Raw genomic sequence first — 68,875 nt, 5'->3', positions numbered from 1 at the left:
GCCATACCATTGCCATCCCAGTGCTCCCAGTGCCATCCCAGTGCCATTCCCAGTGCCATTCCCAGTGCCATCCCAGTGCCATTCCCAGTGCTCCCAGTGCCATTCCCAGTGCCATTCCCAGTGCCATTCCAGTGCCATTCCAGTGCCATTCCCAGTGCCATTCCAGTGCCATTCCCAGTGCCATCCCAGTGGCATTCCCATTGAGGCTCCCAGTGCCATTCCCAGTGCTCCCAGTGCCATCCCAGTGCCATTCCCAGTGCCATTCCCAGTGCCATCCCAGCGCCATTCCCAGTGCCATCCCAGTGCCATTCCCAGTGCTCCCAATGCCATTCCCAGTGCCATTCCAGTGCCATTCCAGTGCCATTCCAGTGCCATTCCCAGTGCCATTCCCAGTATCATTCCCAGTGCCATTCCCAGTGCCATTCCCACTGAGGCTCCCAGTGCCATTCCCAGTGCCATCCCAGCGCCATTCCCAGTGCCATCCCAGTGCCATTCCCAGTGCTCCCAATGCCATTCCCAGTGCCATTCCCAGTGCCATTCCCAGTGCCATTCCCACTGAGGCTCCCAGTGCCAATCCCACCTGGAGAACCCTCCCAGCTCCTCTCCCATCACCGACAGAAGGGCCCAGCCATGGTGACATGTGACAAGTGCCACCCCCGAGCTCTGTCCCTGCCAGCGTTCCCTTTTTTCCCTCCCGGCCCCGGCAGCTGCTCGGGGGTTTGTGCAAGGCAGCAGTGCCATCCAGTGGCCCCACCCCAGCTCGGGGGCAGATCAGCGCTGGTTCCCCCCAGAGCCAAGGCAGGAGTGGGCAAAGGGCTCTCCAGGGTGAGGGGGTGGGCAGCTGGGCACTGGCAGAGCTGTTCTCGTGATAAAATTTTGGGGGTTTAGCACTCGGATGTGATAAAATTATGGGGGTTAACACTCGGATGTGATAAAATTATGGAGGTTAACACTCGGATTGCCCCGGAGCCCCACAACCCACGTCTGGGGGGAGCAGCACCAGGCAGAGGGTCTCAGCCCACCCAGCAGCAGGGCAAGGGCTGATCTGGCCAGTCCAGGTGGGACTGACCCTTGTCCCCCTGTCGCTGTCCCTGTCCCTGTCCCTGTCCCCGGCAGCAGCCTGGGGCCAGCGCAGCCCTTGCAGAGCTCTCCCCACTCTCCCCACTCTCCCCCCCGCCCTGTGCCATGCCAAGCCTCAGCTGCCATTTCTCCACCTGCTGACCCACCTCCGCCTTGGTTTGGATCCAAATTCCCCAATTCCCGAGGCAGGAATTCCCAAGGTTTGCCCTCTGATCCCTCTCAGCCTCAGGAGCTCTGCTGCCAGCGGTGCAAAGCTCCGTGGTGCTGTGGAATTGCACAAATCTCCATTTCTGCAGGATCCAGGGTCTCAGTGCCAACATTCCCCCTCACATCCATCCCCTCTCCCTGTCCCAGCCCCTGTGGCACTGAGCTGGGGTTGTCTGGACCTGCCAAGGCTGCAGAAAATTCACTTTCCTCCCTCAGAGCTGAGGTCCCTCAGCAGATGAGCAGAGAGGAATTTGTTCCTTCCCAAGAGCAGCAGTTACAGCATCTGCAACAGACTGAAATGTCCAGCCTGCCTGAAAAAACAGGGATTTGGGGGAACACACATTTTAGGGAACACTGCACAGTGTGGGGAGGAAAAAAGCAGCTCCAGGACTGCAGCTGATGCAGCTCCTGCCCAAAGAAAGCTCCCACACACGGTGAAATCTGTCCATCCCTCACCAACAGCCAGCAGACAGAAATTTCCAAACCAGAAATCCCCGGGACTTCCTTAAGAACAGTGCTGCTCTCACATTTCCCATGTAAAACATCCATCTCACCTGGGCAGCCTCTTTCATTTCAGGGCATGTTATCCCCCAGGACACTCAAAATTAAAACAATAATTAAATGTCCAAGCCCTGAGGAGCTCGGGGCTGACCCCAGGGAGCAGCAGCAGCCCCAAAACCCCCCAAGGCACACCCAGAGCCTTCATCCCCCTCTGGCGAGTTTTGTTTTCTGTTTGCATCCTCAGCTCCAGCCAGCAATTTCCCCTGCTGCTGCTCAATTCCAACATCAATCAGGCACATTAGGCCAGCAGTCTCAGGAGCTATTAATTCCTGAGAAAAGGATAATGAAGCCAATAAAATCAGAGCTGGCTGTCCCCAGAAGGCCACCAGCAGTCAGCTCTGAGGTGCAGAGTGCCACCAGCTCACCTAATTGCCCCCTGTAGGCCTGGGGCTGCTGGGGAACTCTTTTTTTTTTTTTTTTTTTTTTTATTATTATTATTATTTTTTTCTCAGGGATTATTAGGAGAAAAGATGTGATTTGTTTCTAAAACAACTGCTGTGGAACTGCAACCCGGCAGGATTTTTTTTTTTCTTTTTTTTAAAGGGGAGGCAACCAAAAAGAAATAAGCAGGGTAAGAGTCAAAAATAAGGAAAATAAGAGATGTCTCAGGTCACTTGTCCCCACCCACAGGGGCTGCAAAGGCTGGAAAAACTGAGAAAAGCACCAAAATCTGCAGCTGGCAGAGACAGGAACAATGCCAAGGTGTTTAATTCCTCACACATTCCTGCTTGTTTTGTCCTCAGCTTCGCCATCAAAGCTCCCTTCTGCTCCGAGGAGGGGAAAAAAAAAATATAAATCTATCTGAAAATTTAAATTCAGGAGCGTCTTTTTTAAACATTTCCTGCCCCAAATCCTCCCCAGCTGCTGGATTTCCAGTGGCCCAGACAATGGGGGCTGCTCAGCCTCCCGGCTTATCTGTGACCCCCTGAATGTTTGCTTCAAAGTGAAGATGTTGAAGTGCCCCACTCGTAAAAATCAATTCCGTGGTGTCAGCAGCAGCTCTGCCTCATTTCCCCGGGAAGAGATTCCCTCTTCTGACCCCCTCCAGTCCTTTTTAACCCCAAAGGTCCTTTCCTATTAAGATAAGGGCAGTTTGTTGATGTGGGGGGAGGTTTCTATCAGCTCCTTCCCTTGGAGGGTTGGACAGGAGCGGCCTGGGATGACGGGACACGGGATAAAGCCATTTCTGACTCCACAGAAACAACATCAAAGGACATTTTCCAACCCTTTTCCCCAGAAAATGGCTGGGAACCTGGAGGCTTTCACAGCCCACGCCACGATGCAGAAAAAAAAAGGTTCCATTTTTCAAAAAACTGGGAAATTAAAAATGCAAGCTTTAGTCATAATGGCATTCTTCAAGACTGATATTCTCTGGTGATAATTTTAAGAAGTTATACAGGAAAATAATCCTACCAAAAATTTTAATTTTTATCCAGAAGCCTGTTTTCATCCCCAAACATCCCCAAAATGCCTTTTGCCAGCATCCCCTCCCTGCTTTGGAGCCTCTCTCAGCACCCCCCAGTCCCCTAATGACAGTCCAGAATTTGCCACTTCTTACAGCCTTTGAGTTTCCCAATTAATTTCATTCCCCATAATGAGAGATCTTCCTTCACTGCCTTGGGCTCGTGTTGTGTCTCCCAGTTCTCAGGGAGCAGCTCTGCTGCTCAGAGCCATTTACAACCTGTAGTAGGGTTACTCTTCAGTAACCAGAACCAAACTTTTCCTTGACAAAAGCTGAGATTTGGGGCATTTACTGGCAAATTCAGCTTTGAGCAGGAGGAAGAGCTGTTTTTTGGTTTTTTTTTTTCCTTTCCCTGAGTAATTTTTGTCAGGCTCTCTCCAGCACAAGAGCGAGCATCTTCCCTAACCACGAGCAGAGGATCCAGATGTGCAAACAGCTGGGAGCCTTCCTGGCCAAGCTCCTGGGCTGCCTGGCATCCATCTGGCTGTCACCTCCCTGCCTCTGTGTCCTCCCTGGATCCACAGCCTGGAGCAGGGCAAAAGGAGAGGTTTAACCCACAGCTCAAAGCACCAACTCAGACTGAAATGATTTGCATTGAGTGGGGGTCCCTGGTGGGCCCCAGCCCCTCGTGCCCTGCCCACAGGGGTTCAGCCACAGCCTGAGCAGATGCCAATCCCAAAGCCACAGCTCCTGGAGGACAACCTGATCCTCCACAAGCTCAGCTCCAGCCTGTGGCATGCAGAAAAACATGGAAAACCCAGCAGCGCTGCCTCCTGTGCAGAGCTTTCCTACAGTGTGCAAGGTTAAAAATCCATCGGGAATCAGCCCAAAATGTCCTTTGTGCAGCTCCTCTCCTGGCTCAGGCCTCGGGTCTCCCCTTCACCTGCTCTCCTCCAGGTGCTGAGGGGGAATCACCCTGGAGCCTGCTCAAAACCACCCCAGTGACTGCAGGGGAGAGGAATCGGGGTGGGAAAGGAGCCTTAAAAGGGAATCACTTGGAAGTGCCTCTGCCTGGTGAGGAGAATAAAAGGATTAGATCACTTCAGGAATATTTACAGCTCCGCTGCATCGCTGCAGAAGGAAAAAGCTCGTGCTGCCATGTTCCATTTATTTCAGGCTTGGAGGGATAAATCTCATTAGGAGCCAGGGCTTTCTTCCCACAAGGATTGGGAGCATGTGCTCACACTTAGGGTAAAATTGCAAACAGCCCTGGCTTAAAAAAAAATAAAAAACAAACCAAACCTTCATCAGCACGGGCTGTGAACCCACAAATCCCTGAATCCAGGCCTGGAAGAGGCTCCAGGAACCCTGCAGGAGGGGCCCAAGCTGAGCTTCAGGGGCTGAGGAATCCTCAAAGGGAGGAATTGCTCCCTGTGCACAAAATTCCCCGGAATATTCTCCCCAGTGCCCACCAGAAAACCAATCCCAGTATAACCAGTGCAGCTTCTCATTGCTCCCCTGTTCTACAAGTATTTTCTATATATATATACAGTATATTTATAATAGCTCCTGTTCTACAAACATTTTCCTCCTCTGCACTAAAATACCCCCAGCAATCCATCTCTGACCCAAATTTATCAAGGAAATATTAAGCACAAGGCCACAAACATCCTTAAATCACTGCCAGCTTCAGAGGCAGAGAAAATCACTCGAAGTAAACTCCTGCTGCTATTTTTTTATATTTTTTTTTCTTACTTTCTTCTTTTTTTTTTCCACCTCTGGGTTACAGATTTTACTGTTTGGATGTGTGCAGCCCCAGCCAGGGAGCCAAACCCATTTCATGGTTCTGCTGATGGATTTTATTGCAGAGAAAATCCCCGTCTGCTCGTATCCACATAAAGACCAACGGTGCAAGGCGCAGATGTTGTGTTTGCCAGCAGCACCCAGGGAGCAGAGGAGGGGAAGGGAAGTTTTACACACACACAGAAGATCCCACCTCACCCGAGGAGACCCTGATGTGAGCCGTGGTTTGAAGGGGGGAACACAGAGCGTTCACTGGGGCTCCCAAAACTCCTAAAATTATACAAACTGCTCCTTAATGGAGAGTGTGGGCACGAGGAGAACTGGTTCCTGCAGTAATGGGCTCTCTGCAGCACGGCTCTGGCAGCAGGGAGCTTCATTAGGATGGGAATCTGCTGCGCTTGGAGCAGGAGTGGGAGAAGTTTCCTCGAACTTTGAATGGAAAATGGAGCAGGATGCATCCAGGCACATCTGCCTTGGGCTGGCTCAGCGAAATTAAGAGGTTAGAAATGTTTGGGGTTGGGTTCTGGGCAGGTTTTATTCGGATTTTTTGTGGTTGTCTCAGTCTGAGGGGAGCTGTGGCCACCAAGGTTTGCTGCCTTGGGCAGAGTGTGAGGGAGCAGAGCCTGGAGCAGGGGAGCAGCTCCTGCCCTCGGGGGTCCCAGAGCCTGAAACTGGGGGTTCATATCCCTGAAATTGGGGGGTTCATATCCCTGAATTTGGGGATTCATATCCCTGAAATTGGAGGTTTGTATCCCTGAAATTGGGGGTTTGTATCCCTGAGATTGGGCGGTTTATATCCCTGAAATTTGGGTTCATATCCCTGAAATTTGGGATTCATATCCCTGAGATTGGGCGGTTTATATCCCTGAAATTTGGGTTTCATACCCCTGAATTTGGGTTTCATACCCCTGAATTTGGGGGTTCATGTCCCTGACAGGGACACCAAGGCACAGCCATGGACTGCTCCACACACACGGATTGGGAATGTCAGCTGGGGCAGTAAAAGGCAAGGAAACCTCCCCCCCTGCCCAAACCCCCCTGACACACTGTGACTGCATTCTGCTGGCCAGCTCTGCTTATCCCTGCTTTGATGGGCCTTAAAACCCTCTGTCCCCTCCCAGCTTCAGCATTAAACTTGATTTGGGCTGTGACTCCAGTGGTTATTTAATTGCCTCTGATAAATCAGTGATAGATCAGCCACAGAAATTGCCCGTTTTTATTTTGAGGCCCATCCCAACTCCTTCCAGATGGCTCCAGACTGGTTCTGTCCCTTCACACCATCCCCAGGTGGGAAAAGACCTCTGAGATGATCGAGTCCAGCCCAGCCCTGACACCTCCAGTAAACCCTGGCCCCACATCCAATCCTTTTGTAACACATCCAGGGCTGGTGACTCCCCCACCTCCCCAGGCAGACCATTCCAGTCATTTATTATTCCATCTGTGACATTTTTTAGAATAAATTTCTAAAAATGGTATTATTATATTGATGTTTTATTAATATTTTAATATACCATCATATTTATTGTTTTATTTTTGAAATTTTTATTCTAAAAGTTATTTTTTTTTCCTAAAAAAAAAAACTCCTGGGCACAGCTATTCCCTCATTCCAGAGGCTGTGCTGCTTTGGCAGGGAAAGTTCCCTCCCCAGGGACAGGATTTCAATATAAATGGGGAGCACAAACAATTCCACATCATGGGGAAAAAATAAAAAAAAAACCAACAAACCCACTCGGTGTGCTTGAACAGATGGGTTTTACAGCTCCAATTATTACATCTCATTGTCTTGTGCTGGCAAAATCCAGGCTTCATCAAGCTCCAAAAACAACCAGGGGCTGCTGGTGGGTTGGGATTTGGGGAGAGAAAAGCAAGTGGGTAACCTCAATGTGGGGCAATCCAAGGGGCAGACCCCCAAGGTCACCCCTGAGGCCTAAATCAGACAAAATTTATGTCCTCAAAATTTTATCTCTGGTGTTTATAGCAGGGATACTGCAGTGAGAAATTTCATGTTACTCACAAGGGGGAAAAAAAAAAGTGGGGAAAACCTTCACATTTTTGCTCCTGGTTCATGCCCTGCTCAGGAGAACCAAAGAAGGAATTCCATTTTCATGGAATGGCTGATCTGGAATATGGTCAGGATTCCAAGGAACACGAAGGGGCATTGGGGAAAAGCCCAGACCAAGAGGAAGGACTCCAAGCTCTCACAGCATCCAACAGGCTCGTTTTTATGGCAAAAAGTACCCAGAGATGCCAAAAGTAGAGAATTTCTCGAGGGATATAAAAGCCATTGGCTCCTCACCCTTCAATCCAAGCCTTGAGAGACCCAATTCCTGCCCTTCAGCCCTTCCCACAGCACGGAACACCAAAGCTTTGGCAGCCAGGGAATCCAGAACCTGCAGATTAAAGCCCAGGCAGAACCTCAGGGCGACATCATACATCATGTCTGAGCAGCAACTGAGATTTTCTTGAAATAATTTTCTTTCAAATTTTCTTTCAAATAAATCGTCTGTTTTTTGGGGATTTTTGGAGGGTTTTTTGGGTTTTTTTTTGGTCACTGAGTTTCAAAAGCCATCAGAGGCCCAAGGCTTTTAAAACATGAAATTATTAACATTATTATTTCCCAAACCAAGAAGAAATGAAGTATTGGGAACGGGCAGCTTGTGCATTGAGTGAAGCCTCTTGGAAAAAACTTTTTTTCCCAGTAAAATGAAGTTTAAAAGTCAGTACAGTGCCCTAAAACTTCAAGGCTGAAAGTCTTCTGAACATGGATAATTATTGATAAAATAGGGAGTTTTTAATGGATCTCATCCCAATCCTTGCTCATTCAGAATTTCCAGCCTTCCCTAGAACCCGGCTGAGCTTCTTTCCCAAAAAACAACCTCTCCATGGTGCCGAATATCAGGAAGGGTGGAGCCCATAATTTATCCCTCTCCGACCAGCCTCCAGTCCTTTTCCAAGCGGTTAAAGTGCTTGACATAATTAGCCGCTAATTGTTAGCAGCTGTAGCCATTATCAGTTTAATTTCTAATTAATTGTTACAATTATTGTTGCCTTGCTTACCCCGTCTCAAGAAATGTTTGTTAGAGAGGCGAATGTTACACGTGGTAATTAACTCGCTGCCGAATTTTCAGCGCTTAATTAAATATGCCGAGGCTGTCGCTATCTTCCCCCTAAAACAATTAATGAGTCAGGGGTCAATTAAGTGTGTTTTAACCTGGTCTCCTGGCAGAGGATTTATTGCATCGGGAGGAAATCTCAAAGTTGCTTTTCATCCATGAAAAATTGTAGGAAACCAAAATGCTCCAAGGACACTTTTGAGGAGTTGTTTGGTTGGGTTTGAACATTGGGTTACCTCAATTTTTCTCCTCGTGGTGGAGGTAAAAATCCCTCCGAGCTTTGGTGTGGAAATAAATGTGCCTCTCAGTCGGAATATGCAGAATAGGATGAAGAAGGAGCTTTCCCTGCAGCAGCCAAGATCGTTCCTGGAGAATTCCAAGTTGTCCAAAACAATTCTGGATGAGCACGCACAGAATTTTGGGGACACCTACAACACACAGGGCGCTTCCTCCCCTGGCATTTCCACCCCATGTGGACAATAATTCACCTTCTCTTGCTGCTGTCACCGTCTGTTTGTCCCTGTTCACCACACAGCGACTTTATTGCTCTGAATTTCACTGTTTTAGGTAACCAGGGGTGGGTTCTGTGCTGCCTCACCCTCCTCCCCCAGCCCAGCTCGTTTTCCACAGAGAAACTTCTCCATCTACCAAAAAAACCCAAACCCCACCCCCCCAAAAAAAACAAAAAAAAAGAAAAAAAAAAAAAAAAGAAAACCCTCCCCAAAACTTCATTTATTTGCTGCCACTGCATGGAACAGCTCAATCCCCAGCCCAGGCCTCCAGCCACGTGTGGGATCTGCAGCCAGCTGAAAAAATCTGATTTTTGAGCTTGGTTTAAACTGCACGAAGTCCTTCGGTGTGGCAGCATGTGTGGAACCACCATTTAACCCCCAAATCCACGTTTTCCACGATGTTTCTCACACCAGAGAAATCCTCGTTTTCTCATTCCGCACTCTCAGATGTTCCCTTTCTTTCAGGACTAACAGGATTTCCTCCCTCCCCAAGCCCAGCCCTGCCCCAGGGCTGCTCTTCCCAGCCCTGCCTGAGGAATATTAATGCCTTGAGCATCTCCCTGTGCTCGGGCCCAGCGCCTTGCCCTGCTTTGGCTGGTTGCTAAGGAACTGGGAATGGCAACTCATGGATTTATTCCATCTGCTCCAGGGCCAGCTCGGGCTGCAAAGCAGCAGCCACAGAGCAGGAGCTGCCTGTTAATTATTTAGAGGCTAATAAAAGAAAGGAAAAAAAAGGGAGGAAAATCAGTGGGTTTTGGTCATTTGTGCTCTCTAACAAGGGGAGAATGCTGTTGGAGGGATGGGAAAGGTCTGAAAATCCCAATTTCTGTCATTTTTTGTGGCTTGAACCTTACTGGAGGTGCTTCCCCTGAAGAGGCTGGAGATGAAAGCGGCTCCCAGTTTGGCGTTCAGATTCCCCAGGGAATCCCCAGGGTTCTGTCACAGCCCCTGGAGCAGGGCAGGGACATCAGGGCTGAGCTGCACCTCCCTGAACACCGGAGCAAACAGGAATAGAATTTCCCAGGAATTGTCAGCACAGTATTCCCTCATTTCGCTGCTAATTCGGGATGGGAACAAGGGGGCAGCCGAGCTCAGCCTGTCCCTGGGCAGGGCTGGGACTGTCCCCCTGCTCCTGCTGCCACCAGCCCAGCCCTGCTGCATGCCATGGTCACCTCCCACTGTCCCAGGCTGCTCCAGCCTGCCCTTGGACACTTCCAGGGATCCAGGGGCAGCCACAGCTCCTCTGGGAATTCCATCCCAGCCCCTCCTCACCCTCCCAGGGAAGGATTCTTTCCCAAAATCCCGTCTAAAGCTGTTCCTTGCATCCGTCACGCCGTGACACATGTCAGCATAAACACCTTTTAACGTGTGATAATTGCCGTTACTCATCCCCATCCTGAGCCATTCCCAGAGATATTTATCCACTTGTTCTGCACCCACTTGCTCAGAGTCGGTTTTACAAGGATCCTCCTGCTTTGGCAGCGGGGAGATTGATTATAGTGATTATTTTAATAGTTGGGAAAAAGGAGTTTTAGACACTGCAGGCTGCCTTGCCCTGCTTTCACTCCCAGGCATTTATTGGGGGAATTTAGCTCCCAGAGCTGAGTTAAGGAACTCACTGTTCTCCCTGAAGTGTCAGAATTTACCTGTGGTCTCCACTCACCTGCAGGGGAAAATGAGAACAGGGCAGGGAAAAGATGCAAAAATTGCAGTACATCAATGCAGCAACAAATAACATTGATTTCTCTGTGATTTCGCTTGACTTAAAGTATAAATGAGTAAGGCTGATGTAGTCCAGGCATGATTTTTTTCTGATCTAGTTGGGAATTCTCTAAAATTCCATCAACACAGCCCAGGCCATTTCTCTCGGATCCATTACAAGACACTCAACCAACCCAGGCAAATGAACACAACGCCACGAGGGGAACTGAGCACCTTGAAATTAAATTGTCGTGGAAACCAAATGGCTGCCCCCCAATCCCCAGAACAGGGATGAGGCTGTGTGATAAACAACTTTTAATGGCTCTGCTGGCACCACGGAGCCGGTGAAATGTCACTGCTTCCCTAAATACCTTGGGAGGGGAGCTGCTCTGTCTGTACACTGAATTTCCCCTTTTTATCAGTGCGAAGTTGTCACTGCACAGGGACTGCAGATCTCCTCACGCCCATTCCCCTCTCTGTTCACATCGCCTGGCACTCAGGAGCCAAGGGGAATTTTTTTCCTTGGGGCAGCTCCAAAGCAAAGCACCACATTCCCCCTCTGCAAGGGCAAGGAACATCCTGGAGGGTTCAAGGCACAAAAAAAGACAGAAATCGGGATTTTGTGCCGGAAATAAACAGCAGCAGCACCCTCCTTGCTTGTTGCAGCAGCCCTCTTGTTAAAGTGTAGAAATGAGCCCAGACACAGAATTCTTATTTATCACAGCATGAGAAGGCTCCTGGTTTATTCCTGTTCACAGCTCAGCCATCCTGACTGCCACCATTCCCTGACTCTGCCTGCAGCAGCTCCTGCTGGAGGTTTCCCTTGCAGGTTATTTCCTGACTGTTGGTTATTGCCTGCTAAATGCTGACTGCAGAGATTGGGGTGACACTGTGACTGCAGGGATTGGGGTGACTGTGACTGCAGGGATTGGTGTGACTGTGACTGCAGGGATTGGGGTGACACTGTGACTGCAGGGATTGGTGTGACACTGTGACTGCAGGGATTGGGGTGACACTGTGACTGCAGGCTTTTACCTGGCTAGACTGTGACTGCAGGGATTGGTGTGCACACTGTGACTGCAGGCCTTACCCAGCTAGACTGTGGCTGCAGGTTCCAACAACGGGCTCTGACTGCAGCCCCACGCTGACCTCACAGCACGGATTCTCTTCCCCAGGATCCTCCTCCTTCATGATGTTCTCATTCTCTCTTCCTCAGGGTTCCTCCTCCTTCATTATGTCCCCACAGCAGCAAACCCACTCCCTTTGATCACGCTTGTCTTTATTGGATGTAGTGATTCATTGGGAGCCAGGCTGGATCGGGTAATTAACACAGCTCTAATCAGGGGCTAGCTCCCCTGTATTTCCTTCTCCTACATCCTCTCCCCATCCTTTGCAAGGATGGAATTCCCCATTTCCCGGGGTGAATTCCTCCACCCCGGTGCCGCCGCTCTCCCTTATCAGCAGGTGCCGCAGCCGCAATTCTCTCCCCGTGTTGTCACTTTGCTGCTGCCACTTTACACCGTGTCGCTGTCACAGATAACACCGCCTGCTCCTGCTGCTTTCCCTGCCACCGTCTCCCCCTCTGGCTCCTCTTTTCCCCCGCGGAGTTTCCTTTCTTCTCTCCATTGTGTGCTCACAAAGGCTCCTCTCAGATGACGCCGTCCTGTAATTGCTCCGGTATCTCTGAGGAAGGGGGAAAGTCGCTCTGATTTGATCACCTTGTTTTTCCTCTGCGAGCGCGATAAACGCTGCCATTAATCCGCCTGTTTTCCGTGCTCGATCTGGGCGAGGAGTGAATAGGAGCCCTTACATAACAGCATGTCGAATTACAAATTCCCTGTAACCCATTCTCTCGGCTGCTGTGAACACACCCACTGCCTCCATCCTTAGAGAATTCCTTCCTTTGAGGACTTTTCCAGGGGCAGAAAACCCAGGAGGCCGGGCATTCCCTCTCAGGTGAAATTCCCCCGTTCCAGGAGGGTGTTTTTCCTGATGTTTTTCCAAAAATGTGAGTTCTCAGCACCATTCCTGGGTGCCACAGCATAACCTGGCGGGCATGGGTCACAAAATTAAGCAGCAGCATCACCTCTGCTGCTTCATCCCGATGCTCCACTTTGCAGGGGGTTATCCAGCATTTCCCCAGTCACTTTAAATTCCACAATAAGGATATTTTTTGAGCAGAAATTGTGCTCCAGTTGAATCAGAGCTGCTGTTATTACCCCACCGTCATCACAGCAGCATTAAACTCAGCCTGGCGACAGCTTAGCACAGAGAACCGAGACTAAAACTGCCCTCTGGAGTTTGGGGTTCTTCCTCTCCCAGTTGATTTTCTTTTGTTAATAAAGACAAGGAAACCACTGGTGCTGCTTGGCACCTTTTAGTGGGTATCAAAACCGGAGCCTCATCCAGCTGGGCAGTGAAATGGATGAATGTCAGGGAAAAAAACAGGGAATTTCAGTCCAAACCAACAATCCCTGGAGCTGGGGAGCTGAGAAGGAGCCTCAGATTACAGCAAATCTCACCCAAGGCCCAGCATCTCCTTTATTCCCTGACGATGACTGAAGTTACCTAAAAGAATGTTTAAACTTTGTCATTTCTAACAATTATATCGCTGTGATGGAAAGCTGAAGGAATTTTTAATTAGACCTGGCTGAGTTTTCCTTCTATCAGTGAATCCAAGCTCTCTTTCCACCCAAATTAACAGTTCAAGGATGGTCCAGAAACCAAGGGACAGTTTGGGATGCTGGGAAGAGAGGCTGAAAAATTGTTCCCTCCTGCCTCCCCCAGATCCCAGAGAAAGCTACGAGGCAGCACCACAGATAAAACCCTCCCGAGTTTTACAAGCAGGAAAAAAAAAAAAAAAGTATTTTATTGGCACAGACCCTTTTTTACTAACCTGGCATAAAAGCGATCAAACTATATAAATAAACCCGGGGAATTATCTCCTCCCTCAGCCAGGACCCTCGCTGGGCCCTGAATGGATTCATTTTAAATGGGTTATAAATTTCTGATAAAGGATATTTCAGCTCCAAATTGCAGATTTAACGAGGCTTTTTGCTGCTCTGCTCCTCCACCTCTGCAGGGCAGCCTGGGCTGTCAACGGGGGCTGAACCAGTGGGATTTGGGGCTGGGATGTGCCCTGTCCCCTCCCCACATCCCAGAAAGGTGCTGGGGAGGGCTCAGCACCCTCTGGAGCTGAGGAAACCCACTGGAATATTTTCCACCCTCTGGAGCTGCCCGGATTTGAAGCTCCAGGTGCAGAACTAAGCCAGGGTCACCTCTGGAGGTTTGGTGTGGATGTGTCCGAGCTGCTGGCGCTCAGGGGACAGGGGACAGGGGACAGGGGACAGCCTGGTGCCGGGTGTGGGTTCACTTCCCACTGCGCTTTCCCCACTGAATTTTAACGCAAATTCGGGACTGGGACTGTGGTGGGGAGAAGAGAAGGAGATCCCCAGAGAAGAACAGTCCTTGCTGCTGCCTGCAGCACAGAAATCCAGGGGACCTGGGCCAGGAGAGGGAAGGTAAAATCCCCGAGCAAGGTGGGGATCAGGGATACACTGGAGTGAGGGGTCACTCCTCCCCTCAGCTCCTCATCCATCCCTTTCCCCCTTTTTGCAGCAAAAATGTAAATCTGGAATGATGTCAGAGAATGAACAACCCACACCTGAACTCCCAGGTTTGGGAGATTTGGGGGCAAAAACCTGGGCAGGGCGGGGCCTTTTTCCACCACAGGTGTTTTTGTCACACCACGACTCGGCTTTGTCACCGGGGATGTTTTGCTGAGCTGCGAGTGGCTCCCTTTGATAGAGCCGGTGTTAAATGTGCTCACATTCCCCCCGAGAGCCCTTCCAGAAGAAAGGCAGATGCTAATGAGTGTTGTTGGTTCTGCGGGCTTTCAAATCCCTGCTTTCTCCTTTGGTCAAAAAAAAAAAAAAAAAAAAAAAAGAAATAAAAAAAAAAGAAAAAGAAAAAAAAGTTCTTTTATCCGCAGCGTTTTCAGATGTGCTCTGCTCGTGCTGGAAGACTTAACAAGAGAGGAAATTTTATTAGCAGCTCCTCGCGGTGGGCTGGGACTGACAAATTAAAACCCAATCCACACACTTCAGACAAACCTGCCCGTGATCTGCTCCTTTCCCTCCAGGAGCTGCTCTGCCAGAGCTGCCTCTGCCATACAAAGCACACCGAGAGCTCCCGGATTTCAGCAGCAGGGTGGTGATTTCTCACCATTTTTTTTTTACCTTTATAAAGGCTGGGTCCAAACCACATTGAATTCTAAATCTTGCTGGCCTCGAGGTTGTGCTGCAAAGTTGTTTTTCATGCGGTAACTGGGTTTTTTAGGGTTTTGATCTAGGTAGAAACACCACCAGCGGCTTTTTACTTTGATATTTCCCCATCATCTCCTCAGAGCTCTCCCTGCCCGGCTGCACTGGCACCTTCCAGCTGCTTTCCTGTGGGAATTTTCAGCTGGAAGCAGCTCCTGTGTTTGAAGGAGGCAGGACACTCACAGAGAGGGGGATGACTGACCTCCCCTGCTGCCCTGGGGCTGATTCATGTGGTTTTCCACCAAAGCCCTCCGAAGAAATCCAGTGGAACAGACAGACCTGGGAGCGTCCAGCCCTTATGGGAAGGGTTCTCAAATGTTCCCATTCCAAACCCCAAAACCCCTATGGATCTCCCTGAGCACCCCAAGGAGACTTGGGAGTGTTCATCCCTTATGGGAAGGACTTCAAATGTTCCCATTCCAGACCCCAAACCCCTTCTGGATCTCCCTGACCACCACAGGGAGACTTGGGAGTGTTCATTCCTGAAGGAAAGGACCTCAAATATTCCCATTCCAGACACCAAACCCTCCTGGATCTCCCTGAGTACCACAGACCTCTGAGCATCCATCCTTATGGGAAGGACTTCAAATGCTCCCTTTCCACATCCCAAAACCCTCCTGGATCTTCCTGAGCACCCCAAGGAGACTTGGGAGTGTTCATTCCTCAAGGAAAGGACCTCAAATGTTCCCATTCCAGATCCCTAACACCCCTGGATCTCTCTGAGCACCACAGGGAGACTTGGGAGTGTTCATTCCTCAAGGAAGGGACCTCAAATATTCCCTTTCCAGACCCCAAAACCCCTTTGGATCTCTCTGAGCACCCCAAGGGGACTTGGTAGTGTTCATCCCTTAAGGAAAGGACCTCAAATGTTGCCTTTCCAGACCCCAAAACCCTCCTGGATCTCCCTGAGCACCACAAGGAGCTCTGCCCTGCCTGGGAAATCAAACCCCCAAGAGCTGCACATCTGAGAGAGCCCAAACAGGGGCTGCAGCCAGGAATTCATGTTTTGGAAGACAATTTGATTTGATTGACTTTAAATAGATGTTTTCCTCCCCGTTCATAATGAAATGAAGGAAGCCAGAGGCAGAAATTATAAACCCAGCCTGCCCATTGCTTTGGAAGCAGCTTTAAATATTTCCCTCCCACAGCCAGTGCTGGCTCTGAGTAACAAATGACAGGCAGAAGAGAGCAGATGAGTATCTATTTATGCAGGAAAATGAAGTGTATGAATAGTCATTTTGAGGACAAATGTATTTTGACAGGTATCTAATTTCACTCTGTTGGTAAAATGCACTTTCTTGCTTTATGGAGCTGATGGTTGGATTTTTGTTGTTGTTGTTGTTTATTTTTTTTATTTGCAATCTTTGTCAGTAGGGAAAAAAGAAGGAAAATAAAAAAAAACCCTACCCTGAAAATTATATTTGTCAAACATCAGAAAGCAATTTAATTTATTGTCATCACAAATGTGTTTTAAAAAAAAATAAAATCAAATAGCCAGGCACTATTTATTGAGCAGAAACCTCCAATTAACAGGGAGTTGTGGTGAGGCACAAACACACAGGGGAGGACCCTGGCCACGAAGCAGAGCCCACACATATCTTCCCATCCTGGAATCCCAAACAAAAGAGAGGAGAAAAACAGGTTTAAAGCAGAAATCAGCGCTCAGCTCCCCACTCACACAGAGAACTCCACAGTGTAAATACCATTCTGCTGCTTGTGTGGTGGTTTTGTGACTGGACTTCCTGCTGCTGCTTCCCTTTGGGGAGGTTTTTTGGAGGGTATCACACCCCCAGGAACATAAACTCCCCTCTTTTTGTGGGGTGTGCACCATCCCTCATCCCTAAACCCTTCTGGGGAGCCCCAAAGAGCGGAGCAGGAGGGGCCCAGCTCCTGAAGCCCTTTGCCCAAACCCCACGGGAGGTGGCCAGCCCCATCCCTCTGCTGACAGAACTGATTCTCTGTGACTGAATTCTCGGTGTCTCTGTGCTACGGCTGTTTCCCTGACATTCCGTGGGAATTTCACGGATTTCAGGAGCAGGACAAGGTCTTTACTGCCAGGGAAATACTGGCCTGGGGAAGCTGAATTCAGTGAGAGAAGCTGGAGGGTGCTGAACATGGAATTTTAGAATTTTGAGCACCTCAAAACCAATTTCCCCTCAAAGTCAGAAAAAAAAAATCACAGTTGGAATAAAAGTCAATGACTAAATATCATCTGCCATTAAAAGAAAAAACAATAAAGAAAGGAGCAGCAGCTGTCTGACTGTCAGTCCTCCCACACACCTTCCCAGCTGGCCTGGGCTGCCTCGTGTCCTGAGCTCCCTTCTTGTCCCTCAAACCAGGCTGGATTTCTTACTGGGGCACATCCTTCGCAATTTTGGGACAACGGAGGCAGAGAAAACCAGCCCCAGCCCCTGCAGGACTGAGCCCTCCCTGGTGGGGACGGACGGGTGCCGTGGGAGGCTGAGGCTGCAGGAACTGGGGAGGATTTGGGAGATGCTGTGGGAAGCTGAGGCTGCAGGAATTTTGGAGAGTTTGGGAGATATTGTGGGAAGGTGAGGCTGCAGGAATTTGGGAGGATTTGGGAGAACTTGGGAGGATTTGGGAGATGATGTTGGGAAGGTGAGGCTGCAGGAATTTGGGAGGATTTGGGAGATGCTGTGGGAGGCTGAGGCTGCAGGAATTTGGGAGGATTTGGGAGATGCTGTGGGAGGCTGAGGCTGCAGGAATTTGGGGACACACCCCTGACTTTTGAAGCCAATTCAGGACTGGGACTGCCGTGGGGAGAAGGGTGAAGGGCTGGCTCAGCCACCCACCCACTGCCCCCGCAGCCACCGCTCCCGGGGAGCAGGGACGGGCACATCCCTGGCACAGGCGCCGCTGAGCTGCTGCCGGCTCCAGAGCACCTCGCCCTCACCTCATCCCCATCCCTGAATTCCCTGAATTCCCACTTTTCCTTGCCTTTGGGGCCGTTTCCCCGCACAAAGCCCATGCTGAACGGCTCCGATGTGTTCGGAGCAGGGAATGTTCATTTGTGCCACAGCGGCTTTGACCCTGCAGGAACGGGCTCAGCCAAGGACACGGTTCCCTTCTCTTCACCAGGAAAAAAAATTTAAAAATCAGAACAAATCAGCTTCTTTTGCTTTCAGGACAGCGCAGCTCCGTGTAACCACTGCCTGCTCGGCTCCCCTGCAGTTTTATTGCTCTTCTGGCCAAGGTTTCTTAATCCAAAGGCTGACAATATGGGGGGAAAAAAAACCACTTTTTTTTTTTTTTTTTTTTTTTTTTTTTTAAAGGAATAACTAAAAAAAAGAAAAACACCACCCAAACCGAGTTGTTTTCCAAAGCAAAGCGGACACTGGGGCAGCTCCGGGCTGCTGAGGCAGTGCTCAGGAGCCCTCGGGAGCCCCATTCCCGATTTGTGTCCCAGAAAAGGGCAGCGCTGTCGCCGTGGTTACCGCACGGTGTCGCGTAGCAACGAGCTCAGCAGAGCATCACCGAGGCGCTGCTGCATCTCCAAATTCCTTCGAAATTCCTTCCCCTGGTGGGTTCAGCCCCGTGAGCGGGGTTGGTGTCCGGCCCCGGCACGAACACGCGGGAGCGGCCCCCGAGGGATTTGGGGATGTGACAGAACCGGGAAGGGCGGGGGACGGGAGGGATGGGCTGGGACAGCCGGGATGGGAACTCCCGGGGAATGGGAATTCTGGGGAAATGGGAATTCCGGGGGAATGGGAATTCCCGGGAGAATGGGAATTCTGGGGGAACGGGAATTCCGGGGAAATGGGAATTCCGGGGAAATGGGAATTCTGGGGGGAATGGGAATTCCGGGGGAATGGGAATTCCCGGGAGAATGGGAATTCTGGGGAAATGGGAATTCCCGGGAGAATGGGAATTCTGGGGGAACGGGAATTCCGGGGAAATGGGAATTCCCGGGAGAATGGGAATTCTGGGGGAACGGGAATTCCGGGGGAATGGGAATTCCCGGGGGAGATGGGAATTCCGGGAGAATGGGAATTCCCGGGAGAATGGGAATTCCGGGAAAATGGGAATTCTAGTTAGACGGGGATAGGAATTTCAGGGAAATGGGGATGGGAATTCCAGGAGAATGGGAATTCCAGGGAGATGGGGATGGGAATTCCAAGGAGATGAGGATGGGAATTCCAGGAGAAACGGGAATTCCAGGGAGATGGGGATGGGAATTTCAGGGAGATGGGGATGGGAATTCCCTGGGGGTGGCCACAGGAGTTTTGCTGTGCAAACGCAAGGCCTCCCGGGCTGATCCAAAAGTCAACCTCAGACAGCAGAACGAGCTGTGACCTGCGTGGATCCCACAAGAATCCCCTTTTCCCGGGTGATTTGGGATATCCAGGCTGATTTTCTTTGCACGGGGGTGCAGCAACCTCAGCTCTATCCCTGATTTTATCCTAAACAACTCCCGACACTTCCCCTGCCCGCAGCTGCCGCTCGGCTCCTTCCCCGGCAGAGCCTGGGGCTGGTTTGTCACCACCTGGGAGCTGCAGTGACAGTGGCAGTGGCACCCGGGCCAGCTCCCTGCTGCTCCCCGGGGCGGCAGGAGCCCCAAGGCTGGGCACAGGGGACAGGCTGTGACCCCTCCTGGGTCACCCTGCCCAAAAAAACCCCGTTAGAGCACCTCAGGAGCTGAAATCAAGGTGTGCCTAATTCCCAGAGGGCAGAATTTCCCCAAAAAATCTCTGTTTTGGCATCACTGGTGGTGCAAGGACTGCGCTTCAGGACTCCCCACTGCCGCAAAATAATATTTAAAGCTTTTCCTTGGCAGGTGAGCCTTTGATATCCTAAATTCCTTTTTTATTGAGGGAATTCCGTTGCTTTTGGCAACCCAGAGCAGGTAGAACCACTCCAGATTTCAAGCTGGAACCGAGACAACAATGTTTGCATTGTTTTTCATCTGACAGATCATTTTCCAGATTGAAAAAACCCCAAAACCTAAAAACCACAAATAAAACAACACCACCAACAAGAAAAAAAACAAATTGTTCTAATCCAACCAACAGGTGGCAAGGGAACAGCTTGCCTTAAATTCTTATTTGTAACTAAGGAAATCTCCGGGGATTAGCGCTGCTCTTGCCAATGTGAGAAGTTTTATCTGCGATTTTCCGTCCCCGCGGGTGCTGAGCCGCGTTAAACCCGACCCGCAGCTCCTGTTCATCGCTGTTTCCACATGAAATCACCGCCCGGGGGAGAGATCGCTGCTGCCCATCGCTGCTGATGGCACAGATTAACTGTGAACACTGCAGGAGCTCGGGGTGAGCCCGGATCCAGCGGGGACTCCCGGGCTCCAGGCAGGTTTGGAGCGATTTTTATTTTTATTTTTTAATTTCTATTTTTTATTTTTATTTTTATTTTTATTTTTATTTTTATTTTTATTTTTATTTTTTAATTTCTATTTTTTTATTTTTTATTTTTATTCTTATTTTTATTTTTTATTTTTATTTTTATTATTTTTATTTTTATTTTATTATTTTTGTTTTTATTTTATTTTTTTATTTTTTATTTTTTATTTTTATTTTCATTTTTATTTTTATTTTTATTTTACAGTTATTCTTTCCAATGCACTGGAGCGATGCTGAGCACTCGGATTTTTCAGTGGGGTTTCCTAAGGAAGGGGCTTTGGGACCCTTTCTCCCTTTATTCCCCACCTGCAATGCAGGACAAGGTTCCAGACAATCCCGGGAGCCTCTGGATAAATTGGGATTGGCTTCTTCAAGCTGAAATATTGCTGCGCTGAGAAACTTTCCTATTACCACCTTCAACCTGAGGCGGCGAAATCTAATTCTGGAAGGCCCCTATTTTTTTTTTTTTTTTTTAATTTTTTTTGCCAGACTGGTTTTTCCTGGCTGAAAAACCTCTTCACACTTTATAAAGCACCTTATTTTGGAGCGAATCAGGACGTTTTGAGGGGAGCTGGTGAAGAAAAGCTGCCGTGTGATTCCCCCGGGGTCACAAGCTGTCACCGAGCTCTGCCTCACGCTGCCAAAAAAAAATCTGATTTCTCAGAGCTCCTCTCTTATCACATTATGAGGAGCCCGTGCAGGATCCTGGCGGTTCATTCCCACTGATTAACGGGGAAGAGCAGAGCAATAAAGAACACCCAGAGCCAGCTCCCAGCAGCAGGGAACATCACAGAGCGAGGGAGCTGATGAGTGAGGTGGTGGGGAAGAGGAATTCCTGCTCCATGGCTGCGCTGGACATCGCTGGGCTGAGCCCCTCCTTTGATCCACGGCAGCTCCTCTCCTCTGCAGAGCCTCCAGCCGGGTTCCTCCTCTGGAAACTCTCCTTGAACACTCCGTGTCCTGCCTTCCCAGAGGTTTTTCAGAGGTTTCATCCTCCAGAGGTTTCATCCTCCAGAGGTTTTCCTCGACTCTCCTCGGTGTCTCCAGAGCCCACCAGGTGAAGCTGTGCCAGCCCAGAGCCTGGATTTCTCCTTGCTGGGACCTTTATCAAGGCACTGAGCTGCAGCAAAGACCTGGAGCGTTATTTTATGCAGAACGCAAACTTTATGTTCCGCTTAGGAGCAGCAAGCGGGAATATTCTGTAAAATGTGGATATACGGGGTGCTCCAGCTGCTCAGCAGAGCAGAGCTGATGCTGCTCAGAAAATCCAAAATTGGGCGCTCGGCTCCGCTTTCCTGCGGGTGCCAGGACCTTTGTCACCTTTGATGGGGTGAAAACGAGTTAAAGAAAACACGGCGGCTCTGAGTCACCTCAGGGGTTTGGCAGGTTAAAGCTCCAATTTAACCTCTCTCCCCTGGGATTGTGTAAGAGTTAAATAACAATGCAGGGAGAAGTGAAATAACAATGTATGGGGAAATGAAATAACAAGAGATGGGTGAGAAATAATAAACGTGTAAGTTAAATAACAATACATAGGTAAAAATGAAATTACAACGCATGGGTAAATTAAATAACAAGAGATGGGTAAGAAATAACAATAAATGTGTAAGAGTTAAATAACAATACATGTGTAGGAGTGAAATGTTACATGGGTGAGAGATAAATAACAATGCATGGGTAAGAATGAAACAATAAACGTGTATGAATTAAATAGGAATACACCTGTAAGAGTTCAATAACAAGGCATGGGTAAAAATGAAATAACAAGGCATGGGTAAATTAAATAACAATAGATGGGTGAGAAATAACAATAAATGTGTAAGAGTTAAATGACAATACATGTGTAAAAATTAAATAACAATGCACATGTAGGAGTTAAATAACCATACCTGGGTGAGAGATAAATAACAATACATGGGTAAGAAGGAAACAATAAATGTGTAAGAATTAAATAGGAATACACCTGTAAGAGTTCAATAACAATGCATGGGGAAATTAAATAACAATGCATGGCTAAGAGTTAATTAGTAATACCTCTGTAAGAGTCAAATGACAAAACACGTAAAAAAATTAAATAACAATACATGTGTAAGGGTTAAATAGCAATAACTCTGTTAAATAACCATACCTGGGTGAGAGATAAATAACAATAGATGGGTAAGAATGTAACAGTAAATGTGTAAGATTTAAATAGGAATACACCTGTAGGAGTTCAATAGCAATGCATGGGGAAATTAAATAACAATGTGTAAGAATTAAATAACCACACATGGGTGAGAATTTAAGGATACACGGGTAAAGGTTAGATAGCAATACCTCTGTAAGAGTTAAATAACCATACCTGGGGGAGAGATCAATAACAATACATCTGTAATAATTCAGTAATGCACGTGTAAGAGTTAATGACAGTCCACCAGAGGGTGGGCAGGGGAGAACTCCGGGTTTGTGCCAGTTTTACTGCCCAAGTTTCCCCTCTGTTATCCCTCCACTTCTCCCCTCGGAGGAGGGACAACAACAGCTGGAACTCCATCAGGAAATGCACTTATCTGACACTTGTGCTCCATATTCCCATTATTTCCCCCCAGCAGACCCTCACATTTCAGCCCCAGACCTCAGGAGCTGCCCCCTGGAGGGAGCCCAGAAATCACTGAGTTTCTCTGCTCCAAGCACAAACCCCCACGTGAGACAGGCACAGGATTTCAACATCCCGTGGAAAATCTGATCTAGGGCTCCAAGGATCTCATCTCCTTGCCCTGCTGCAGCTCTTGGCTTCCCTGTGGCTCCCTCAGCCTGGATCCTCCAGCCCCGCCTCAGTTTGGGGTGTTGTGTGACATCAAACAGCAGCTGCTCTGCTGCCAGCCTCAACCTGGGCTAATTTTAGCTTTATTACAGCCAAAGGAAGCTTGAAGGAGGCAAACTGTGTTCATTACAGTCTCAAGAGCAATTCCCAGCCATCAGCCACTGTCTACATCGATTCTTTTATTAATTTGAGTGCAGCACTCGGGCCAGGAACATGTGCCTGAGCTCTCAGCTGCACGCTGGCCCCGGCCTAGAGCCATTTAATTACCTCCATTAATAAGCAATAAGGCTCTTAAGAGCAACAATTTCCTTCTGCTGATCATTTCTGGGGCTCCCAGACTGAAAATGCTCTCTTTTTTGACCGGGCTGGGAGGACGAGAGCTGTGGATGGAGGAGGAAATTTCAGGCGACTTTAATGGGCAGGATGTTTTTAATGCAGATCCTGCTGCACTTGGCGGGTTTAATTGCACAAGAAATGTGCATGGCCAAACTGACGGCCTCTGAGAGTGGAAAAAGCTTAAATTAAGGATGACTGACCTCACCAGAGCATGGGGAAAAAAAAAAAAAAAAAAAAGGACATCTCAAATATTGATGGGGAAAAAGAGGAGTGGAGGTGGAGTTTGGGACAGTGACAGCAAAATGTCCCCAAAGCCCAGCTCAGTCTGGGCATCAGCTCCTTCCTGGCTGGATTTAAGGACAGGTAGCTCTGAAAACTCCATCAAAAATACCTCTGCAGGGCTGCAATAAAGTGCTTTTTATCTCTCAGGTTTGGAGCTTTTCAGCTCTGTAGTTCCATTTTTGTTTTCCTGTTCTTTAGGGGGAATCAGAGTTTGATATCCTGAGTGATGAGTGAAACCTCCCAGGCACACACAGAACTTCCCAAATCCTCCACAGGGATGGTCCAGGCTCTCCCAGATCCCAGACCCACCTTCCCCAGGCAAATCAATCCCCAGGAATAAATTCAGGAGGGAAAGGTTGAGCTGGATGCTGCAGGATTTCACCTCCCAGGGCAGCTTTAGGCACTAATTAAAAAATAAATGGTTTAAAAAAATAAATTTTTTTTGAGGAAATTTTCCCCCAAATCAAAAGGGCCAGGATGTAAAATAGATTGGAAGAGAAATTTGGTGAAGGAAAAATCCCAAATCTTCACAAGCCTTTGGAGGATTCTTGTCAGGAGGGAGTTAAAACCAAGGCTGTGTAAAATGATACAATATCTGCTGGCTTTTCAGCGGTAATAGTCCCAGGAATGGCTAATCTTAAACACTGCCTGCAAAACACTTTTGATGTAACAAGACAAGAAAGGTTTCAAGATGTTACTGCAAAATTCATGAGTGTTTTTGAGGCACAGGCGAAAATAAGAGTCAATTTAAAAATACTCTGGTTTTCTTAGCAAGAAAACAGTTCCTGGAGTGGAGCTGCAGTGAGAACTCTCCCTCCACGAGGGTGAACACAGAAACCCAGAAAAGTCAGAACTCAAAATGCTCATTTGGGATTTCTCTCTGCTCCTGAGCGAAGAAATCACAAAAGATGGGCTCAGTGAGGTTTCTAGGCCACGCTCCCACCCGTACAAAGGCTGCTCAAAACAGGAGTTTGTGCAGCTCCTCTGCAGCAGGGAACCCCCAGCTCCTGCTGAGCACTGCACACACACCTCCAGCCAGAATTCCAGGGAACTGGAGCCACTGAAGCAGCTGAGGGGACTGAATTTCCTGGGCAAATCCCTGAAATCCCAAAGCTGAGCACGTGGGGATGAACTGCCAAAGGCAGGAGGCCCCTCACTGCTCCCTCAAAAAAAAAAAAGATTTTAAGGGATAAAATAATTGCAGGGTTTGGGGTTTTCCTAACTCCTGCCAGAAAGGCCATGGGGCACTGAAGGGAGAGAAAAACTCACGCTGAGCTGCCAGGAGTTCATCAGGAGCAAAAGCTGCTTTTCCCAGCGTCAGAGCCAGTGGGGCATGGAAAACAGCAACAGGGAGAGAAAAGCGGAATGTGTTCCCCAGCAGGGCAGGGATGGGGTGAGGAGGGAGGAGATTGGATCCCTGAGGGCCCTGGGCAGCCTGTGCCCCCTTGTCCCACCCCAAAATTCCATCCCTGATGGCCCTGGGCAGTCTGTGTCCACCATGTCCCACCCCAAAATTCAATCCCTGATGGCCCTGGGCAGCAGGGGACCCCACAAACCTGCCCAGAGCTCTGCAGGAACCCCTCAGCTCATTCCCCTCCTCTCCAGCTCCTCAAACCTTTAGGAACTCAACCTTAGGAACTAAACTTAAACCTCAGTTCTGCCCCATTAATCCTCTTGCCCAGAGAGTGTGAGAAGAGCTAAAAAAACCCCAAAAAACCAAAAACCCCAACCAACAGCGTTTGCTCCTTTCAGATGAATTCCGGGGGCAGCTGGGCTGGGCTCAGAGCAGCAGGATGTGAGCCAGGGGGGGCAGAGAAGGGACCCCCCAGCCCAGGGGACAGTGCCCACCCTGCCAGCCCAAAATCCCACCGCAGCCCCTCCCAGAGCCCCCAGCCTCCTGCAGTCCCCGGGACCCACGGATCCTTGTCCTTGGAGCCGCTGGAGCTGCTCTGGGTGGGCTCCGGGAGCACCGCTGGATGCTCAGGAGCACCGCTGGATGCTCGGAGCCGCACATCTGGAGGGGAGCAGGGCATCCAGCGGTGGCCGGGCAGGGATTGCCATCTGCTGGCACCCGGGGGAAGCCCGCAGCCCTGCCCCAGCCTGGAGCCAGGGGAGCCCATGGAATCATCGGGGGGATTGAGCTGGAAGCGCTCGCCGAGGAGCCCAGAAAATCGTCACAGAAAATCGGATCGTCCCGAAGCTGAGGGAGAAATGATTCCTGTTTGGGGGCTGAGCACTGCCCAGGCTGTCCGGGGTGTCCCCATCCTTGGGGACATTCCAGAGCCAGCTGGACACACCCCTGAGTGACCCTGCTCCGGTGCGGAGGGGGATGAGGTGACCTCCGGGGGTCCCTCCCAGTGCTGGGGGGGCAGAGGGACCTCCAGCCCCTGGACATCCTTCCCGGGATCCACCGAGCGCCTGAGCCCTGGGATGTCACCCGTGCAGGGATGTCACCTGGCAAGGATGTCACCCTGACCACCCTAAGATGTCACCTTGGCATCCCGGGGTGTCACTTGGCAGGGATGTCACTTGCAGCTCTAAGATGTCACCTGGTAGTCCCAGGATGTCACCCGGCAGGGATGTCACCTGGGAGGGATGTCACCTGGCAGCCCCGGGATGTCACCTGGCAGCCCCGGGATGTCACCCTGGCCAGGAGTTGCCATGGAGACACAGGGATACGGAGGGGCAGCGGAAGGGCTGTCACTAATTTAAGGCATAAATGACAATTAGCGCTCATTAACCGGGGTTTTTGCTGAGGTCACAAAGCCAAGGAAGCCCCGTGAAATCACGGGATGTGTTCTTGGTGCTGAGGTTTGGGATAGGGAGTGGTCCTCGGGAAAATAAAAAAATAAATAAAAAAATAAACTGTATTAAGGAGCAGACAGAAGCAGCAAATCTCATTCTGCGGCAGAAGGATTTATCTCCTGCTCATCTGAAATAAAACCCGCGGCCTGTTAATCATTTCACCCCGAGCAGGGGCTCAGGAGGGAGGTGGAGATAAAAGGCTCTGCTTGGTGGCCGTGGGCAGAGGTGGCCGGGGTCAGGATTGATAAAGTGCTCCCCAAGAGCAGGAAATCCATCTGCCCTTTCCCAGCCCTCAGCACCAGCGCCAGGCTCGGGAGGTGCCTCCAGCTCAGGAAGTCTTTAAGACACTGAATTTGAAGGCAGCACTACATAAATTCTGCTTTTGCATCACTAAATATTCATCATTCCGTGCCAAAAGCAGGCTGGAGGATGCAGCAGAGGAATTCCAAACTATCCCCTGCTTTAGGCTGGGTTTAGGAGCAGAATTTCCTTGCAGGAGCCGTGCTGATGGAGTCTGTGCCGTGGTCACTCTTTGGGGGTCACTTCTGGGGCCTTCACAACCCTCACAGGGGACATTTGCCCACCAAAGCAGGAACCCAAGGGCCCAGCCCCACCCTGAGATGCTCTAAACTGGAATTTAATTAGGTCACTCTCCGGATACATTAAGCCCAGATGTCCAGATTCAGGAGATTAGATTTATTGGGCATTGATTAAATGAAAAAAAAAAAAAAATCAAATAAGAGTCCCAGCTGAGTGCTGCAGCCATGTGCCAGCTCTCCCCGAGGGCAGCTGGAGCAGCCTATAATTAATATTACACAGTCCTGACAGGCAAGATAAAAGTTCTGGCCAGGCCAGGGTGTAATTTAGGATCTATTTATTCTCCAGCAGAATTTATTAACTCGAGCAAACCCAGCGCAGGCAGATTTGTGGCTGATTTCCCTGCAAAGGGTGTCAGGAGCACACTGCACGTGCTGCTCTCCTTCCTTAAACACGGCAAAAACAAAACCCTCTCCCACCAACACAGCTGAAAATCCAGGGAAAATTCCCGTGGATGGATCCTGGGGAGCCACAGCCGCCCCTCCTGCAGCAGCAACTGCTGAAATAGGATAGGAAAGGAAAGGAAAGGAAAGGAAAGGAAAGGAAAGGAAAGGAAAGGAAAGGAAAGGAAAGGAAAGGAAAGGAAGGAAAGGAAAAGGAAAGGAAAGGAAAGGAAAGGAAAGGAAAGGAAAGGAAAGGAAAGGAAAGGAAAGGAAAGGAAAGGAAAGGAAAGGAAAGGAAAGGAAAGGAAAGGAAAGGAAAGGAAAGGAAAGGAAAGGAAAGGAAAGGAAAGGAAAGGAAAGGAAAGGAAAGGAAAGGAAAAGGAAAGGAAAGGAAAAGGAAAGGAAAGGAAAAGGAAAGGAAAGGAAAGGAAAGGAAAGGAAAGGAAAGGAAAGGAAAGGAAAAGGAAAGGAAAGGAAGGAAAGGAAAGGAAAGGAAAGGAAAGGAAAGGAAAGGAAAGGAAAGGAAAGGAAGGAAAGGAAAGGAAAGGAAAGGAAAGGAAAGGAAAGGAAAGGAAAGGAAAGGAAGGAAAGGAAAGGAAAAGGAAAGGAAGGAAAGGAAGGCAGCAGGCAGTGAAGTGGGACCGTGTTTTAGGACATTTATCCCCCACTCCACGCCTTGTTTTCCTCCTGGTCAGGCACCAACCCTGCTGTCCCTCCTCCTCTCCCTGCCCTGCGTGATTCATGCAGCATTTAAATAATAAATTGCATGGACACTGTGGAATTTATAGCACTCGGGGAAGGTGATTATCCAAAGCACTGGATAATTCATACCAATGAACTCAGATCTGGCAGTGGGAGGATTTCACTGAGGGCTTTAAAAAGAGTTTAAAAAAACCCAAGGGTTGCCAGGGATCTGCAGCATTTCAGGGCTCTGTGTGTGCAGAGTGAGGAGCTGAGGGTGATTTATGCAGGGTGACACTTTGGTCTCAGCTTCCCAGCTCATAACCTCTATAAACGAAATTACAATGATTACACCCTCAGAAAAGGGCCAGAAGGAGTGCCAGGGTAGGACGGGACAGGAGGAAGGCACAGGCCACCTCCAGGGTCAGAGAAAAACCACCAAATATTTGATAGAGAAGCTGTACTTACCCAAAAGTCACAAGAAATGAGCTTGGATCTCACAGCAGCTCGGTAATGATCCCTGAAACGAAAAGAAATATCAAAACCCAAAGTTCAAATAAGTATCTCTACTAAAAAGAGCTGCTTTACCCGGGAATTCCTGGGTCAAAGCAATCAGGAGAGAAAACCCAGGAGAAGGCAAACTCTGCCTGCCTCTGGGACACGACAGGAGTTCAGAAATGCCTTCCAGGGAACAGGATCCTGTACCTGAGCCCGGCTGCAGAGCTGAACTGCAGCCTGTCGGGTCCCATCAGCGTCACTCCGGGTGAAGGAGCAGCTCTGCTCCCTCGGAGCTCTGCTAATGGAGCTCTGGTGCCCACACGGGCTCTCCCAACAGCACAGACATTAATTTAGTTTAGTTTATTAGCGTTTTATTAGTTTATTAGGGTGCTGCTGGGCCAGGGGAGAGAGAGGATGAGCCAAGCCAGCCCCAGAGCTGGAACAAAGGGAACCACAGCAGAGGCACCAGGGCAAGGCTTGGAGCTCCTTCCCTCTTTCCCCTCCATCCCGACAGAGTTTAAACTCCATCTGGATGGTTTTAATCCTCGCTGCTGGAAGCCTGAGCTGAGGGAAGGGCTGGGCACTGAAAGAGCAGCGGTGCCCTGGAGGCGCTGGAGGTATTTGGGTAACATTTCGGGGAGCTCAGCTGCAGCCCTGCCCCAGAAATGTCACTGCCCCGGGCTCTCCGCGCCCCCTCTGCCCCCGGAGACAGGGAATTTGTTATCAGACAGGCTCTGGGGCTGATATCTGGGGCTGTGCCAGGGGTCTGCTCAAAATCAGTGAGGAGAGCAGGAGTGGAGTTCTCTCCGAATTCTTGGAGCAGCCTGTCCTTCCCCAGGGAATCTCCTGCTCCTCAAGCTCTGTCCTCCTGAGCATCTCCTGCTCCTCTGTCCTTCTGGGAATCTCCTGCTCCTCTGTCCTTCCCCAGAGAATCTCCTGCTCCTCTGTCCTTCTCCTGAGCATCTCCTGCTCCCCACAGCCCTGTCCTTGCCCAGGGAATCTCCTGCTCCCCACAGCCCTGTCCTTGCCCAGGGAATCTCCTGCTCCCCACAGCCCTGTCCCATTCAGCTGCACCAGCGCCCTGGAAAGTCCCCTGTCCCCCGTCCCTTCACTGACCTGGCTGCTCCTTGTGTCCCCAGGGACAGCCAGAGGGTTCAGGCAGGGCCGGGGCTGCTGCTGCCCCTTCCCTTTGGGAATCTGGGTTGTCCACGGCTTCCCTTTTCTGCTCCCTCGGTGCGTGTCAGTGCGAGCAGTTCCTCCCATTTCAGGAAAGGTTTTATTTGCGGTGCCAGCCTTGCCTTCAGTCCCCGGGACCGAGGTCCTTGTCACTTTGAAGATCGCAGCTATTTGACTGCTTTGAATTCATTTGTTTAATGAACCTCAGGGGGCCACTGCACTAGAGCATCCCCAAACAAGTTCAGAGCTTTGCAGTTTCTCCACTAATTAGGGACTCCTCTGGGGCTAAACACAAGAGTTCTGCTGCTGTGTTTGAAGCCGGCAGAAAGCCAAGGCAGGGCTGAATCTCCAGCTCAAGTGAAGCATTTTTAATGTTTTTCCTGCTCTGTTTTCTCTTCCCTCTCCCCAGCGAGCGCAGAGTTGCCAGGCACGAACGCAAACGATCAGGTCAAAGTGCTCCGAGCCATAGGGAAGGGTTTTAGCAAAGCCTGGATGAAATGAAATGTTCTCCTGTTCTCGTGTCTCTCCCACAAGGCTTTCCTCAGTGCCTGGTCACTCCCTCCTGTCCCCTCGGGCATTCCCCCTGGGCTGCCTGTGCCCGAGGTCAGGGCAGTCCCCGGCCCTGCGCAGGGACAAAGGGAGCGCAGTGACACTCCGGGACACTCCTGTCCCCAGCCCCTGGACACAAAGCTGCTGCTGGAGGAACCAGCCCGGCAAATTCCAGCCCAAGCCTTGCCTTTGCAGAGGGCTGGGGTCAGAATTTCTGCCCGCTCCTGCACACCACCGTGTGGAATGGAAACGGGGGATGTGAACCGGGCACAGGAATCACCTTTCCAGCTGCTCTGGGGGGGCTGAGCCCTGGCCCGGGGACAGCAGCCAGGACAGCAGGGCTGGCACAGTCCTGGTCAGCCCTGGCTCACACCTGGCTCACACCTGGCTCAGTCCTGGCACAGCCCTGGTCAGCCCTGGTCAGCCCTGGTCAGTCCTGGCTCACACCTGGCTCACACCTGGCACAGCCCTGGCTCGGCCCTGGCACAGCCCTGGTCAATCCTGGCACAGCCCTGGTCAATCCTGGCACAGTCCTGGCACAGCCCTGGTCAATCCTGGCACAGCCCTGGTCAATCCTGGCACAGTCCTGGCTCACACCTGGCACAGTCCTGGCACAGCCCTGGTCAATCCTGGCACAGCCCTGGCACAGCCCTGGCACAGCCCTGGTCAATCCTGGCACAGCCCTGGCACAGCCCTGGTCAATCCTGGCTCACACCTGGCACAGCCCTGGCTCGGCCCTGGCACGGTGGGAAGCTGCTGCCATCTCCTGGGCATCCTTTGGGGAGCCTTTTCCCCCTTCCCGCCGCCTTTCCCGAGGGCTCCTGCTGTCCCAAACGCCACCCCCGGCGCCACCTGCCCGTCCTGTGGCAGCGCGGGTGGCACTGGGGCAGCGGCACCTCCCCGGCAGCACTGCGTGACACACACGGGGACAAACAGCCAGCCCGTGTGACACGGGGACAGGCGGGCTCTGAGCCCAGGCAAACGCCCAGGAACCACAGGGATCTGTGCCCTGTCACACAGCAGCGCTGCTGGAGGGGACACCGAGACACCTGGGCAGGCTCCTGTCCCCTCCCAGGGCTGGGGACACAGGGCTGGAGCTGGGGACACAGGGGATGGAGCTGGGGACACAGGGGTCCATCCCAGGGTTTGGGGACACAGGGGATGGAGCTGGGGACACAGGGGTCCATCCCAGGGTTTGGGGACACAGGGGATGGAGCTGGGGACACAGGGGATGGAGCAGGGGACACAGGGGATGGAGCTGGGGACACAGGGATGGAGCTGGGGACACAGGGGACCATCCCAGGGCTGGCACAGGGAGGAGTGGGAGCCGAGCCCTGCCCTGGGGAGCGGGCACAGCCGGGGAGCTCTGGGAGGCGATAAAATGAATCCTTTTGTCCCTAAAGGTGTAAGAGGCTGTGTGTCACCAAGGCCCGGGCCGGGCAGGGTGCGGCTGCTCCAGGGAGGTTCTGCAGGAGCAGGAGGAGAACACAACTCTGCTCCAGCACCAGGACTGTCTGCAAACTGAGCCCAGACCTCGCGGCTGCAGAGAACAGGCTCCTGGCTGCTTTTTCTGTGACCAGGGACACTTCTGCAGGGCACAAAGGAGCGGGACAATTCCCTCGTTAAGCTGCTGGCTTTAGAGAACCTCCTTTTGGCAAAAACCTTTGTGTTTCCTCATTCCCCCTGCCCTGCCCTGCCCTGCCCTGCCCTGCCCTGCCCAGGGGTTACAGGGGCCTTTCAGGATCTCATCCCCGCACAGAACAATCCCCCTGTTCTTACCCCAGCCTGGATAAACCCCTCCCGGGGCTGTCGGGCCGGGACAAACCTCGGGGCTGAGGATTCCTCCTGCTGCCCGCGGCCAGCCGAGCTCAGGGGAGCAGCTCGGGGGTGTTCCTCTGCAGCTTCCCCCTGCAAAACTCATTCCACTCCTCATTTGGGACTCCACAAGGTGCTGCCTGCCCTGCTCCCCTCGCTGGTTTGTCCTGGTGGCTTTCTGGAGCTGGGGACACTGCGGGGACACTGTGGGGACACTACGAGGACACTGCGGGGACACCACGAGGACACTGCAGGGACACAGCAGAGCCCAGCCCAGCTCTGGGAACTCGCCCCACAGCCTCCAGCAGGACAAGGAATCCTTTCAAGCCACCTCAGCACTTGGAGCAATAAAAAAAAAAAATAAAACAACAAACCAAACCCAAAAAGCCCCCTCCATCCCCACATTCACCAAACACAATATTTGCTGAGCAGGCCAGTAAATCTCAACCGTTCTTCACCCAAAGCAAATAAGCACATAAAGGTGAGCCGAGGAGCTCAGAGCAAACACGGAGCTCTCCTTGCCTGCAGACGGGCAGAGTCCACAGCGGGAACAGCGGGGACAGTGGGGACAGCGGGGACAGCCTGGGATGTCCCCGTGTGCGGGCTCACTGCAGCCCAGACCAGCACAGACAGGGCGCTCCCAGCACCGGCACCGAGAGAACCCCCTGTGCCTCCCCCTGCCCTCGCCTCTGCTGCCCCAGCCCCAGCCCCAGCCGCTTTCCCTGCGGTTCACATTTCCCTGCTCCCGGGCAGGTGTTCGGGCAGTTGTTTATTCTGGTTTGTTCTCCGTGACCGCTGCGTTTTGCGCCCCAAAAACCACCCACAAAAATCGCCGCTCCCTCCTGGTGGGAGGAGGTTTGGGTGTCCCAATTCCTGCCCTTCCCCAGGTTATTCCCAACGTGCTGCAGGCCTCCAGCTCCGCTCCTGCAGCCCAGCCCCGAGTTCTGAGCGCTGCTGTGTGCCCATGGGCTGCAGGAATATTCATTTACCTGGATTAATATTCATTTCACTCATCCCTCTGGCTGATGCAGCAGGGGCAGGGAGGGGGAGGCGCAGCATTCGTGCCAGCCAGGAGGAAACCAGCCGAGCTGATAACTGCTGTCTGGTTGCCGAGAGAGAGTCAAATCCCGAACCATCCCAGCTGGTGTGCGGCCAGGGAAACACCCTTCTCCGTGGCCGGGCTGTGCCCAGAGCAGAGCCGGGGCTGGGGACAGCAGCAGCTGCTCCTGAGCCTCTGTTTGCTCTGGCCCCACAAACCGGCCTGAGATGTGTCCGGGGTCACATCCTGTGCTCCCCTCTCCTGTGCTCCTGCTGCCCCTCGGGTGCTGCTCTGAGCGGCCTCGGCCCCGTCAGCTCCTCTGCAGATATTCAGAAGCTCAGGTGTGAGACACAAACCCCCCTCGGAAATTTCTGTTTGCTGCCCTTCCTCCCCTGGGCTTCACACCCATTGCCTCCGTTTCATGGGTTTGTCCCCGGCTGAATTAGCCATTGTGCAGTCACCTTTAGGGATAAAAATATTAATTTTAGTCCTTTCCAGAGCTCTCTGGCTGCAGCCTCTCCCCAAGGCAGGGCTCAGGAGATCAACCTGTTCAGGAACCAACAAGGAACAAAACTGAAAAGCCCCAGAGAGCAGATCATGGAACAAAAATTGTCATTTCCACCGGCCCTTGCAAGGCTCCTCTCAGCCCCGGGGAGGGTTTTGTAGCAACCCCATCCTGCCTTTCCTCTGCCAAGTGGAATTCCCTCGGAGAGGACAGGACACAGGCGGCTCCAGGCCTGTGACACCCCACTGAGTCACCCCCGCCGCCCAGAGGGTGGCACAGAGCTTTTGCAAGGAGGATTTACATGAAACTGCCCAGGGCAAACAGCGCGAGAGGGACGCTGGGCTTGCAACACCCTGTGCTCCCATTCCCGATCCTTTTCCCCATTCCCGATCCTTTCCCCCATTCCCATTCCTTTTCCCCATTCCCAATCCTTTTCCCCATTCCCAATCCTTTTCCCCATTCCCAATCCTTTTCCCCATTCCCAATCCTTTTCCCCATTCCCATTCCTTTTCCCAATTCCCATTCCTTTTCCCCATTCCCAATCCTTTTCCCCATTCCCAATCCTTTTCCCCATTCCCAATCCTTTCCCCCATTCCCATTCCTTTGCCTCATTCCCATTCCTTTGCCTCATTCCCGTCCTTTTCCGCATCCCATGTGCCCCCAGGTTGCTGACACGTTCCTCGTGGTGCTCCCAGAGGTTTTCCAGCAGTTGGGAAGAGCAGTTCCCATTCCCGAGGAGCTGCATCCCAAAGGCCCTGGGAGGAGCTCTGTCCCTCTCGGCCTGTTCTGACCCCGGGCACTGCCCAGGGAAGATCCCCGAGGGGCAGAAAAGAAAATAAAAACCACAAGGAAATGAGGTTCTGCAGGAGAATTTGATCCTGGGAATTCAGCAGATCAGAAAATCTCCTCTCTTTTTTTTTTTTCCAAATTAACCCCCAACCAAAGCAGCATCATCGAGCATTCTTCCAACATATTCTCCTTTTCCTGCTGCTCTCCTCTTTGCCCTGAATTCTATTATTCTATTCTATTCTATTCTGTTCTGTTCTGTTCTGTTCTGTTCTGTTCTGTTCTGTTCTGTTCCGTTCCGTTCCGTCCCGTCCCGTCCCGTCCCGTCCCGTCCCGTCCCGTCCCATCCCATCCCATCCCATTCCTCCTTTTTCTCCCACTTCTGTTCGACCTCTGGTGGAAATATTTCACACAAGCCCTCTGGGTGAGGAGCTCTGGGGAGATGAGCTCAGGGAAGGAAACGCAAACTCCCACTCAGTCAGCGCCAGTGACTCAGCAGGGGAGGAGGAGGAGGAGGAGGAGGATGGAGAAGGCTTGGCAAAACCATAAAGGGCATCAGAAACATGACATTTATCCCTTTCTCCAAGGGAGGAGCAGAGGGGGTTTAAAAAGAAAAAAATCAGAAAGAGGAGTGTTCAGGCATTGGAATAATTTCCCCAGGGAGGTGCTGGAGCCAGGGGAGGTGGCTGTGGGGATGAGGGTCAGTCTCTCCCACCCTCGATGACCCCGGGACTCTGTGCTCTGCAGGGCAGACAGGGGGAAAGGAGAGGCCACCCTTTTCTGTTCTGGAGGGATCCAGCTCCTCTGGGCAGCGCTCATTTGGATGGTTGGAACCAGCGGCAGCAGCTCCGGAGCCAGCCCCGCTCGGGGACGCTGACTCAGGATCATCTCGTCTAATTACCGCCGGGTTTCGCCCCGGCCCAGCTCCTGCCCCTTTCCCAAGGAGGTGGAAGGTGAACGGGAGGAATCCCGGCTGGTTCAGGGACAGGGAAGTGCTGCCCTTGTCCCCAGGGCTGATCCCACAGCGCTGCCCCGACAGCTCCGGGAGCCCTAGCAAAATCAGCCTCAAAAGCAGCCTCAAAAGCAGCCTCAAAATCAGCCTTGAAACACTTCGAAATCAGCTTCAAAGTCAGCTTCAAAACCAGCCTCAAAATCTTAAAATTCAGCTTCAAAATCAGCCTTAAAATCAGCACCAAAATCAGCTTTTAAACTTCAAAATCAGCCTCAAAATCAGCTTGAAATACTCCAAAATCAGCACCGAAATCAGGTTTGAAATACTTCAAAATCAGCTTCAAAATCAGCCAAGGGCGTGAGGGTTGAAAGGGGAAAACTCCAGGAAGGAGAGGAAAGAGGAACTGGAGGTGGTTTGTTTTATTTTTTCCTCATGTGATGTTGTTTGAGGCGTTCAGCCAAATTTTCTCGCAGGGAATCACACCAGGGATGTGTCCTCAGCAGGAAAATGTCGTGTTCAGCGATGAAGGGACTGTGAAAGGGGGTCAGGAGAGACCAGCCCCACAACAGGGTCTTGGCCCTTCGTGTTCCAGCTTCTCCCAATCAGGATCCGAAACAATTTGGAGCTTTTCCACAAGGATGTTCCCTCTGTCTGGTTTTGTTTTTTCCACATTTTCTGGAATTTTTGGCCTTCAAGAAAAGCTTGGAGCAGAGCTGGGAGCAAGACTGGAGGCTCCTCCACATCTCCAGGGCTTCTGCAAGGGCTGTCACCATGCCGAGGGACACAGGAAAGGACAGAACTCGATGTCGAGCTCACGGGCTCCTCAGGGACGTCCCCAGTGCCCATTTTAACCCCTCCAACGAGGGCTCACCCCTTTATTTTCAGCATTTCTGCCCGAGGCTGGGCAGGTAGGAGGAAGTTGCTCTATCAGTGAAACCTCCAGGGGGGTGTGGACGCGTTCAGCTGGATGGGGAGGAGGGGAAAATTTGCATTTACCTCATCCCAACGGCGGGGATAAAAGGGGCTGGAGGAGGAGCGAGGTTCTCTCAGTGCCCAGGTGGGTGAGGAGGAGGCACCAAAGGCGGCGATGGCATTTTGGGTCCTTTTGGCCCCGCTGCTGCTGCTGGGGACAGCGGCCGGGCAGGCAGAGCCGGGGATGGACGCGTGCCTTCGCCTCGGGAATGCCACCGACGGGAATTTCTCGGTGGGAACAAATCCCGACGTTTACCGGGCCAACACAACCTACGTGGGTAAGCCCTGCCCTACCCTTCTGCTGCTCCTCCAGCTGGGGAGATGGAGCATCCTTCTGCTGCTTCTCAGTCTGGGGATCTGTGACATCCTTCTGCTGCTTCTAGAGCTGGGGAGCTCTAACACCCTTCTGCTGCTTCTCAGTCTGGGGGAGATGGAACATCCTTTTTCTGCTTTTCAGTCTGGGGGAGATGGAACATCCTTTTTCTGCTTTTCAGTCTGGGGGAGATGGAACATCCTTTTTCTGCTTTTCAGTCTGGGGAGCTCTAACACCCTTCTGCTGCTTCTCAGTCGGGCGGAGCCGAAACATTCTTTTTCTGCTTTTCAAACCTGGAGAGCTCTGACATCCTTTTTATGTTTTTCAAACTGGGGAGCTCTAACATCCTTTTTCTGCTTTTCAGTCTGGGGGAGCTGTGATATTCTTTTTCTACTTTTCAAACTTGGGCAGCTCTGACATCCTTTTTCTGCTTTTCAAACTGGGGAGCGTGTAACTTTCTACTTTTCAGACTGGGGGAGCTGTAACATTTTTTTCTGCTTTTCAAACTTGGGGAGCTGTGATATTCTTTTTCTACTTTTCAAGCTTGGGGAGCTCTAACATCCTTTTTCTGCTTTTCAAACCGGACAAGTCTAACTTTCTACATTTCAGACTGGGGGAGCTGTAACTTTTTTTTTTTTTTTCTGCTTTTCAAACCGGGGAAATAGAACATTCTTCTTCTGCTTTTCAAACTTGAGGAGCTGTGATATTCTTTTTCTACTTTTCAACCTGGGCGAGCCGCAAGGTTCTTTTTCTGCTTTTCAAACTGGAGAAGCTGTTAACATTCTTTTTCTACTTTTAATCATCCTTCATTGCAGGCAGGAGATGGGTAAACGCCGCTGTTGTCGCCTCTTTGTTCCTATTTCATTGTTCTGTTGTCTGCAGCTCAATCCCAAAGTTCTCCTTCGCTCCTCTGGATGGGGTTTTTCCCCCTTTTATATATATATATATTTTTTTTAAAATTTTTTTTTTTACCTGAACTTGCACGGAAGGACCAAGAGAAGGAGGAACAGATTCCTTCTCACCCAAGCTGCACCTGCAGCAGTTGGTTGGGGTGGGGTTTTTTTATTGTTGGTTTTTGGGGGGTTTGGTTTTGTGGTTTTTTTGTTTGATTTGGGGTTTTTTGGTGGGTTTTTTTTTGTTGTTTTGGGTTTTTTTGGTTGTTTGGTTTGGTTTTGGGAGGTTTTTTTGCCTTTTCTATTTTTTTTTTTTTTTTTCAATTTCACTGCTATTTCAAACTTTTGGATTTTTTTTCACTGTCATTTCTAATTTTTTTGAGCACGCCATTGAGGTTTGATGGCAATTGAGGTTTGAGTTCCCACCTCACACCAGCTCCTGGAGGTCCTGGTGGCCTTTGGCAGCTCGGGTTGGATTCGGGGCTGTCCTGAGGCTGGCAGGGACAGCAGGACACCGCGGGGACATGGCCAGCAGCTCCTCTCTGATCACGGCCCCATTTGTGCCGGGGAGAGAAGCCCCGAGCGGCCAGGGCAGGCTGAGGCACAGGATCCTTTTCCAGCCTTTCCCATTCGCATGGGATGCGCAGGGCTCCGGCTCCAGGAGCGGCCCCGGGCAGGAGCTGAGCCCCGAGTGCCGCCGGCTCTGGGGTAAAAGGGGTTTTCCTCCTGTGCTGGGGCAGAGCAGTTCTGGGGCAGATAAAAGGGATTTTCCTCCTGTGCTGGGGCAGAGCAGTTCTGGGGCAGATAAAAGGGATTTTCCTCCTGTGCTGGGGCAGAGCAGTTCTGGGGCAGGTAAAAGTGGTTTTCCTCCTGTGCTGGGGCAGAAAATGGGGTTTTTCCTCGTGTCCTTGGGGCAGGGCAGTTCTGGGGCAGGTAAAAGGTTTTTCGTCTTGTTCAGGGGCAGATAAAGGGATTTTTTCCTCCTGTGCTGGGGCAGAGCAGTTCTGGGGCACATAAAGAAGTGTTTTCTCCTATGCTGAGGCAGATAATGGGAATTTTCCTCCTGTTCAGGGACAGGTAAAGGGATTTTTCCTCCTGTTCAGGGGCAGAGCAGTTCTGGGGCAGGTAAAAAGGTTTTTCCTCCTGTTCAAGGGCACCTAAAGGGGTTTTTCTTCCTCTTCAGGGGCACGTTGATGGGGTTTTCCTCCTGTTCAGGGGCAGGACTGGACCCTGTGTGAACAAACCCCTGCGGGCTCGGGGGTCCTGGCAGGGCAGAAATCTCATTTTGTCCACCCCGCTCCTTTGCCAGTGACGATCAAGGACGACAGAAACCACAGCCAGAGCTCGGGGCAGCTCCTGCTGCAGGCTCTGGACGCCCAGAACGCCTCGGTGGGGCGCTGGGAGGTGGCAGCCACCGGGAACTGCAGCTCTGTGGACACAGCGGTGCTGAACATCAGCCAGAGCACGGCCAGCTGGACATCCCCGGCCGGCAACCTGAGCTCCGTGCTCATCAGGTCAGCCTTTGGTCCTTTTGTGTGCTCATCAGGTCAGCCCTTGGTCCTTTTTTGTCATGTCAGGTCAGCCTTTAGTCCTTTTGTGTGCCCATCAGGTCAGCCTTTAGTCCTTCTCTGTCATTGTCAAGTGAGCGTTTATTCCCTTTCTGTGCACATCCAGGTGAGCGTTTATTCCTTTTCTGTCCATGTCAGATGAACGTTTATTCCCTTTCTGTGCTCATCAGGTCAGCGTTTAGTCCTTTTCTGTGCCCTCCAGGTGAACGTTTAGTCCTTTTTTGTCCATGTCAGGCGAGCGTTTAGTCCTTTTCTGTGCTCCTCAGGTGAGCGTTTATTCCTTTTCTGTCCGTGTTAGTTGAGCGTTTATTCCTTTTTTTTGCCCATGTCAGCTCAGGGTTTATTCCTTTTTGCCCATGTCAGGTGAGGGTTTATTCCTTTTTTGTGCCCTGCAGGTGAGCGTTTATTCCCTTTCTGTGCTCATCAGGAGAGCGTTTAGTCCTTTTCTGTCCCTGTCAGGTGAGCGTTTATTCCCTTTCTGTGCTCATCAGGTCAGCGTTTAGTCTTTTTTGTCCATGTGAGGTGAGCGTTTATTCCTTTTTTGCCAGTCTCAGGTCAGCGTTTAGTCCTTTTTTTGTCGTGTCAGGTGAGCGTTTAGTCCTTTTTTTGTCCATGTGAGGTGAGCGTTTAGTTCTTTTCTGTGCTCATCAAGTGAGTGTTTATTCCCTTTCTGTGCTCATCAGGTGAGTGTTTAGTCCTTTTTTGCCCATGTCAGGGTTTGTTCCCTTTCTGTGCCCTCCAGCTGGGACAGAACCCACAGTCAGCTCCTCCTCCTCTAGAGTAGGGGCTGAGAAAACCTGGAGACCCCAAAAATAATGGGATTTTTTTTTGTTGTTGTTGTTTGTTGGGGGCGTTTTTAGTTGTTTTGTTTTGTTTGGGGATTTGGGGGGGGGGTGGGTTTTGGTTGCTTGCTTTAAGTATTTTTTTATTTATTTTTCTTTTTTTTTGGGTTTTTTTTTGTTTTGTTTTGTTTTGTTTTGTTTTTTGGTGGGATTTTTGTTTGGTTGGGTTTTTTTGGTTTGGTTTTCTTTTTTGTTTGGGTGGTTTTTGGGGTTTTTTTTGGAGGGGGGGTGGGATTTTTTTTGTATGTTTTTTTTCCTTTTTGTTCTTGTTTTGGGGAGTTTGCAGCTGCTCCCCTGGGTAGAAGTGCAGATTAATTCCCTGGGAATGGCCCTGCCTTTCGCGCCGATGGGGAATGTTTGTCCCAAGGGAAGCAGAGCCCTGAACCTGCTCAGCCTCACCTCGGGAGCCAGCACAACTCAGCCTCAAACTTGATGGTCCCCAGAGAATTGTCACCTTGCCACCAGGTATCTCCAGCCCAGCCTGGAAATGGGATGGAGAAACTATCCCAGATGTTAAAAATTCCCCCAAAAAACCTCAGTGTGGCAGGAGTGAGCTCAGGACGGCTCCAAAATTCACAGAATTCACAGAATCGCCAGGTTGGAAAGAGACCTTCAGGATCATCGAGTCCAACCCAACCTCAACTAAACCCTGGCCCCAAATGCCACATCCAACCTTTGTTTAAACACTTTGTTTAAACTTTTCAGGGACGGTGACAATTCCTATCTTTGTTTAAACTTTTCAGGGACGGTGACAATTCCTGTCCCTTCTCCTGCTCTCAGTGTCCCCTCTCCACTCCCCATGAGACACTCTCCCCTGAACTTGTCCTCTCCCCTCCCACAGGGTTTATCTCGTCCTCTCTGATAACAGCACCGAGCTCAAGACTCACACACTGGACACAGGTAAAGACTCTTCATCCCAGCCCCAGGGGAGGTGACACCGAGGAGGGGACACACTCCTGCTCTGGGGACAGGGCAGAGAGGGCTTCAGGGGCCTGGGGCTGAGGGACATCCCACACCTGCAGCAGCCAGGCAAAGACAGAGCTTTTTCAGGGTATAATTCCAATTTAAAACCTTTTCGAGCCCCCTTTTGGCTTTGAGGGATGTGAGACAGGTACAGAGCAGAGGCCAGGCGGGTTTATCTCTGCAGGGACACGCTCAGGGATGGATGGGGAGCTGTGCCTTTGCTGCCAGGTTCTGGCTCTGGCATCCACAGGACACCAGTGAGGAGGAGGAGGATGTTTTCAGACATCCCACAGAGGGTTTGTCCCCTCGTCCCTGTGAGATCAGTGTGGGCCCTGATATTTCTGGGTTTGAGGGATTTGATCCTGCTGGCAGCTGCTGACTTTTTCCCAAGGAAAAAATCTCTCAAGAAAATTCCTTCTCAAACCAATCCTGGCCAACAACTCTCCTCTCTCCAAACAGCCTTTCTCCAGGTGGGGTTTTGCTGTTTCTCTGGTTTAACCAAAGGGATCAGAGAGGTGTTGTTCCTATTCCCCAACCATGGTCAGTCTGTGTGGGAACACCTGATAAAAGGCAATAAAATCAGACAATTAGAGCCTTTTTTCTGTGCTCTTTTCCTGCTGAAACATTTGGAGCCTCTCCTCTTTCTTTGGTGCCTTACAACGACAAGATCAGAGTCGGACACAACCTCCTTTGGATTCGTAACGGAATTTTAATTTTAATTTTTTTTTATTTTCTCCCATTTCAGGGGCGGAGAGCACCGTGTCCCCCTCCATCACCACTCCCAACTCGGTGTGCAGGGCTGGCAGCAGCTCCCTGCTGCTCCTGGCCCTGCTGCTGCTCCTCACTCTGCTCTCCTCGAGAGAGCTCTGAGCTGAGCCAGGACAAGGCTCCAGTGCTGTGCCTCGGCACACTTCCCCAGGGAATAATGCAGTTTTTTGGTCAGTGCCCAGCTGATCCTGCCCTTTGCCCACAGAAGGGAATATCTCCCAGCAGAGATCCGTCCCTCTGGGCAGGATTGCAGACACAAAAAGGGGCCAGCAGAGTTTCACACGAGGATCCGTCATCTCAGCTCCTGCAGCTCTGGGAAGCACCAAAAAAAAGCCCAAAGGGAGGAGAATTCCTGCCCCAAACCTGGAAACCTCCAGGGAGACCCAAAAGTGCACCCAGGGCAGCCTGGGGACCCTCCAACAATCCATGCTCCACGCTGAAATTCGGTCCAAAATCACCAAAATTTTGTTCTTTCAGCAGATCACAAAGTTTCTCTTGGTTTTCCCTCTGTTTTATTTGAATTTGTATTTATCTGGAAAGGCAAGATGGGCATTTTTTTTGTTCCTTTTAGTTTTTTTTTTTTTTAATCAACAGCTGATTTTGTTTGTGTGTGTGGGCCAATGGATGTCTCGATTTTGTTGTTGTCGTTTGTATTTTTATATGGGCAAAACGTTTGTTTAGAAATTTGCCAAGTTGTGGGAAGGAATTTTTTTGCTCTTTCTTAAATCGACTTAATAAAAGAAGGAATTAAAATTGGTTCTTTGACCTCCTGTTTTTTGGGGTTTTTGGGGTGTGGTTTTTTTGTTTGTTTGTTTTTTGTCTTGTTTGGGGTTTTGGGGGTTGTTTTTTTATTATTATTATTATTTATTTGTGGGTTGGTTTTTTTATTGTGTGGGGTGTTTTTTGGGGTTTTTTTGTTTTGTTTTGTTTTGTTTTTTAATTTTTTTTTTGTTTTTGTTTGTGGGGTTTTTTTTGGTTTTTTGTTTTTTTGGGTTTTTTTTTGTTTTTTTGGTTGGTGTTTTTTTTTTGTTTTTTTTGTTTTTTCTTTTGTTTTGTTTTGTTTTTTTCTTTTTCTTTTTTCATTTTTTTTTCCCCTGGCTTCATTGTGATGTTGGAGGAAGGTTTGAAACGACTCTGAAATATTTGGATTCGATCCCAGAGATGAGCACACGGAAGAACAAACAAGGTGAGGCCTGAGCTCTGCGATCCTGCCCGGGGTGACCCAGGGGATATTTTGGGGGAAGGGTCAGGAACAGATCCTTGATCCTTTCATCCTTTTGTGCTCCCTCCTCCCGAGGCTGAGCCCCAAACCACAACAATATTGCAGAGCTGAAAAACAAAACTGGCTTTAAACTGCCCTCCCCAGCCCGGAGCTGAGCAAATCCCCTCATTTCTGCCCGGAAAATCCGAATTCCCAAGGGATTGAGGAGCCTGGGAATAAAAGAGCTTGAAAATTTAACACAGGAGCTGAGAAGCACAAGGAAAAAAAAATGTGCCTGTGCATTTGTAGCTCTCAGAAATACTGAAAAAAAATATTTCCTGCTTGTTGATGTTTCAGAAAAATTTAAAAAAATGTGTCTGTCCATTTAAATTCCTCAGGAATTCAGAAAATATTGTGCCTGACCATTTATAGTTCTCAGGAATTCTGAAAAAAAAAATTTTCCCTGTCCATTTATATTTTAGAAAAAAAATAAAAAAAAATGTGTCTGACCATTTATAGTTCTCAGAAATTCTGGAAAAAAAAAATTCCCTGCATATTTAAAGTTCTCAGGAATTCTGAAAAAAAAAAAATCCCTGCCCATTTAAATTCCTCAGGAATTCAGGGGGAAAAAAAATTTCCTGCCCATTTGTATCTCTCAGAAATTCAGGGAAAAAAAAATTGTGCATGTTCATTTATATTTCCGAGGAATTCAAAAGTTATCTCTGCCCACTTATATTCCTCAGGCACTCGGGTCAAAGAGGGAATTTTTAATTTAAATTCCCCCAGAATTATCTGAAATATTCTCAGTCAATTTTGACAGTTGTGATTGAACAGCTGCTGACACCTTGTTCAAATTGCACAAAAGCCACAAAAGTTTGCCTCAAAACAAAAAAAATTAAGATAATTCTCCCTCTCAGGGCAAATTCCACTGGTTTCATCCCAATTTCCACAGTTTGCCTCAAAAAAAAAAAAATCATGATTATTCTCCCTATCAGTATAAATTCCACTTGTTTCATCCCAATTTCCACGGTTTGCCTCAAAAAAAAAAAATCAAGATTATTCTCCCTATCAGTATAAATTCCACTTGTTTCATCCCAATTTCCACTTTCCCCCTTTTCCCTGCTGGTTCCTGGAGGGACTGGGTTGTGCAGACAGAATTCCCCAGCACAATTTGCCTCTGCAGCGCTGCATCCATGGAAAGTTCCGGCAGAATTTCGGAGAAATGCATTTGTTTTAGTGCCCAGCCATTAAAATCGCCCTTTATTTCGCAGGGAGGGCAATTAGCAGAGATAGGGAGAGGTTTTATCTCCTGCTACTCCCGTGCACAACACCCAATAAAATCCTAATTAGCGCTGGAAATGATGCCCGGCTCCGATCCCTCTGTTCATCCCTCTCCTTGAGATTACAGCCTGGGACAACAAATATCAAACTGCATTTCAGTGTCCCTGAACACATAAAAAGGGGTTTTCCTCCTGTGCTGGGGCAGAAAATGGGGTTTTTCCTCGTGTCTTTGGGGTAGAGCAGTTCTAGGGCAGGGAAAGGATTTTTTTTCCTCTTGTTCTGGGGCAGATAAAGGGATTTTTCCTCCTGTGCTTGGGGTAAAACAGTTCTGGGGCACATAAAGTGTTTTCTCCTGTGCTGAGGCAGATAATGGGGATTGTCCTCCTGTTCAGGGGCAGGTAAAGGAGTTTTTTCCTCCTGTTCTGGGGCAGGTAAAGGGATTTTTTCCTCCTGTGCTGGGACAGATAAAGGAGTTTTTTCCTCTTGTTCTGGGGCAGATAAAGGGTTTTTTTCCTCTTGTTCAGGGGCAGGTAAAGGAGTTTTTCCTCTTGTTCTGGGGCAGGTAAAGGGGTTTTTTTTTCCTCCTGTTCAGGGGCAGGTAAAGGGATTTTTCCTCCTGTTCAGGGGCAGGTAAAGGGGTTTTTCCCGGGCTCCTTTCCTGTCGTTGTTCCCCTGCCAGTCACATTTACATTCCCCAAAGGTGGAAATGTGGCTCCTGCAGCCTCTGCTGGATCAGCGGTGACCTTTTCGGGCTGTCCTGGTCCCCACTGTCACCTGAGTGCTCCTTCAAAGCATTTCATCACTCAGTAACCCAGACAGAGGTTAATGTTTAATTCGGGGAGTTCATTCCCTGCCCAGCGACCCCTCCTTCCCTCAGCTGGGAATTTGGAGTTCCACCAAGAATTCCCTGCGAGGCTCCAGGTCCTTTTTCCTCATGAAAATCTCTTTTCTTCACAAAAATCAGGGTTTTTGGTTTTCCCCTGGCAAAAGTCACTGTTCCGTAAAAGAAAAAAAAAAATGGTTCAAAAAATTCAGTGTATTCCTCCCAAAAAAATCGCTTTGTTTCCCCAAGAAATCCTCTGTTTCTCAGAAAAGTGTCTTTCTTTTCTGAATTACTTTATTTCTCAAAAAATAACAAAAAAACTCCCAAAAAACCTTCGTTCTTAAAAAAAGTAGCCTTTTTTTTGGGGGGGGGTGGGGTAACCCCACTTTTTCCTTCCAAAAATGTGGTTTATTTTTCAGAAAGAAGACACTTAATTTCTGAAAAAAATTGAGGATTTTCTTAAGGAAAATTACTTTTTTTTTTCCCCAAAAAACACCATTACTTTGTTCTCTGAGCAGGATGAGGGACAGCACCCAATTAATGTGTCATCCTAATTCCAAACCCTGGCCCAACCACCTGATTTATTCCCATTTCCCCAGAGTATTTTAACCCCCAGAAATCAGATTAAGCACACAGATAAATCCCCAGGTGCACAGAACACTGAACACAAACACTCTGGGGCTGGCCTGGCCTTTTCCAGGGCTGCTTTTTTCTGCCTCCCTGCCAATAAAAGCTGTGCTCTGCAGATGTAACATTTGTTTGCTGGGCTTTTGCCAGCAGCTGAATGAATTCCTGCTCTGCTAAAGGCGTTTTTGAGTGTCCCTGACTCACTGGAGAGAGCTCTGGGAACCAGCAGCTCGGGTTTATTCGCATCATTTCTGCAGTGACACAGCCCCAGAGCTGCAGGAGGGGCTCAGGGCAGCTGTAAAACCTCCCTGGATGGAGCCCAGGCCGAACAAAAAAATCACCAAATCCATCATTTGGGGAGAGGAAAAAAAAGCAGGGGAAAGGGGCAAATGTCCCAGCAGAGTTTTCATTTCATCCGAGGCACTGAGCACCCTCTGCTTGGCTCATTCTGCAAGGAACCTGCAGCCAAATCTTCTGCCAAATATTCCCCAAAGAACCACCTCTAAGAAGAAATAAAACAAAAATAAAAATCCCCAGAGCTGGAGCTCCCAGGGCACGGGTTTTCCTCTGCCAAAGGGGAAGGTTGGAATATTCCTCCTTTTTCTCACTGCTCCCTTTTGGAGCTCTCCCAGGGAGTTGAAGCAGGGCAGGGGACAGCACAGAAGTGTCCCCAGGTATGGCTTCACACGACAAAATGGTTTTAAAGCCAGCCCAGGGATGTTTTTGGGCAGAGTAAACCCCACCTGCCCTCAGCCTGGAGAGTGGCCAAGGTGAACAATTCGGGTTCATTAAACCTCCCCAAAGGGGCTCATTTCTCCTGTTATTTAAATACCCCATCTCCTTCTGAAGCAAGGGAATTGCTGCCCTGCTTATCAGGTTTTATTTTTAATTATATGCATTAGGTTATTCTTGATTCAGTCCTAATTACTAATTCCTCCTCAGGACACTGCTCATGTGACAAAGGGAATCACACCCAGCACTGTAACTTCTGCCTCTGGACACTGGGACCTGATGGCCCTGAACCACAGGAACTGTGTAATAACCATTCCCTCACCGCCTTTCCTCAGCTTCCCAAGCCCAGGAAGAGCCAGGATAATTGGGGTAGTGACCATTTAAACTCCTCTCCCAGGCTCATCCTGCTGACACAACCTCCACTGGATTTTGGGGTTGATTTTGGGGCTGATTTGGGGGTTGATTTGGGGGTTGATTGAAGGGTTTATCCCTGAACTCCCTCCCCGAGGCTCTGCCACCACTGGGGTTGTGACATTCCCACTTCAGTTTCCTCAGTTTTCCATCCTCACCCACCCCCTGCTGCCTTTGGCTCTCCACTTCGGGGCAGAAGTGGGTTTTTTATTGCCCATTTCAGCAGCTGCACACGCAGAGAAACATCTGCTGGCCACAGGAAGAAATGCGCCTGCAGCACAGGAAATCTACTGATAAGAAACAACAAAAAAAACCAGATAATACAGTTCCCACTCTGAAAAATGCCTCTCTGCTTGATCAAGAGGCAAAGCAGCAGCAAAACTCACACTATTAAATACCATAAATGAATTCATTGTTTAATTAGAGAGAAATGAAAGCCTTGTGTGATTTGGCCTCCTCTCTCCAAAGCTGCTCCGTTTATTTACCACGGCACAGTTCTGAATTCCACATCAGCTGGGCTGGGCCAGAACACCGAGGGCTTGAGGAAAAGCAGAGAAACCAACCCACCGTGAGAACCCAGAGGGGGCAAAGCGCTGCCAGGGTGACCCTTGTGAAACATCTGCTCCTGTCCTGGGGTAACCCAGAGCTGGCTGCTGGGGACACTGAGCAGCGCTGGGGGAACCCACCACGGAGCATTTCACCCAGCTGAGGCTGGCTTCACTTCACAGTCCTCTCCTCTCCCTTGTAAACCACCACGTTCTGCTCTGTCTCGTGCACTTCCACTTTGTGCAGGATCCCCTGGGGCAGGAGCCGCTGGAGGTTGTCCCAGATGAACACGGCCACGTTCTCCGTGGTGCTGGGGGGACAGCAGCAGGGTCAGGGCTGACGTGACACCAATATCTGAGGCAGTTACAGCCAGGCTGGGCTGGGGGGATGCTGAAGGGCAGCTGGTGACAACATCTGGATGAAGTGAGGGTTGTGCCATGGGGGATTTCACCACCCCTCTGTGGGTGACATGGGGTGGAGGGGACAGGCCCTGCCTGGCCAGGCTGGTATGACAAAGCAGGGCTGGACACGGGTGTGCTCAGCACACAGGTAAAGGATCAGGCCCTGGGGACTGTTCCCAGCCCTCCAGGAGCCCCCACCACCCACCTGACCACCTCAGAGAAGTAGGGCACGTCCTCGTCCAGGTTTTTGTGGTCCAGCGGCTCCATGATGGCTTTCTGCAGAGAGGGGACGGTGACAGCCCTGTCCCTGCCTGGCCTGAGGGTCACACACAGCCAGGCACAGGATGGGAAACAAGGGAAAGAGCCCCAAACCCAGCTGTGAAACCCCCAGCTGCTGCCTCCCATAACCCAGCTAAAGCATTTAATTCTTCAATTATTCCTTAATTCCTTTTTTTATGTCCTGCCATCAGCAGCTCGCCACGGCTCCAGCCAAATTGCTGAGCTCCAATCAATTCTCCCAGGGGATCAGAGGGGAAAATCGGGCTGGTTTTACCTGCATGTACTCCTTCAGGTCTGTCAGGTTCATCACCATCCCCGAGACAGGGTCAATCTGCAGGGGAAGCACACAGGAGATTGGTAACCTGGCAACAGAAACCAGACAGGAATATCTGTGCTCAGGCTGTCTGAGCCACAGGGAGAACATCTCTCCACTGTCACAGGCTTCCAGCTCCACCCCTGTGATGGTCCCAAGGGCCTGGAAACAATTCCAGAGGTTTCCACTCTCTGGAATCTCTCCACCAAGGAGAAACAGCTCATGGCAGAGCTTTCAAGGATGAGGAGAAAAGCATGAAAACAGCATCAAACTGCAAATCCTTGCTGTGAACAGGACAATGGGCACAGAAAACCTTCTCTAGTGACGTGCACAGAGCTCCCAACATACTCTGGGAAATCCAGGTGGGCAGCCAGAGCTGTGGGGACTCTGCCACATGGAAGAACTGAAAAAAGATGCTGGTTGCACTCACCTCTCCACGCACAGTGACCACAACTGAAAAAAAACAAAAGAAAAGATCAGGTCACTGTGATGCCCATGAACCTGAAAACAAAGCTGCTGCTGCTGCTGCTGGGGACACACAAGCCACTCCCTGCACGCTCAGGAGTGAGACTTTTTATCAAATGAGGGGATGTGCCATGAAAACAATGACTCAGAGGCACAAAAATGCTTCCCCAGGGTCTGGTGCCCCAGGCAGCTGGAGATAAGCCTGTCTTCCCTGATAAAGCAGCTCCTCAGCAGAGGTTTCAGGGTGCCAACAACACAGGGAGCCGCTCCAGGAACCTGGAGAGATCTAATTCTGTGTGCTCAGGGGTGTAGAAATGGGAGAACTTGTGAAAAAAAAAAAATCCCCAATAACGTTTGCAGACTGTTTTAATTTGCGTGGCTTTTGCTTAGAAAAATCTCCATTCCGATCACAACGGCTCTGCAGAGCGCAAACAAGCAGATTGGATTCAAGAAGTGGCATCTGAAGACAAATATTGATTATCTTATCCAGCTGAATAGATGGCAACCCCGTGTTATGGTTCAACCCCGTGTTATGGTTCAACCCCCTGCTGCTGAGATTTCCTCCTAATTCTTAACAAAACCACAAACCCAGGCACTAAGAGCTGAGAAGCTCCCCACCCCGAGGGCAGCATCACTCCGTGAGCAAGGCTGGAAAACCATCTCCTACCTTTGTAGTTGTGTCCGTGGCCATTTGGGTTGTTGCACTTCCCAAACAGCTTCAGGTTCTCCTGGTCGCTCAGGGATTTGCTGTGGGAAGGCGGAGGAATGGCCCCTCAGGATTCACTCAGCTCAGCTTTTCAGATCTCTCCCCTCTCCGCGTTTAATCCAGCAGCTCAAAGGCACAGACACAGCCAGAGGAGTGTTTGGCCCATGGAGAGATGCTGTTGGCAGCAGTGAGATCTTTCCTCGCTGGGCTTTTGTGTGTGTTTCACAGCAGCTGCCTGACACCACAGCTGGAGAAACGTTCAACATCTGGGCCCCAAATCACTTCGGCCCGGAGCAAGCTGCACTTTGGGGTTTATTATTAATTAACAAAGCTCAGGGAGCATCTCCAAGAGGTACAAAGGGATCCCCTCTGAATCTTCCCTCTGAAGCAATCCAGGGGCTTGCCCCGAGGGGTTCAGGTCAAGGCACATTTTGGGAACATCACAGAATCCCAGGATCACTGAGGCAGGGAAAGACTTAAGATCATGGAGCCCAACCTGTGACCCAGAGCACTGAACGCCACATCCAGGAGTTCCTTGGGCACCTCCAGGTTTGGGGACTCCCTGGGCAGCCCCTGCCAAGGCCTGAATTCCTTGGAATTCCATGGAATTCTCCTTTCCATGGAGAATTTCCTGCTGATGTCCAGCCTAAAGCTCCTGCGGCACAGCTCCAGGCTCTTTCCCCTTGTCCTATCGCTCCTGAGCCGAGAGAAGAGGCCAAGCCAAAAACCTCCTCTGAGGCAGTTCCAGGCCAAGACATCTTTAGGAATATATCACTTTCGGAGGGAAAACCAGCAGATGGGGGCGCACGGGGCGATGCGAACAAAGCGAAAGCGCCGCTGGCTCTGTTCAAACACGGAACTGCAGCCGGACACTGGCGGATGGCTGCGGGAAGGGGCTGAGCCGGGCAGGGAACAGGGAAACGCAGGGCGGCCTCGGAGCCTCCTCCCGGCCGGGCTCACCCTCTCCTCACCGTGCGGGGCATCTCCTCACCCGTGCGGGGCATCTCCTCACCTGTGCGGGGCATCTCACCCGTGCGGGGCATCTCACCTGTACGGGGCATCTCACCCGTGCGGGGAATCTCACCTGTGCGGGGCCTGTCCTCACCTGTGCAGGCGGTGGCAGGCGCTGAAGGTGACGGAGCGCGACAGCCGAGCCAGGCGGGCCGAGCGCGGCGACATCACGGGGACACAGCGGGGACACAGAGGCCGGCCCCGGGGCGGCTCCAGCCCGGCCCCAGCCCGGCCCCGGGGCGGCTCCAGCCCGCGGGATCCGCCCGCCGAGATCCGGGGATGCTCCGCTCCCTCCGTGCCGGTGATGGATGCTCCAATTCCTCCCCGTGTTCAGCTCCGCGGATGCTCCGCTCAATCCGTGTTCAGCTCCGGGGATTCTCCGGTCCCGCGGTGCCGCTGTCTGATCAGAGGATGCTCCAATTCCCCCGTGTTCAGCTCCGGTCTCTCCGTGCTGCTGACGGAAGCGGGGATGCTCCAATTCCTCTCCGTGTTCAGCCTCGGGGATGCTCCAATCCCTGGTGGCGATGTCGGATCCGGGGATGCTCCGGTCCCTCTGTGCCAGTGTTGGACCAGGGGATGCTCCAATCCCCCGGTGCCGATATTGGACCAGGGGATGCTCCAATCCCCCCGTGCCGGTGTTGGACCAGGGGATGCTCCAATCCCCCCTGTGCTGGTCCCCGAGATGCTCCAATTCCTCCCCGTGTTCAGCCTCGGGGATGCTCCAATCCCCCGGTGCCGATGTGGGATCCGGGGATGCTCCAATCCCCCCCGTGTTGGTCCCCGGGCCGCTCCTGTCCCCCCGTGTCGGTGCTGGCCCCGGGAAGGTCATGGTCACAGCCCAAGGAGCGCACCGCGGTAAAAACACTCCTGGAGCTCAAGCAGAGGAAGCCTTAAAGCGTGGCGATTTTCAGAAAAATTTGGGAGAACGAGGAGAACGCGGATTTCTCAGCGCTGCAAGGGTTTGAAGGCACATTCCCTTAATCCCCGGGAATTCCTGGGGATAACGGAGTGGACTGTCATTTATCCGGGAGGGAGAGCCGCAGGGCTTGGGGCAGGAGGTCGCTGTGAGAGGAGCAGAGGCAGAGCACAGCCTGTGTTCACAGCCTTTGGGCCGATTTGGGGACACAGAACATTTCCTCGGGACTGTTCGGGGTCAGATGCGCAGCCGAGCCTTTCTGGTGTAAAATATCTCATCCCCATCCCTAATTCTGTTCATCCTCTGACACAAGGTTCCCACGGCTCAGCAGTGTGATGTGCTCACATACCCAGGGAGGAGTGTCACTGCCAGGGAGCTGTCCCCGACTCTGTGGGGTTGTCTGACACCTCCGCAGAGCTGGAGCTGGCACCAGGAGCCCTGCCAGAGCCCTCATGGTTACAGGGAAGCCTTTAAATACACGCTCAAAGGTCGAGTGCTGGGAGACAAAGATTCCCCAGCCACAGGTAGTTGGGTTGTTTTATGGAGACCTGGGGATTTCCAGCCTGATTGGGGAGGGTTTGTGCCCTGCAGGGCAGCCTTCCTCCCCTGCGCTCCTGCTGCCCAGCCCTGCCCTGGCTCCCTGGAATTCACAGCAGGTCCCTGGAATTCACAGCAGGTCCCTGGGATTTACACCAGGTCGCACCTGAACCTCTAATTCCTTTTCGTTTCCCACCTCAATGAGAAAGGGAAAAGAAAAAAAAAAAAAAAAAGAAAGAAAAAAAAAAAAAAAAAAAAGGGGAGAAAAAAATTTAAGAGAGAGAACCGATAGCGCCTGAAGTCCATTAAACACTTCTCAGCATCCTTCTGCTGCCGGGGCTGGGGCTGCTCCGGCTCCAGGAGGACGGGGGATGCTGTGACAGTGACCCGGAGGCTGCGGGGCAGGGCCGGGACGGCAGCACGGGAGCTGTTTGCCATCTAGTGGCTTCCAGCAGCTCTGGCTGAGCCTCCTCTGCCTCTCCCAGGGCAGCAGCCCTGAGGGAAAATCCTTTTTCTCTTCCCAAGAGCTGTAAGGAAGGCGAAGGAAGGTCAGAGGAAGTAAAGCCCCAAGGGTGAAAGGGCTCGTTTATTACTCAAGGAAATGATGCAAATAATTCTTCAGCCTTCTCACAGTGAAGAGATGGACCTGAAGTCTTCAGTTTTCACCCACCCACCTCCAGCCCAGAGTTCAGGGGCTGGAGAAGCCTGGATGACACAGGGAGTTTGCTCTGCCCTGCTTTACCCCAAAGCGACACCAAGGCCATGATGGAGCTCTCCGTGTTCCCAACTGCTGTTTCCTGCTGGTTGAACTGGGAGGAAGGCAGGAACTGTCACAGCAGAGCTGTATCCTGCCCTGGGGATGTGTCCCCCACATCTACAAGACCGTGTGAGGGCAGGGAAAGAAAGGAAAAACTCCCCAGGTTTTATTTGAGGGCCCTGCTATGGTACAGAAAGAAGCACAAGCACAGCCTCTGTGAGGGTCTGCCTCTACCCTCTGGAGTCCACTGAAGGCACCCTCGATGCAAGGGGACATTGACTCCTCTTCACCGGTCCCACCCGTCCCCTGTTGGGTTTTCCTGTCACCTCTTTGGTTCTCCTGCTTTACACATTTCAGCCAAAGCCCCGAGCACTGGTGTTCTCTTCCCCTCAGAGCACATTGCTGCCAAAGGAAGGGGCTGATCAGTTTTCCATTTTCTCCCCTGCAAGCCTCAACCTTTGTGAGCTGCTGCTACAGCTGCTCTAGCAGGACAGTAAAAAAATAACGCAGAGAAAGCAGTGAGCTGTGGAGCAAAGGGGCCTCTGCCTTCCTCGGCTGTGTTTTGATAGGAATACAGGAGGTTATGGGGAGAAAAAGCAGTTCCTTCACCCCAGACGTGACGGAAAGGTGGGAGGTGAAAGCAGCAGAGGGTTTTCCTGAGCCTGGCTCGGCCCCAGGTGCCAGGAGGTGCCCAGGAGCTGCTCAGTGGGCACTGAAGACGCCGTGGAACCCGTAAGGCATTGGCACCCCGACCTCTGCTCGCCCCAGCTCCTGGAAGGTCTCTGCATCCAGGACGAGCAGGAAAGCACTTTGGTTCTGCAGGAGGAGGAGACAGGCAGAGTCAGTGTCCAGGCTGAACTCCTTTGCCCTGTGTTTGCTCACAGAGCAGACACAAATCCCAGGAGCACCGAGACCCACAGGCTGCACTTGGAAAACAGCAACATTCTGAGCAAAACTCCTGCACTGCCTGTGCTCAGCCACGACAGAGCCAGGCCAAGGGCAGCAGGGAACCACCTGCCAGGGAGCCTCAAGCTTTAAAAGGTGAATTAATGCTGTGTGACTTTGACAAACTAGTGCCAGCACGTTACCTCAGTGGGGGACACCACCACAGACAAGATGACTCCGCTGTCCTCTGCCGTGGCGTTAGGCACTGGCACAAACACAGGCTCTGATGGGTAGCATCCCTCCTCCTGCCAAATCTAGCAAGCACAGGAACATCTGGATGAGTTTCAGAGACACAGGGATGAGTTTCAGGGACATAGGGATGAGTTTCAGGGACACAGGGATGAGTTTGATTTCATTAATACTTGTCTACAACAGGAAGCAGAGTTATAAATGCTCCCCACAAAGGCACCTGGAGATACTCTGTGCTCCAGGAAACTTAGAGTTCAACCTTTTAAATTTGGGGGGGATTTTTTTTTTTGCATTCCAGGAGTGTGATGGTGCCATCCCCTCCTGTTTGGTGACTGTGCCACGTTCAGAAGGCTCCGGGTGAGGGATGAAATTGGGAATCTCATCCCAGACCCATCTGGGCGCAGCCCTAAAACCCCCATTGAATGACACACGTTCAAATCCAGCTCAGTGGAAGGATTTGATGAGCTCACCTTGAAATTCTTGGTCTCCACATCCACCTTGATCAAGGAATCTCCAACCAAGTGCCCGAAGCCGCAGCCGTAGAAGTAGCGGTACCTGCGGCCGTTGTAGCGGCTGTAATTGATCTGGGGGAACTCCAGGCCCCCGACTCTCTCAAAGCCCTCAGGGTGGAGATTTTCGTGTGTGCACCAGACCTGGGAGGAAGGTGCAGAAATCACTGCGGGGTTGGTTCAGCTTGGACGGGGCGGGAGAGGGGACAGGTCCCACCGAGCGCGGCACAACCAGAAGTGATCAAAGCTCCGAGGCACAGGGCAGGAGCTGCAGCATAAAATGCCTTTGTGGTTTGATACACACCTTGCCGTCTGCACCTTTCACAGCCTTTGCCTGCGTGTAAGGCAGTGGGTGCAGGTTTTTCCCCACGGGTGTGTCTGGATCCACGTGCAGAGGGAGAACAAAGCGGCGAGGGAAAGCTCTGGGGACGGAGGCATAAACCTGTTACAGAGACACGGAGCGATGGTGACGGGGACAGGACAGACATCTCAGCCTAACTGCACTTTTTGGGGAACAATTCTGAAGTTTTAGACACCCCAGAATTCTTCTTCTTCTTTTCCTTGTGTGCTTGACCAAGTTGTGGTACGGTAAAGCGCACAATGGAAAGAAGAAGTTCCCTGCACGTTCCAGTAATTCACAGCAGAAACCAAACCCGCAAGAATGAAAAGGGCCAGCATTGCTCTCCCAGTAATTAACGCTGAGTTGGGTATGCAAATCAGCCCATTATCTCCAAATCCAGCAGTGGCACGGACACTGCACTATGTTTTATTTAGTTGGAACAGGCTTATACTGATTTATATCACCCTGTGGAGAAGCAGGAGAGCACTGTGCCTGCAGGATTCCCTCTGCCATGCTCAGGTACACGTGGATTCATGGCTGGAAGTGCAGGGGAATGATGATGGATTTACCTGGGGAGCAAAATGCAGCCCCCAGTGCAGCAGACACATTGAGAGGGATAATTCCACCACTTCCACCAAAGCTCTGCTCAAGCCAAGCTTATAACCCATTTTATTCTCATATAAATAAAAGAGATAAGGGCTCTGTTTTGGTGCCTTTCAGTTACCGCAATCTGCAACTCACCAGTTCAATTGTGAAACATCACTTTAATCACATGTTAATCCTGAAACTCTGCTTTCAAAACTTCTCTGGTTCACGTAGCCTGGCCGGGAACTGCACCAGACAAAAGAGCCTCGCCAGGGTTAGTGAGCCAGCGAATTTGGGGAAAGGAGACAAGCCACGCCCAGACATTCCTGAGGCTCTGGATGCAGGGAAGTTTGAGATTCTGTTCTGAAATGACTCCTCTGTGTGTGGAGTGTGTGGAGTGTGCTGGTGATGCCACTGGGAGAACATGGGAAACACAGACCCAGTGCAGACACCAGGACACCTTCAGCCACATCAAATCCCACCTGGGCTGTGCTCAGAGAAGGACAAAAAAACCCCGGGATTAACACTCTGCCCTACCTGAATATGCCTAAAAAAAGTCTTTAAAAAAACCCCAAAATAAAAGGCAGGAGAAAGCAGAACCCGATGGGAGACAGCTGTGCTCCTTTCAGGTCGGAGCTGAGTCGGTTCTAGACACTCAGGACACAGACAGAGGAAGTTCAGCCCTGTCTGGACATGCAGCAGCTCCCCCCAGCACTCTGGGTTTCCATCTGCGGGCTGAGAAACTGAAAGTACCCCAATTTTCCCATGTGAGAGCTCTATGCAAAATAATGCCCCTCACACGGCCTGAAACGGGGCTTTTCCCAGAGCCGGACACAATAAATAATTTATTTGGACATGCTGTTGTGAGGTGACTGCGGGAACAGGGTAGGGGTTTCTGTGGTTATTTCTGTCATTTTCATAAAAACTGCTCCTTTTCTGAAGTAATGCCCTAAAGAACAGGGTTCCTTTTTCTTTTTTTTTCCATTTAGACGTCACGCTACAACTTATTTTGCATAATTTCTTGGGGGAAAATTGTATTACGCAAGGATAAGGAAAATAAATGTCATAAACCCAAGGTTTTAAAGCAGAAGTAAATTCTGCCAGGCTTGGAGAGTTCCGAGGGCACGCTCCATGGAGAGAGATTTAAAGGGAGAGAAAGAATCAAGAGATGATCATTTCAGTTTTTATGGAGTCGTGGTTGTGTGGGTCTGATATTTCTGGGTCTGAGAGATTTTGAACCTGCTGACAGCTGCTGACTTTTTTCCAAGGAAAAATTTCTCAAGAAAGCTTCTTCTCAAAACAATCTTGGCCAACAACTCTCCTCTTTCAAAACAACCTTTCTCCAGGTGGGGTTTTGCTGTTTTTCCAGTTTAACAAAATGGATCAGAGAGGTGTCGTTCCTATTCACCAACCATGGCAAGTCTGCATGGGAACACCTTATAAAAGGCAGTAAAATCAGAAAATAAAGGGGTTTTTTCTGTGCTCTCTGCCTACTGAAGTATTTGGAGCCTTTCTTTGGTGTCTGCAGTGACAGCTGTGCTGTCCCCACGGTGTTCTCCATCGCTCCCCATCCCACCGAGCCCAGCTTTGCTGCACAGAAGCAGCTCCTGCAGCTGATTCTGGGGAAGCAGAGGCAGGGATCTCACCTGGTCCAGCCCTTCCCCGCTCCTCCTGAGGTTCTGCAGTGTGTACAGGGCCAGGCTGGTGCCCTCGTCCTGGCAGCACAGGTCCAGCACCACGCAGCCCTGCTCCTCGAAGGCGTTGATTTGGTGGAAGGTGACGAAGGGTTTGGAGCACCACTGGCCCGGCAGGACCTGCAGGGAGCACGGGGCAGCTGCTGCTGCTCTGCAGCACCTCAGAGCTCACCTGGCGAGCTCCCAGCCTCACCTCACACAGCCTTCCCCTCTCTGCCCCCCGTTTCAACCCCTCTCCTTGCCTGGGGTTTGCCTTCTGTCCCTGTGCTGCCACAGAGGGGCTGCTTGAAGCCAGCAAGGAGCAAAAGCAGAAGAAGAAAACTCAAAATATCAAGCGGCCCCTTGCTGGGCATCTCTCCTTTTTTACACTTTGTAGTGCTAGGGACCTGCATCTTACACCTTGTGGTACCTGGGACCTGCATTTTACACCTTGTAGTACCTGGGACCCTGTGCTCAGGTCTCCTGAGCTCCAAACTGCTTCTTCCTGCTGCCCTTTTAGGGCTGGCAAAGAAATGAATGAACAGAGAGGAAAACGCCTGAAGAAATCCCATTTTTAACAAATCGACGCCCTGCCTTTAAAGCCTTTACTGCAGAAACTTCTGGACTGATCCTTCATCTCCCCACGGCTGCCAGGCAGCACTTTTGGGATGTAAAGTTCCAGATGAGCTCCTGCAGGGGCCCAAGACCCCCTCACCTCCCCGGTGTGCTTGTTCACCACGTGGAAGTGGGTGTTGTGCTGAGGCTCCCAGTTTATCCCGTCGTAAATGGCTTTCCCACAGAGCTTGGAGGTGATGATCTTCAACAGGTTCAGCCTGAGCGGCTGCTCCACGAAAACAATGTAGTTTTCAGTCATTCCTGAGGGCACAAGGAAGGAAATATCAGCCCCAAATATGAGGCCAGGAAACATCTCAAGGGCAGGGAGAACCGGAGAGCCCTTTTTGAGCCCCCAAATTCCCTGAGTTTGGGGTGGAGCCTTACCAAAGCTGTGGTAGTAGGACGGCTTCGCCCTGTCCATGGGAGGGATGGAGCACAGCACTTTGGCTCCTTCCAACGTGTCCCCGTGGCCTGGCTCCTGTGGGGGCACCCTGATGATGTTGTAGCTGGATCCTGGAAAGGGGAAAAAGGTGTTCAGAGTAAAATCAGGCTCTGCTCCTTCCTTGGAATCACCTGTCCTAAAGCAAGCAGAAACCCAACAGCCACTAAAACATTCTACAGAGGATTTATCTACCAAAAAAAAACCCCCAAAAACTCAAACAAAGGGAGTTTAAGAGGAAGCAGAAGGATCTTGTCAGTCTGGGAGAATGCCAGCTCTGCCTGCAGTGCTCTCCTACAATAACAGGGGCAGGATGAAACCAAGCTCACAGGAAATGAAAACTCTGAGCCTTGGTGATGCTCAGTTAATAAACCTGAGCATGTGAGCAGGAAAGGATGGCATTTTTGAATAAGAATAACAACAATAATCTAGAGTTTGGCGTGTCCAGCTGAAAAAAGCATGTGGTACAGAGCTGGACTTTGCTAAGGCCAAAAGGAAATGAAAGCAGCAAGAATGAAAAGTGGTCAAAACCAGAGAAAATGTGGAGCTGGCCCGAGGGATCACAATAAAGGGCAGTGGCTGTTTGCAGAGGCCTCTGGAAAAGAAGGATTTCACACAGCTGACAGGGGCTCTGAGCAGCCATGGGGATGGAACAGGATCCTATCAAGGTGCTCAGAGTTCTGAGAAGAAGAAAAATGTCCCATAAAACTCAGCTTTGCTGTGTGACAGCCAAGTGACCAGAATAAATTCTGTCTTCTCTCCTGCAAAAAACCTTTATGGTGCTCATCAAACCCAATTACTGTAAGTGAAAAACACGTGACTAATTGTTAAATTTCTCCAGAGGAGGCTTCAGCAGTGGATGAGACTTTGAAAAAAAACAAACCATTCTCCTGTTTTCCAGCAAAGCTTGGGAGAGGAAGAGGAGAATTTGCTGGATATTCCCTGGCCAAAGTCCAGAAGCATCTGAAACTAAATCCTGAGAGGAGCCAGCTTTATGGGACAGACTGACACTGACATTTTGACTCAGGAACAGCAATTTCCAGGTGTCTCCCAAGAAGCAGCCTGGCCGTGCCCAGCTCACCGTGCTTCCCATAGGAATTGCCCATGTTGTAGGTTGTCCCATCAGACTCGTAGTGGGGATGGGCTGTGGCCCCATTCACTGCAATGAACTTGCTCCAGTCCACCTGCAAAGGCCAAAGGTTTTCAGTCAGGGCAGAACTTTCTGAAGGGTGGGTTTGGTGGGAGTCTGAGGGAGAGGAGCAGATTTTATTTGTTGTTAATGACGTGGCATCTGGGCTCCAGCCTTCATTCTGCCTGCAGTCTTCTGAAACCCTTGAGAATAAGGATATTTCTCTCTCAGTAACGCAGAACTAACAGCAGTAGACATTCTTTGGAATACACAGATATTCCTTAAGCTGGCACAGTGGGAACGTTGCCCATAATAAGCATAGGCAGGTGTGTGAAGGGACAGTCAGCTGCCCCAAAAAATCACCATTTGTCACTATAAAAGCACTACTGGGGAGCTTAAATGTGAAATCATCCCTTCCATTTCTTCACTCAGCCAAAGAAACAATACCAGTCTGCATCTAAAAAAAAAACAACAGCTTGAGGGGATTTTTTTTTTTTCATTTTATGACAGGATGGTTCACCAGAGCTGAACCTAAAAATCCCCACGTGTCTTTTCACGGCTGCACTCTGCTTTACAGACAGATCAGCTGGCAGATCAGCCAAGATACCGCAGTGGCTGTGCTTTGCATACAGTAAATTCCTGACTCACTAGTGATCCTGCAGGGAGGGACTCCTGGAGAGGCTCCCTCAAGGCCTGAGGGATGCTCTGAGCTGGCATTTTTCTGGTGTCAAACATGCCCAGCAGTAAATACTGATTCAGGAAGGGTCAGAATCCTCCCTCAGCCCTTCTCACAGCTGTCCAGCCCAAATCCCCTCCAGGGGGGACGTGTAGATTATCCAGTCACACTCTTGAGAGAGGATGCCCAGGGAAAAACTTCTCTGTTTTGGTCATTTCCTACCAGGGGGAGAAAATCAAATGGCAGCTGAGCCACCCTTTTGTAACAGAGGGTTTGATCAAGGGAGTGTGCAAAGCTCGAGGTGTAAAAAGCAGATGAAGAGAATCAATACGAAAGCAAAGCACCAGGGAAAAGGCAGATGCGAGCTCAGCAGTGTTCACTTTTGTCTCGTACACAGGAAAAAGTTGTTTCCTGTTGTGGTGAGAGGTGCAGACAAGCCCGGGCAAGCAGGGAGAGCAGAGGAGAAATGCCAGCTGTGCCTGTGACAGTGACAGTGACAGCACCTCCACCCCTGAGAGCTGCCTCACTGCTGCACAGCTCATCCAGGGACTGGAGAGAGAGATGCTGCTGCTCCACACAAATCCCTTTGGAACTGGAACTGGACCTCCCCTTGATGCAGCAAGGGATCACCTGTACCCCAGCTCCTTTATCCCACCTGCCCACACCTTCTCCTTCGTTTCCAGCGTCTCTGGGTCCACCTTGTGCATGAAGATATTCTCGTTGCTGACGTAGTAATCCCCTTTGTACAGCACATAGTTGACACTGCAGTTGTCACTGGGCTCTGAAACAGAAATCCCGGAGTTGGGCACGGCTCTGTGCAGCTCATGTCACATTATGGCAAGTTAGATGTGTTTAAACAAATAAACCCATTTGCGGTGACATTAATCCCTGCGGGGTTGATTGGAAATATCTCGCTAATCTACAAAGGGAAACTGTCTGTGCAGGGCCAAGGGTTACAGGGACAAGGCCAGGGATGGAAATCACCGCTGGAGCTGGGCAGAGGCAGAGGGGCGATGTGGACAGCTCTGGAACATCCTGAGGGAGCTGGGGTGGGAATTTGGGAGGCGTCACCATGAGTGGAGGTGTGAGCACCTCGGGAAAGGACAGATGAGGGAGAGGAGAAACAGAGGATGGTCACAGCATGAGCGACAAGCTGTGAACTCCAGGCCTGGGCTGCTTTTAGTGGGGAACACTTTGCCTGCATTTAAGCCTCTTTCTTCCCTGACGTACACAGAATCCTAAAGGCACTGGAAGTTCCATTCCTGTGCAGCACCATCCCTCACCCTACTCAATAATCTCCTGCCCCTTAGTCCAGGAAGGGAGGGATTAGCCCACTTACCCTACGAGCTTAGCAAGGCAAGGTGTTCTAAGGGCAAAGCTGTGTCTCAGGTAGAACACCAGGGTGTAATGCTCATTATCAGCACTGCACAGGATGTTCTCTCGGGGAGAGCTCTCTTCGGGAAATTCACAAAAAGATCTGGGATTGAGCAAGCTGAAGTGGCACTAAAACACTAAACCCTGCCTCCCCCAGCTGAGGCTGACACCAAATTTGCATAATTTTGGCGTTTTTGGGGTCATATTCTAGGGAAAAAAAAAAAAACAACCCACGGGCTCACAGAAAGCCTGAAAGTCTGCCAGACTTCCTCACCCCTCCCTCCCTTCCCACCTAACCACAAGTTCCTCCAAGAAAATCCTCAGAAGGCTCCTCCATCTTTTACAGAACCTTTCACCCTTTTTTTCCACGCTCTTACGGATCGGCTCGAAGCGGGACAGGAAGCGCCCAAAGATGCTCTTGCAGGGGTCTGGCATGGCCAAGGTGCCAAACTCAGAGGCCACGATACGGTTGTGCTGATTGTTCCTCAGGTAGGAGCTGCTCTGCAGGAACCTGCTCCTGTAGGTCACTGTGCCATGGGCCAGCTGGAACTGGTGCAGCAGAGCCATGCCGTCAAACCAATGGTTAAACCTGTCAGGAGAGAGGAAAAAAAGAGAAATTTAGAGGAGTTGGGCATTGTAGGATGCTCTGTAGTAGCTTCTTTTAGGTTTAGTGATGTTTGTAATAAAAGCTGACTCCCAGATTCCCTGAGCTATTAAACAGGCACGGCTTTGGTTGGGAAAACACCTGAATCAAACGAAAAACCAAACAGATTTGCAGCAGGGGCAGGTGATGTCTGAAAACGCTGTGTGTAATGGGAAATGATCTATTTTTTTGGGAAATAGTCTATATACAGGTAAACCACCCACTCCTGCACGGGGAATAGAGTTAGTGCTGTACTGTGCAATAACACAAATGATTACTGCAGACCCAGAGGAGTTGAGCTCTCAGCTTCTTGCAGGATGTTGCTGTCTCCAAAGCAGGGAGTTTGGGACACTCCCAGAACACCTGCTGGTCTGACTCTGGGGACAGGAGAGGAGATCAGCTTTGGCCAGTTGCTGCCATCAGCTGACTTGTCAGTTATTGCCATGGCACATTCCAAGGCACAGGCAGCAAGTGCCTTCTAGGAATATTGGAGTGTGTTATTTTTAAAACTGGGTGGATTTGCTCCTAAGGCAGCTCACACCATTTGGTGCAACCGACTCTCCAAATCCCTGGATTTCAGAGTGCTGAGGGATGGGTTTTGTTCAGGGCAGAGGAGCAAAGCTGGGGATGTTTTATTCCCCATCCCACCACGGTGAGAGCCTCTCTGCTCTCAGCTTTTCCAGCCTGGGAGATTTCACCACTCAGCTCCACTCCGCAGGAAATGGGAGTTCCCAAATGCAGGAGGAGCAATGCTCTCAAAAGAGTGACATGGATATTTCTTCCTTCCCTTATGTAAAAAGAAACTGGAAGATGCTCTAAATAGTGATGGGGGGTTCCTTTGAGGTTTAGGCAGAGTTTGGGCCAGAACCATGTAAAAATTCATTTCAAGGAGACTTACTTGTCATTGCCAAACTCGAACTTGCCAGGGCCATTCCTCAGCAGATTTCCATTAATCCACTTGGGAATATGTCCTTTGACCTTGGCTGGGATGGGCTCGGGGGTCTCCTCCACGCTCTGCACCAAGGGGGAGATGCACTGCAGCCCCCTGGGTCTGTGGCAGAGGATTTGCTCCTTGGGGGGGCTGGGCAGGTAATTCTTGAAACCTGCAAAGAGAGCAGGGAGAACAAAAAGCAGGGCATTGAGATTTTCACTGGAATGAAGTGATAAATGCTAGATCTGGAGACTGGATGTCAGGGAGAAGAGCATTCAGCATCTGTAAGCGGCCGAGTTGTGGCAAGATAAAGCCACAAAGCTCAACGTACCCACAGGGAACTGAAAATCCAGTGGATTTTTCTCTGCTCCAGTTAATCTACAAGAGACACTAGTTCGGCAGCCCGAAGGGGGTAACAGAACATGGGATGATAGAAAAGATAATAGCTTCTTTTAATCAAAGAAATGTATATGTGGATTGAATTTCATAAAAAACTGAGAGAAGAAAAATAAAATAACTGTGATCCTAAAATAATGGAAGAACACAAATGAACACAAATGAGCCCAAGTCCATTTACAGGACAAAACAGATTTACAAGTTCTATTTGGCAGGGAAATAAGCAGAGAAGGATAATTTCTGAGGGAGCCTCTGGTTTGACTGCAATAACCCCTTTTGAGAGAACAAAAGCCCCAGGAGAGCATGAAGTGATTGGAATGCTGTGAGCTGCCAGTGATGTCAGTGATTGGCTCCCCCAGCCTGGTTTGCAAAGCCTCATCAACACAAGGATTGTTTCAGCAATCCATTTAGCTGCAGAGGTGGATTTACCCAGGGCTGCCTCCCTGCCCGGGCTGGCACCTGCCCATCCTGCCCTCACAGAAGCTCTCTGCTGCTCTCCCCGAGACCACGGAGTGCAGGACCAGCCTGGAGCTGCTGAGGTGGCAATGAAATACTGCTCAAAAAGGCGTGTGGCAGGCAGAACCCCATCACCCGGGGCTGCTGCAGACACCACACGCTGAGTGGAGTCCAGGCTGCTACAGAATTCACTCTGGTGTTTTTGCTCTTTCACCACCTCTGCTTCTGGTCTACATCCTCTAATCCAGGTGACCAAGTGTAGCTGCTGCCCAATTTCCCTCCTCTGAAACCCTTTGCTCAACATCACCAGAGGAAATTTGCTATTTCAGCCACAATATCTGCAAAAGAGCCGAGATGGGAGGTAGAATTCTTCTGAGCTTGTTTCTCTACACAAAAACACCCACAGGTTGGGTGCTAGGATTGCAGGAAGGGAAAACGCAAGAGTCCAATGTAGCTCTGCAATCTGCCAGTCCCCAAACCCTCCTCTAGATCTCTGAAGTGTTAACAGAAACGCAATTTGGTCTGAAAAGGTGCAAAATATGAATTAAGGAGTGAGAGGAACAAATCCCTAAGGACGTTTTTTACCCAAACAAAGCTGGCATGACTCAGGATGGCACGACATCAAAACTGTAAATGGAAAGTTTGGAAAGATACATTCCACAAAAGAGCCTGACCGGGCTGGAAAAGAGTTCCTGAGTCCAGCCCTCCCAACTGCTGTCCAAAAATTCTTATATAAAATTTTAAAATTATATTTTTAAACTCTCTTTAAAAATTATGATGTCTACAGACACTTATTCCCTCTTTGGGCAACTTGTCCAGATGATCAGGAAAATGCTTTGAGTTTACTAAAGGACATTATTCTTGTTTTTCTGGCAGCTCTGGTGTGGGGTTTGGATAGTTTTCCCTTCCTTGTGCTGTATTTAGGGTGAAGAATCATATCACTTCCTAAGCTAAGTAAGCCAAGGTCTTTTTGTTTTCCTTGTCCTGTGATAACCATTCACGTGATCATCTCAGTAATCCTTCTTGAAATCTGATCTAGTTAGAACTCATCTCCTTAGAATTCATTCCAAAGCATTTCCTACAAAGTGGAGTTTCAATAGAACGGATTATAAACGACAAGAATGTTTAAGGGAATGCCCCACACCCAGGTCAGAGAGGGAGAAAGAAGCACAGCAAGAGAAAGGATTATTTTTTTCTTCTGGGCATGACTCAGATGAGCTGAAGACCTTGGCAGAAATGAGTGCAAAATGGGAACAAATCCCAACACCCAGATGAGCCAAAACAGAAGCTTTCAGAAAGAAGACAAGTCAATGCAGACAGTTCTGACAGTTCCTAGCTAGGAGGAGGGAAGGCACGCAAGAAGAAAAAAAATTATATAAAAATATATATATCTTCCCTATTAAACAAAGATAGATTTGATTAACGACTATTATCTTTAATGTATCTTTGAATTCATCTTTGAATGCATCGAGGACGTGGAACGCGGAAAACTCTCTCTCAACACAACATTTCTGAGTAATTCCAAAGAAATGTTTCACCTTCGGGGGAAAGCTCATAAAGCCATAAATTAAACCTTTTTGTGACATCCAGCACCCCGAGAAGGGCCCAATCTCTCTCTGAAGAAAGCAGAAGACAGACTGGTTTTTAATATTAAATGCTATGTAAATAAAATGACTCCTCCTGTTCTGGCCACGCTCTGAGATGGAAGAACTTGAATCCACAGTTAAAGCCCGACGGTCCCAGTGGGGCTCTGTGTGTGTGCTGAACCTCTGAAAACCAGCACCAGATCACAACCTGTCCTCTCTGTACCCTTCCTTTCTCCACCACAGCTCCCATCCCACCTCAGACCTTTAAAAACAGGCTTAAGGTCTTTGGCACATCCAGCAGAGGCTAAACACGGAGCTGGAACTTTCCTCCAACCTTTTCTAAACGCAGCAGGTTTTCTAAACTGCAGAGTTCTGCTGGTGCCTTCCCAGCTCCTGTGTCCCTGCACACTGTGCTGTGCTCTCACCGCCCAGAACAGACTGGAGCCCAGCACTGATTATTTATTGATTATATCCAGAAATAGGATGGAAGGACCGAGCTCTTGAAGAGAAAGCTGCTGTGGGGGCAGGCACCACGAATCAGACATTAAATTGTGCTTCGACCCCGCTGGGTGGGACACGAAATCCGGAATGGTGAGATATTTGCTAACACTGGGATCACACGGGAGAGGGCAAAACCATTTTGATTTTAACCTACAAGCTCAAACCCAAGGCTCAGGAACCGCCTCTCCACGCACAGTGTAAGTGACTCAGAAGGACATCCAGAATTAAGAGCAAAATTCAACAAATCCAGAATGCTCATTATATTCCTCAAGTAGGGAGAGTGAGGCAAGAATTCTATTTTCCCTGAGGATCATTGGAACTGGGAATAATCCTGTGGCACAGGCTGCGTTCCCTATAAAACACAGAGCAGCACGAAATGGAAGCAAAGCAGTTTTCCCCGACCCCCAGCCCGAGCAGGAGCGGTGGATTTGTGTCCTCCAGACCCTTCCCCAGGGCTGGAGCTCGGAGCTCCCGCTGGGAATTCCGAAGGGAAGGTGCAGCACTTGCCTTGGGAGCGCCGGGAACTCCCCGTGCTGGGCTCCTTGTTCCATGCGGCTGCTCGGTTCCCCATGGCCAGGGGCTCAGGCACCCAATTCCTCGCTGCCAGCCACAGGAGCAAGGGAAAACAGAAAAGAAATGACAGAAAACACAGTGGGGAAAAAAATAATAATAATGAGCCGGGGAAAGATCAAAGGGAGGAAAGGAGAAAGGCGACAGCGAGCTCCAGCACATGAAATAGCTGTTGATTTCCCAGCAGAAATAGAATCTACACTTTGGGGTATTCTGGTGGCACAACAAGGCAGGTTTGAGATTTTTTTTTTTTCCCCCGGCTCTTTGGATATCTCAGAAGCAACGCTTTACATTTAAAAGGCACTAAAACACCACCGCCATCAAAAAGTGAAAATTCCCGTGAGGTCTGCCATGATTTTTGTCGGTTCCTAATATCTGGAAACAGGGTGAACAAATAAACAAAACAAAGGAAAAAAAACAAAAGAACACAAAAACAACACCAACAAAACCCCACAACCCAAACAAAGAGCAGCTGAAGCTGTGCAGTGAGGACAAAAAGCGCAGGATCGGGTAGTGATATAAAATCCTTTGGGGCAGTTCCCCAGTTCGGGTTAAAGCCTGGGCAAAGGATGCGGCTGCACAGATCCCTCTCCCTGCCCACTCCCAGCTGGCTCCCGGCGCAGAGAATCTGCCCTGTGCTGCTTTCCCGGCTCCAGACCATCTGTACCGCCGTAATCCTCGCCTCTGCCGTCTCTCCACACGACAAATAACAGACATTTCGGGCCCTTTAACAGCCTCTCCGAATCGCTCAGCCGAGAATTCCTGTCCCTAGGAATCGCTCTCCCCGATCCCCGCCAGCAGCAGCCCCTTCCCCAAGGGATGGGCTGGAAAGGATCCTTTCGAAGGCGTTTTTACCTGGAATGAATTGCATCAGAAAGCAGAGGAAATGCAGCAGGTGAGCGAGCAGGAGGCTGGCGGCTGACAAAAGGATTTTGGCGAACATATTCCGTGCGGCAGGAAGGGCACGGGCTGGGAGCGGCCGAAGGAGGCAGCGGTGCCAGGGCAGAGAGGAGGCAGCGATGGTCGCAGAGGTGAGCGCTGCCTCTCATCATCCTTTCACAATAAGAGCCGTAGCAGCAGCAGCAGCGCCCTGCTCCGCTGGGCTGGGGCGGATCCTGCCGCCCAAACCTCCTCTCACCTGGGCCAGGTGAGCTGCCGCTGCCCGGCCACCGCCGAGCCCCGGGAAAACGCTCCGGAGCTCCGCAGAGATGGGAAAGACCGCAGAGAATTGGCTGGGGGATCTGTGCATCCAGGCTTCCAGGTAAGCCCTTCAGAAATTCCCGTCACCTTCGTGTTCGCCTCTCAGAAATGCTTGGGATGCAAAATATTTCTGGTTCTGGGGAGCCATGTTGTACCTTAATGCCTCTCAGGGTTTTCAGAGTGTTGGCTGCCACGGCAGATTCCCGCAGAGAATCCAGCAGGATTCTGCCCAGGACAGAGCCTTCCTTCCCTGCGGGATTCCAGCGCTTCGGAATCGGGATGAAACATTTCTTTGGTGTCGTTGAGCAGCTCTCCAAAGCTGCGCTGTGCCCGGAGAGGGAGCAGCGACTGCAGGGACCCCATTCCACAGACAGATTACTTCTCAGCCGAAACCCGCTGTGAATTAAGCTGATTTCTCCCTGTCCTCCCTGCATTTCTACAGCTCCTCTCTTATTATTCCCACCCTTGAGTTGTGCTGTCTCTCAACAAACCCAACTGCTTCAACCCAACTGCTTCAACGTTTTTCCACAAATTGTCTTTTCTCAGCTCTTTATGACTTCTGGTTTCTGGAAATCTTGATTTTTTTTTACTCAACCCTTCATCTTCTTGAGATTATAGTGAATTTTTAATGTATGTTATTGATGCATTTGGGACTTCTGGCGTGCTGCTCTTTATTAAATAGATTATGTGCTCTAAAGTCCTTTTTCTAAATCGTTTGGGATAATGAGGAATAAGCAAAGCTGGAAGCAGATCACTATACAATACCACTATGAGGAAAAAAAGAGTATTCATTGACTTTTTCACTAATTTCTTTGCCCCTACTTACTGATTGCTCTGATTTTCTATATCGTCATACAAAATGGGGTCAATGACAAGCTGGACCCAGTGGAAATTCTTCCATATTAAGCCAGCTCTTCTCTTAAAGGAATTTTTAAAGTTATTGTTATCCACGTCATAGTTAAGAAATTTCCTCCAGACTCTCTCCAGGATGGGGTTTAGGTTGACTGAGCCATGGATCTTTGCCCTCCTTTCTTTTCCTGGGTGTTCCTCTAATGATGCAAAACGCCCACTCTGTTCTTTTCCACTGCCACCTTCAAAGACAATTCAAAGATCAAGTATTCCACCATTAACAAAACTGAATTTTGATTAGTTCTTGGCACAACGTCCTGAGCTCAAAACACCTCTACTCCCTACTACATTTGGTCTTTTTCTATTCTGACCCACATTTATGCTAAAAGCCAGTTTCATTTTAAGTAAAGAGTCAAAATCAGCCTTTTCTCAGGAAAGAATTCTCATCACTTATAGTCTAAGCGTTTTGCCTTTTGTAATTTCCCATTTTTAGCTTTTAGATAAGAGAAGAGCAATGAGAGGAACTGAGTTTTTCATCACTTACACTTTCCAGCCTGTGAAGAAATTCACAGCAAGCTCAGAATTGCAAAGGCTCAGTGTCAAGATCCCCTTGACTCCAAGAGGGTCGGAACTTCGTCTAAGATGCTCCCAGATTTTAAGAAAAAATCCA

The 68,875-nt window shown here is 50.3% G+C and overlaps 3 protein-coding genes across 4 annotated transcripts; 1 reads left to right on the top strand and 2 right to left on the bottom strand.

The window, feature by feature from the left end:
• Positions 1 to 36,350: 36,350 nt before the first annotated feature.
• On the top strand, positions 36,351 to 42,327 carry LOC136371013 (placenta-expressed transcript 1 protein-like). The gene is made up of 4 exons (XM_066334781.1): positions 36,351 to 36,524; positions 38,762 to 38,966; positions 40,704 to 40,762; positions 41,571 to 42,327. The coding sequence occupies exons 1-4, from the start codon at positions 36,362 to 36,364 to the stop codon at positions 41,693 to 41,695; spliced, it is 552 nt and encodes a 183-aa protein (XP_066190878.1). The 5' UTR covers positions 36,351 to 36,361; the 3' UTR covers positions 41,696 to 42,327.
• A 4,739-nt stretch (positions 42,328 to 47,066) lies between these two features.
• Positions 47,067 to 50,605, bottom strand: PTS (6-pyruvoyltetrahydropterin synthase). 2 transcript variants are annotated; one of them, XM_066334785.1, is made up of 7 exons: positions 50,484 to 50,605; positions 49,340 to 49,419; positions 48,638 to 48,660; positions 48,169 to 48,225; positions 47,821 to 47,891; positions 47,355 to 47,524; positions 47,067 to 47,206 (listed from the first exon to the last, which is right to left on the bottom strand). In XM_066334785.1, the coding sequence occupies exons 1-6, from the start codon at positions 50,555 to 50,557 to the stop codon at positions 47,386 to 47,388; spliced, it is 444 nt and encodes a 147-aa protein (XP_066190882.1). In that variant the 5' UTR covers positions 50,558 to 50,605; the 3' UTR covers positions 47,067 to 47,206; positions 47,355 to 47,385. The 2 variants fall into 2 exon arrangements, with proteins under 2 accessions (XP_066190882.1, XP_066190880.1); XM_066334783.1 differs by lacking the exon at positions 50,484 to 50,605 and adding an exon at positions 49,875 to 50,154.
• A 2,138-nt stretch (positions 50,606 to 52,743) lies between these two features.
• BCO2 (beta-carotene oxygenase 2) lies at positions 52,744 to 67,123 on the bottom strand. The gene is made up of 12 exons (XM_066334764.1): positions 67,012 to 67,123; positions 62,615 to 62,819; positions 61,451 to 61,662; positions 60,365 to 60,480; positions 58,976 to 59,078; positions 57,840 to 57,968; positions 57,556 to 57,716; positions 56,814 to 56,981; positions 54,547 to 54,684; positions 54,204 to 54,386; positions 53,688 to 53,798; positions 52,744 to 53,415 (listed from the first exon to the last, which is right to left on the bottom strand). Exons 1-12 carry the CDS (start codon positions 67,097 to 67,099, stop codon positions 53,302 to 53,304), a joined length of 1,728 nt encoding a protein of 575 aa, XP_066190861.1. The 5' UTR covers positions 67,100 to 67,123; the 3' UTR covers positions 52,744 to 53,301.
• Between the last annotated feature and the right edge of the window lie 1,752 nt (positions 67,124 to 68,875).

This window comes from Sylvia atricapilla, chromosome 23, assembly GCF_009819655.1.
Source record: "Sylvia atricapilla isolate bSylAtr1 chromosome 23, bSylAtr1.pri, whole genome shotgun sequence".
Taxonomy (NCBI): domain Eukaryota; kingdom Metazoa; phylum Chordata; class Aves; order Passeriformes; family Sylviidae; genus Sylvia; species Sylvia atricapilla.
Note: the sequence above shows the minus strand (reverse complement) of the source record. Positions and strands in the feature narration are given on the sequence as shown.

Bases quoted from the DNA above. Each gene is read 5' to 3' on its own strand.
- LOC136371013 (XM_066334781.1), top strand. From the start codon at position 36,362: ATGGCATTTTGGGTCCTTTTGGCCCCGCTGCTGCTGCTGGGGACAGCG. The intron at 36,525-38,761 runs GTAAGCCCTGCC...CTCCTTTGCCAG, and splicing joins GGCCAACACAACCTACGTGG to TGACGATCAAGGACGACAGA. The intron at 38,967-40,703 runs GTCAGCCTTTGG...CCCCTCCCACAG, and splicing joins CTGAGCTCCGTGCTCATCAG to GGTTTATCTCGTCCTCTCTG.
- PTS (XM_066334783.1), bottom strand. From the start codon at position 49,999: ATGGAAAGGAGAATTCCATGGAATTCCAAGGAATTCAGGCCTTGGCAG. The intron at 49,420-49,874 runs GTTGGGCTCCAT...GCCTTCCCACAG, and splicing joins TTCAGTGCTCTGGGTCACAG to CAAATCCCTGAGCGACCAGG. The intron at 48,226-48,637 runs GTGAGTGCAACC...CTTCCCCTGCAG, and splicing joins TGGTCACTGTGCGTGGAGAG to ATTGACCCTGTCTCGGGGAT.
- BCO2 (XM_066334764.1), bottom strand. From the start codon at position 67,099: ATGTTCGCCAAAATCCTTTTGTCAGCCGCCAGCCTCCTGCTCGCTCAC. The intron at 57,969-58,975 runs GTGAGCTGGGCA...TCCCCTTTCCAG, and splicing joins CAATTCCTATGGGAAGCACG to GATCCAGCTACAACATCATC. The intron at 56,982-57,555 runs GTGAGGGGGTCT...TGCTCCCTGCAG, and splicing joins TGAACAAGCACACCGGGGAG to GTCCTGCCGGGCCAGTGGTG.